Source organism: Somniosus microcephalus, chromosome 5 (assembly GCF_052327205.1).
Source record: "Somniosus microcephalus isolate GS21.2 chromosome 5, FLI_Smic_1.0, whole genome shotgun sequence".
Classification (NCBI taxonomy): domain Eukaryota; kingdom Metazoa; phylum Chordata; class Chondrichthyes; order Squaliformes; family Somniosidae; genus Somniosus; species Somniosus microcephalus.
The window spans coordinates 16,097,587-16,169,675 of NC_140991.1; the positions used below are offsets into that span (position 1 = coordinate 16,097,587).

The window sequence follows — 72,089 nt, forward strand, 5'->3', positions numbered from 1 at the left end:
TCGCCTTACCTGAGGAAGGACGTTCTTGCCATGGAAGGAGTGCAGCGAAGATTCACCAGGCTGATACCTGGGATGGCAGGAATGACGTATGAGGAGAGATTGTGTCGATTGGGCTTATACTCACTGGAGTTTAGAAGATTGAGAGGGGATCTCATCGAAACCTATAAAATTCTGTCAGGTCTGGACAGACTAGATGCAGGAAGGATGTTTCTGATGGCCAGGGAGCCCAGAACCAGGGGTCATAGTCTAAGGATAAGGGGTAAGCCATTTAGGACTGAAATGAGGAGGAATTTCTTCACCCAGAGAGTGGTGAACCTGTGGAATTCTCTGCCACAGAGGGCAGTGGAGGCCAGTTCATTAAATATATTCAAGAAGGAGCTGGATATATTTCTTAAGGCTAAAGGGATCAAGGGATATGGGGAGAAAGCAGGGACAGGGTACTGAATTTGGATGATCAGCCATGATCTCATTGAATGGCGGAGCAGGCTCGAAGGGCCGAATGGCCTACTCCTGCTCCTATCTTCTATGTTTCTATGTTTCTACTTCCATTCTGTGCCAGAGTATGGTGAATGGCACCTACTTCCATTCTGTGCCAGAGTATGGTGAACGACATCTACTTCATTCTGTGCCAGTGTATGGTGAATGACATCTACTTCCATTCTGTGCCAGAGTATGGTGAATGACATCTACTACCATTCTGTGCCAGAGTATGGTGAATGACATCTACTTCCATTCTGAGCCAGAGTACGGTGAATGGCATCTGTCATAAATCGCAACTTCTACAAGAAGTAACTCAGGAAGTACTACTGAATGGCCAGCTGAGGGCGGCGCCCTAGGAGTATAATTACTCGGGCGTGGGCCCAACTTGGCCAGAGACAATCTGGAAACAGGAAGCTAGTGACTACTAACTAGACCTCCATGTTTTGTTACAAGTCGATTAAAGCCTTGCTTTATGTACAACCAAGTTCGTAGTGAGTCTTTATTATGTCAATTTAATCGACTTGATATTGTCTCCACGCCTTGGGTGATTCGGAACAACCAGCTGCAACTCGAACCGCAGAAAGGGACCTGGGCAAGAAACTGATCCATTATGGAAAAACTCCTTAGACCCGCTCGTCTCGACCTGGACCCGAATGCACCTGCGGCAGCGAAGGTATGGAAGCATTGGTTTCGTACCTTTAGCAACTTTCTTGAAGAATGTGGGGCGGGTGCCTCTAAGTTACGAATGCTTATTAACTACGTATCCCCTCATGTGTATGATTATATTGAGGACTGTATAGACTACGACGCTGCTATCGAAATTTTACAGCAGCTATATGTCAAGTCCCCGAATGAAATCTTTGCTCGACACCTACTGGCCACAACTCGGCAGCAGCCTGAGGAATCACTCGATGAATTCCTCCAGAAACTTTGCAGGCTCAGCAAAGACTGTAACCTTAAAGCGGTTACAGCTGAACAGTATCAAGAGGAACTAATCCACGATTCCTTTATCAATGGGATTGCATCCTCTTTTATACGTCAGCGCCTGCTGGAAAATAAAACACTCAATTTACGGGCTACTTATGACCAGGCGTGTTCCCTGGACTTGGCCAAGAAGAATGCAGACACTTATCTCCCACCACGTGCATGGGCGGCGGCTATCACCCTTAATAAGTCTTTCGATAGGTCTTGGGTGGATGCCACCGCTGATGATGACTCTACTCTAATGGACGACGACCCTACCCTAGAGGCCTTTGCTGATGACGGCCCTGCCCTAGCAGCATCCTGGCAATCAGGAAGAAAGTGTATCTTTTGTGGAGGTACGTTCCATTACAGAAAATTTTGCCCGGCTCGTAATGCGACCTGCAATCATTGCAGCAAGAAAGGACACGTTCCCAAGGTATGCCAGTCACGGGCCTCTGCTAACAAGAAAGGCCGCTTCTCTAAAGTATACCGGTCGAGAGCTCCTGTTAGTTTCACAGCTGCTATCTATGGAGCTGCTCCTCCCCCAAGAACCACTACTAAGGCTACAGCTGCCGAAGGAAAAATTACCCCTCCTCCCATCACAGCTGTTTTTCCCCAAAGTTTGTCCCATGCAGCCACGAAGGTTTCAGTAAATGGGCATACTCTAAGCGCGCTAATTGACTCCTGCAGCTCGGACAGCTTCATTAGTAAGCGGGCTGTCAGCAGGTTAAAACTGTGCATTTATCCCTCGGACAGGGAGATTGCAATGGCTCTGACGACTCTGACCACCAATTCTTCTGGCTTCTGTCTTGTCAACCTCATCCTCAATGGTCGCACGTATCCCTCCACCCGGCTCGCAGTACTCGAAAACTTATGTAGCGATGTGCTTCTGGGACAGGACATCCAGAAGCAGCACAAAAGACTCACTTTTGAGTTTGGAGGGTCGAAGCCGGAGCTTACCATTTCTAAGGTGCCGTTTTGTGCACTCTCTGCGGCCTTACTCGGTGAGCCCTCCCTGTTTGCCAATCTCTCCCCCCGCTGTAAACCCATAGCCACCAAATCGCGGCACTTTAGCCAAGACAACCAAGCATTTATCGGGGCAGAAATCTCTCGCCTTTTAGCTGACGGTATTATCGAGCCGTGTTCATCCCCCTGGCGGGCTCAAGTCGTCATTGTGAAAAACCCTTTAAAACATAAGAAACGTCTGTGTATTGATTATTCGCAGACTATTAATCAATATACCAATCTGGATACCTACCCGCTACTATGCATAGATGACATGGTCAACAACCTTGCCAAATACAAGGTATTTTCAACCTTCGATTTAAAGAGCACGTACCATCAGGTACCGCTGAAAGACTCCGACAAAAAATACACGGCCTTTGAGGCCAATGGTCGGCTTTATCAGTTTCGTCGCCTTCCATTTGGGGTCACCAATGGGGTGGCCGTCTTCCAACGGGCAATGGATGGCCTAGTCCGACAAGAGAACTTGACGGATACCTTTCCGTATTTAGACAATATCACTATTGCCGGCCATGATCAAAAGGAGCATGACGCCAATCTTCAGAGATTTTTTGACGTTCTCCATCGTCGCCACTTAACGTTAAACGAATCCAAATCTGTGAAATCGGTGCCATCAGTGAACATTCTCGGCTACTGGGTGGGCAACAGTGTTATTAAACCAGACCCAGAGCGACTTCGTCCACTTCAGGAGCTCCCTCCCCCTACAAATCTCAGCTCTCTTCGTCGGGCACTTGACACGTTTGCTTATTACACAAAGTGGATACCTCACTTCTCCGATAAAATACAGCCCCTGCTTCATGCGAAGTCTTTTCCATTAGAAGCAACGGCTATTTCTGCCTTCAACCTTCTCAAACGACAGCTGGAGAAAGCCACACTTCGCTCCATTGACGAAAACCTTCCTTTTGTGGTCGAATGCGATGCATCGGAGGTGGCGATCTCGGCTACCTTGAATCAAGGTGATTGGCCCGTGGCATTCCTATCCAGAACCTTACAGGGTAGCGAGCTCCATTCCCACCGCCCCCCCCCCCGCCCACCCATCGAGAAGGAGGCTGCAGCCATCATCGAGGCTGTACGCCAATGGAGTCATTTTCTTGCTCGGCGTCATTTCACGCTCATAACTGACCAGCGCTCCGTGGCCTTCATGTTGGATGACCGAAAGCGCACGAAAATCAAAAATAATAAAATTCAACTCTGGAGGATGGAGCTGGCCGCCTTTGGATATACTATCCGTTACCGACCCGGCAAACAGAATGTGGCCCCAGATACCTTCACATGGGCATTTTGCTCTTCAATGTCAACGTCGACTCTGGCGGATCTGCATATGGACTTATGCCATCCTGGCGTTACCCGTATGTTGCACTTTGTGCGCTCCAAAAATCTACCATTCTCAACGGAGGACGTAAAGAAAACATGCTCCTCCTGTAGGATTTGTGCAGAATTGAAACCACAATTCTTCCGCCCATCAGATGACTTACTCATACATGCAATGCAGCCTATGCAGAGGCTCAGCATAGACTTTAAAGGGCCATTGCCTTCGTCGACGCAGAACACCTACCTACTTACGATGGTAGGCGATTATTCACGCTTTCCCTTTGCCTTCCCCTGTCCTAATATGCTTACCTCTACGGTAATTAAATGCCTCGATCAGGTCTTTTCCCTTTGCGGGACGGCCAATTTTATCCACACAGATCGGGGTCCCTCCTTTATGTCGAGTGAACTTAAAAGTTATCTCTCCCAACGGGGAATCGCCTCGAGTAAGACAACACCGTATCACCCAATCGGCAATGGACAGGTTGAATGATACAATGCCATCATCTGGAATGCTGTCCGTCTGGCACTGAGGTCATGCAACCTACCAGACCAGCAGTGGGAAACTATGCTCCCCGACGTGTTACACTCTATCAGGTCTCTTCTCTCTACATCCACTAATGTCACACCTCATGAGCGATTCTTCAAGTTCCGGTGTCGCTCTACACATGGGACATCTCTACCGTCATGGTTGGTGGCTCCAGGCCCTGTGCTACTCCGGAGGTTCGTCCGGTCGGCCAAGAACGACCCTCTCGTTGACGAGGTGGAGTTAACGGAGGTAAACCCCACGTATGCGCACGTGCGGTACCCCGATGGCCGGGAGTTCACCGTCTCGCTCAGAGATCTGGCTCCCTGCCCAACCGGTCACACGGGCCCGAATGATGTAGGATCCCATGACGATGATGTCAACACTCCGCACCCCTGTGAAAATGACGTCCGACCTGGGACATCGAGGGATCTGCCAGCAGTGCTACTGGATCAACTCAGGGAGCCGAACGCTCCCCGTAGGATGGCCACCCGAAATCAGGACGCCGGACAATCTCCGGCTATGACCCAGGATGAGGCCAGCTCTGCGCCTGTGGAGACCCGCACCCAGAGTCATGATATTCCCAGGCCTCCACAGGACGATCAAGACGACGCGGACTCTACCGACTTACCGGTACAGGCCAAGCGACCCAGGGACCAGGACACGGTCCGGGGAGACGTGCCTTCCGGTCACAAGCAGAAAGCTAAACGACTACGGCTATTTTTGGTCCGCCTAGTCCGTTAAAGGAAGACAGGATTTCCAAACCTTTTAGGGAAGAAGGTCATAAATCGCAACTTCTACAAGAAGTAACTCGGGAAGTACTACTGAACGGCCAGCTGAGGGCGCCGCCTGAGGAGTATAAATACTCGGGCGTGGGCCCAACTTGGCCAGAGACAATCTGGAAACAGGAAGCTAGTGACTACAAACTAGACCTCCATGTTTTGTTACAAGTCGATTAAAGCCTTGCTTTATGTTCAACCAAGTGCATAGTGACTCTTTATTATGTCAGCATCTACTTCCATTCTGTGCCAGTGTATGGTGAATGACATCTACTTCCATTCTGTGCCAGAGTATGGTGAATGACATCTACTTCATTCTGTGCCAGAGTACGGTGAATGACATCAACTTCCATTCTGTGCCAGTGTATGGTGAATGACATCTACTTCATTCTGTGCCAGAGTATGGTGAATGGCATCTACATCCATTCTGTGCCAGAGTATGGTGAATGACATCTACTTCATTCTGTGCCAGTGTATGGTGAATGGCACCTACTTCATTCTGTGCCAGTGTATGGTGAATGGCATCTACTTCATTCTGTGCCAGTGTATGGTGAATGACATCTACTTCATTCTGTGCCAGTGTATGGTAAATGACATCTACTTCCATTCTGTGCCAGAGTATGGTGAATGGCACCTACTTCATTCTGTGCCAGTGTATGGTGAATGGCATCTACTTCATTCTGTGCCAGAGTATGGTGAATGACATCTACTTCATTCTGTGCCAGTGTATGGTGAATGGCATCTACTTCATTCTGTGCCAGTGTATGGTGAATGACATCTACTTCATTCTGTGCCAGTGTATGGTGAATGACATCTACTTCATTCTGTGCCAGTGTATGGTGAATGACATCTACTTCATTCTGTGCCAGTGTATGGTGAATGACATCTACTTCATTCTGTGCCAATGTATGGTGAATAACATCTACTTCATTCTGTGCCAGTGTATGGTGAATGACATCTACTTCATTCTGTGCCAATGTATGGTGAATGGCATCTACTTCCATTCTGTGCCAGTGTATGGTGAATGACATCTACTTCATTCTGTGCCAGTGTATGGTGAATGGCATCTACTTCATTCTGTGCCAGAGTATGGTGAATGGCATCTACTTCCATTCTGTGCCAGAGTATGGTGAATGGCATCTACTTCATTCTGTGCCAGAGTATGGTGAATGGCATCTACTTCCATTCTGTGCCAGAGTATGGTGAATGGCATCTACTTCATTCTGTGCCAGAGTATGGTGAATGGCATCTACTTCCATTCTGTGCCAGAGTATGGTGAATGGCATCTGCTTCCATTCTGTGCCAGAGTATGGTGAATGGCATCTACTTCATTCTGTGCCAGTGTATGGTGAATGACATCTACTTCATTCTGTGCCAGTGTATGGTGAATGACATCTACTTCATTCTGTGCCAATGTATGGTGAATGGCATCTACTTCCATTCTGTGCCAGTGTATGGTGAATGGCATCTACTTCATTCTGTGCCAGTGTATGGTGAATGGCATCTACTTCATTCTGTGCCAGAGTATGGTGAATGGCATCTACTTCCATTCTGTGCCAGAGTATGGTGAATGGCATCTACTTCATTCTGTGCCAGAGTATGGTGAATGGCATCTACTTCATTCTGTGCCAATGTATGGTGAATGACATCTACTTCATTCTGTGCCAGTGTATGGTGAATGACATCTACTTCATTCTGTGCCAATGTATGGTGAATGGCATCTACTTCCATTCTGTGCCAGTGTATGGTGAATGACATCTACTTCATTCTGTGCCAATGTATGGTGAATGGCATCTACTTCCATTCTGTGCCAGTGTATGGTGAATGACATCTACTTCATTCTGTGCCAGTGTATGGTGAATGGCATCTACTTCATTCTGTGCCAGAGTATGGTGAATGGCATCTACTTCCATTCTGTGCCAGAGTATGGTGAATGGCATCTACTTCATTCTGTGCCAGAGTATGGTGAATGGCATCTACTTCCATTCTGTGCCAGAGTATGGTGAATGGCATCTACTTCATTCTGTGCCAGAGTATGGTGAATGGCATCTACTTCCATTCTGTGCCAGAGTATGGTGAATGGCATCTGCTTCCATTCTGTGCCAGAGTATGGTGAATGGCATCTACTTCATTCTGTGCCAGAGTATGGTGAATGGCATCTACTTCATTCTGTGCCAGAGTATGGTGAATGGCATCTACTTCATTCTGTGCCAGAGTATGGTGAATGGCATCTACTTCCATTCTGTGCCAGAGTATGGTGAATGGCATCTACTTCATTCTGTGCCAGAGTATGGTGAATGGCATCTACTTCCATTCTGTGCCAGAGTATGGTGAATGGCATCTACTTCCATTCTGTGCCAGTGTGTGGTGAATGACATCTACTTCATTCTGTGCCAGAGTATGGTGAATGGCATCTACTTCATTCTGTGTCAGTGTATGGTGAATGGCATCTAGTTCATTCTGTGCCAGTGTATGGTGAATGGCATCTACTTCCATTCTGTGCCAGAATATGGTGAATGGCATCTACTTCATTCTGTGTCAGTGTATGGTGAATGGCATCTAGTTCATTCTGTGCCAGTGTATGGTGAATGGTATCTACTTCCATTCTGTGCCAGAATATGGTGAATGGCATCTACTTCATTCTGTGCCAGTGTATGGTGAATGGCATCTACTTCATTCTGTGCCAGTGTATGGTGAATGACATCTACTTCATTCTGTGCCAGAGTATGGTGAATGACATCTACTTCATTCTGTGCCAGAGTATGGTGAATGGCATCTACTTCATTCTGTGCCAGAGTATGGTGAATGGCATCTACTTCATTCTGTGCCAGTGTATGGTGAATGGCACCTACTTCATTCTGTGCCAGAGTATGGTGAATGGCATCTACTTCATTCTGTGCCAGAGTATGGTGAATGGCACCTACTTCATTCTGTGCCAGTGTATGGTGAATGGCACCTACTTCCAGCTGGTTCTGCATGAGTGGCACTAGATGTATCCCAGTGCAGATAAGCAGAGATATCGACCACTGACCAAGTCACCCACTAAACAAAAAACCCCAACATTCATGTACAACTACAGAGCACCCAACAGATGTGAGGGGACATCACTGTGGTGCTGGGTTCGTGAGATTAAAAAGAAAAAAAGACTTTCATTTCTATAGTGCTTTTCACAACCACCAGATGTCCCAAAGCGTTTTACAGCCAATGAAGTACTTTTGAAGTGAAGTCACTGTTGTAATGTAGGAAACGCGGCACCCAATTTGCACACAGCAAGCTCCCAGAAACAGCAATGTGATAATCATAGAATCATAGAATGGTTACAGCACGATAGGAGGCCATTCGGCCCGTTGAGCTCATGCCGGCTCTCTGCAAGAGCACTTCAGCCAGTCCCACGCCCCCGCCCTTTCCCCGTAGCCCTGTAAATTCTTTTCCTTCAGGTACATATCCAATTCCCTTTTGAAAGCCGCGATTGAATCTGCCTCCACCACCCTTTCAGGCAGTGCATTCCAGATCATAACCATTCGCTGAGTAAAAAGGTTTTTCCTCGTGTCAACTTTGGTTCTGCTGCCAATCAGCGTCAATCTGTGTCCTCTGGTTCTCGACCCTTCTGCCAATGGGAACAGTTTCTCTCTATCTACTCTGTCCAGACCCATGATTTTGAACACCTCTATCAAATCTCCTCTCAATCTTCTCTGCTCCAAGGAGAAAAACCCCAGCTTCTCCAGTCTATCCACGTAACTGAAGTCCCTCATCCCTGGAACCATTCTTGTAAATATTTTCTGCACCCTCTCTAAGGCCTTCACATCCTTCCTAAAGTGCGGTGCCCAGAATTGGACACAGTACTCCAGTTGAAGCTGAACCAGTGTTTTATAAAGGTTCATCATAACTTCCTTGCTATTGTACTCTATGCCTCTATTCATGAAGCCCAGGATCCTGTATGCTTTTTTAACTTCTTTCTCAACCTGTCCTGCCACCTTCAACGATTTCAGCACATATACCCCCAGGTCTCCTTGTTCATGCACCCCCTTTAGGATTGTACCCTTTAGTTTATATGTCCTGACATGAATCAGTCATTCATGAAAGAAAGACTTAAGAAATAATACTGAGCAGCCTGCGGGTGGCGGTGTCCAGGGAGAGTATAAATACTCGGGCACGAGCCCAGCTTGCGCAGGACATTCTTAACAGGAACTACTGAAGGACACAACTAGACCTCCATGTTGTAAAACAGTTGATTAAAGCTTTGTTTAATGCTTAAACCAAGTGCCTAGTAATTTTCTTACGTCATGTCCTCTCTTCATTCTTTCTACCAAAATGTTTCACTTCGCACTTTTCTGCGTTAAATTTCATATGCCACGTGTCCGCCCATTTCACCAGCCTGTCTATGTCTTCCTGAAGTCTATCACTCTCCTCCTCACTGTTCAGTATACTTCCAAGTTTTGTCATCTGCAAATTCTGAAATTGTGCCCTGTACACGCACGTCCAAGTCATTAATATATATCAAGAAAAGCAGTGGTCCTAGAACCGACCCCTGGAACCCCACTGTGTACCTGCCTCCAGTCTGAAAAACAACCGTTCACCACGACTCTCTGTTTCCTGTCACTGAGCCAATTCCGTATCCACGCTGCCACTGTCCCTTTCATTCCATGAGCTTCAACTTTGCTGGCGAGCCTATTATGTGGCACTTTGTCAAACGCCTTTTGGAAATCCATGTACACCACGTCAACTGCATTACCCTCATCAACCCTCTGTGTTGCCTCATCAAAAAACTCAATCAAGTTGATTAAACATGATTTGTCTTCAACAAATCTGTGCTGGCTTTCCTTAATTAATCCACACTTGTCCAAGTTAATTTTGTCCCTGATTATTGTTTCTAAAAGCTTCCCCACTACCGAGATTAAACTGACTGGCCTGTAGTTGCTGGGTTTATCTTTACACCCTTTTTTGAATAAGGGTGTAACATTTGCAATTCTCCAGCACCACCACCATTTCTAGGGAGGATTGGAAGATTATGGCCAGTACCTCCGTGATTTCTTCCTTTACTTCCCTCAGCGTCCTAGGATACATCCTATCTCGTCCAGGTGACTTATCTGCTTTAAGTACAGCCAGCCTTCCTAGTACCTTCTCTTTATCAATTTTTATCCCACCCAGTATCTCCTCTACCTTCAGCTTCATTATGTCTATGGCAGCATCTTCTTCCTTGGTGAAGACAGATGCAAAGTACCCATTTAGTACCTCAGCTATGCCCTCTGCCTTCATGTGCAGGTCTCCATTTTGGTCCCTAATCAACCCCACCCCTCCTCTTACTACCCGTTTACTATTTATGCCTATAGAAGAAACATAGAAGGCCATTTGGCCCCTCGAGCCTGCTCCGCCATTCAATGCGATCATGGCTGATCATCCATATTCAGTACCCTGTCCCTGTTTTCTCCCCATGTCCCTTGATCCCCTTAGCCTTAAGAAATATATCTAACTCCTTCTTGAATATATTGAATATATTTAATGAATTGGCCTCAACTGTCTTCTGTGGTAGAGAATTCCACAGGTTCACCACTCTCTGGGTGAAGAAATTCCTCCTCATCTCAGTCCTAAATGGCTTAACCCTTATCCTTAGACTGTGACCCCTGGTTCTGGACTCCCCCGCCATCGGGAACAGCCTTCCTGCATCTAGTCTGTCTAGTCCTGTTAGAATTTTATAAGTTTCAATGAGAGCCCCTATCATTCTTCTAAACTCTAACGAATATAAGCCTAATCGACCCGATCTCTCTTCATACGTCATTCCTGCCATCCCAGGTATCAGTCTGGTGAATCTTCGCTGCACTCCCTCCATGGCAAGAACATCCTTCCTCAGATAAGGCGACCAAAACTGCACACAATACTCAAGGTGCGGTCTCACCAATCCCTGTACAACTGCAGCAAGACATCCTTGCTCCTGTACACGAATCCTCTCGCTATGAGGGCCAGCATACCATTTGCCTTCTTAACCACCTGCTACACCTGCATGCTTACCTTCAGCGACTGGTGCACAAGAACACCCAGGTCTCATTGTACTTCCCCTTTTCCCAATCTATTGCCGTTCAGATAATAATCTGCCTTCATGTTTTTGCCACCAAAGTGGATAACCTCACATTTATCCACATTATACTGCATCTGCCATGCATCTGCCCAATCACCCAACCTGTCCAAATCGTACTGGAGTTTCTCTGCATCCTCCTCACAGCACACACACCCACCCAGCTTTGTGTCATCTGCAAACTTGGAGATATTACATCTAGTTCCCTCGTCTAGATCATTAATATATATTGTGAATAACTGGGGTCCTAGCACCGATCCGTGCGGTACCCCACTAGTCACTGCCTTCCACTTGGAAAAAGACCCGTATATTCCATTTCTTTGCTTCCTGTCTGCCAACCAGTTTTCTATCCAAGTCAGTACCTTACCCCCAATCCCATGTGCTTTAACTTTGCATGCTAGTCTCTTATGCAGGACCTTATTGAAAGCCTTCTGAAAGTCCAAATACACCACATCCACTGGTTCTCCCTTATCTATTCTACCAGTTACATCCTCAAAAAATTCCAGTAGATTAGTCAAGCATGATTTACCTTTTGTAAATGCATGTTGACTTTGTCCGATCCTGTCACTGTTTTCCAAGTGCTCTGCTATTACATCTTTTATAACGGACTCTAGCTTTTTCCGATGTCAGGCTTACCGGTCTATAATTCCCTGTTTTTTCTCGACCACCTTTTTTAAATAGTGGGGTTACATTAGCTACCCTCCAATCCATGGGAACTGTTCTCGAGTCTATAGAATTTTGGAAGATGACCAGCAATGCATCTACTATTTCTAGGGCCACTTCCTTAAGTACCCTAGGATGTAGATTATCAGGCCCTGGGGATTTATCAGCCTTCAATCCCATCAATTTCCCTAACACTATTTCCCTACAAATACTGATTTCATTCAGTTCCTCCCTCTCATTAGACCCTATGTTCCCCGACATCTCTGGGAGTTTATTTGTGTCCTCCTTTGTGAAGACAGAACCAAAGTATGTATTTAATTGGTCTTCCATGTCTTTGTTCCCCATTATAAATTCCCCTGATTCTGACTGCAAGGGACCTACGCTTGACTTCACCAATCTTTTCTCTTCACATATCTATAGAAGCTTTTACAGTCAGTTTTTATGTTCCCTGCAAGCTTACTCTCATACTCTATTTTCCCCCTCTTAATTAATCCCTTTGTCCTTTGCTGAATCCTAAACTGCTCCCAATCCTCAGGTTTGCTACTTTTTCTGGCCAATTTATATGTCCTCTCCTTGGATCTTATGCTATCCCTAATTTCCCTTGTAAGCCAATATTGCGTCACCAATTTTGTTTTATTTTTATGCCAAACAGGGATGAACAAATTCTGTAGTTCATCCATGCGATATTTAAATGTTTGCATTGCCTATTCACCGTCAACCCTTTAAGTAACATTCCCCAATCCATCCTAGCCAACTCGCGCCTCATACCATCGTAGTTTCCTTTATTTAAATTCAGTATCCAAGTCTCTGAATCAACTACTTCACTCTCCATCTTAATGAAGAATTCTATCATATTATGATCGCTCCTCCCCAAGGGGCCTCGCACAAGATTGCTAATTAATCCTTTCTCATTACATAATACCCAGTCTAAGATGGCCTGATCTCTAGTTGGTTCCTCGACACATTGGTCCAGGAAACCATCCCGTATACACTCTAGGAATTCCTGTTCCACAGTATTGTTACTATTTGGTTAGACCAATCTATATGTAGATTAAAGTCACCCATGATAACTGCTGTGCCCTTATTGCACGCATCTCTAATTTCTCGTTTAATGGCATCCCCAACCTCAGTATTACTGTTTCGGAGTCTGTATACAACTCCCACTAACATTTTCTGCCCCATGGTATTTCTCAGCTCTACCCATACAGATTCCACATCATCAGAGCCAATATCCTTCCTTACTATTGTGTTAATCTCCTCTTTAACCAGCAATGCTACCCCACCTCCTTTTCCTTTTTGCCTGTCCTTCCTGAATATTGAATACCCCTGGATGTTGACTTCCCAGCCTTGGTCACCCTGGAGCCATGTCTCCGTAATCCCAATTATATCATATCCGTTTACATCAATTTGCACAGCTAATTCATCCACCTTATTACGAATGCACCTTGCATTAAGACACAAAGCCTTCAGGCTTGTTTTTATAACACTCTTAGACCTTTTAGAATTATTGTTTACTGCGGCCGTGTTTGATTTACACCCTTGATTTCTCTGACTTCCACTTTTGCTTTTCTCCTGCCTGTCTTTTGCTTCTTTCCTTGATTCCCTTTCCTCTGTCTCCCTGCACAGGTTCTCAACCCCCTGCCATTTTAGTTTAAACCCTCCCCAACAGCACTAGCAAACACTCCCCCTAGGACATCAGTCCCGGTCCTGTCCAGGTGCAAACCATCCAGTTTGTACTGGTCCCACCTCCCCCAGAACCGGTTCCAATGTCCCAGGAATTTGAATCCCTCCCCCTTGCACCATTCTTCTAGCCACGTATTCATCTGAAATATCCTTCTATTTCTACTCTGACTAGCACGTGGCATTGGTAACAATCCTGAGATTACTACCTTTGAGGTCCTATTTTTTAATTTACCTCCTAACTCCCTATATTCAGCTTTTAGGACATCATCCCGTTTTTTACCTATATCATTGGTACCTATATGCACCACGACAACTGCCTGTTCACCCTCCCCCTCCAGAATGCCCTGCAGCCGCTCCGAGATATCCTTGACCCTTGCACCAGGGAGGCAACATACCATCCTGGAGTCTCATTTGCGGCCACAGAAACGCCTATCTATTTCCCTTACTATAGAATCCCCTATCACTATAGCTCTCGCTCTTTTTCCTCCCATCCCGTGCAGCAGAACCACCCATGGTGCCAGGAAGTTGGTTGCTGCTGCCTTCCCCCGATAAGCCATCGTCCCCAACAATATCCAAAGCGGTATATCTGTTTGAGAGGGGGATGGCCACAGGGGACCCCTGCACTACCTGCCTGCGCCTACTACTCTGCCTGGTGGTCACCCATTCCCTTCCTGCCTGTGCAGCCTTTACCTGCGGTGTGACCAACTGATTAAACATGATATCCACGACATCCTCAGCATCGCGAATGCTCCAGTATGTATCCATTCGCAGCTCCAGCGCCGCAATGCAGTCAGTCAGTAGCTGCAGCTGGATACACTTGCCGCACACATGGTCGTCAGGGACACAGGAAGTGTCCCTGATTTCCCACATAGTGCAGAGGAGCATGCCACAGGGCTGAGCTGTGCTGCCATGACTTACCCTTTAATTAATTTAAATTAAATCAATACCAATTATACTACAATTAAATGATATACTCAAGGGCCCTTGTTTCCTAGCACTCCCTGCTACATAACAGAGACCTTAGAAACTATAACCACAAAACTAAGACCTTCTAAATTTTATGAACTCTGAACCTTAACTGTCAAACTATAGAGTAGTATAAATACTCACCCAATCAGCTGCTTCCTCCTGCCCGCGTCACGTTTTGAATCGTGACGTGGCTCTGGAACGCCGCCGCCGGTCTGCAAGATTGGTAAACCTCTGTTAAAAAAAAAAAAAAGCCCGCGAAAGTGAGTTTCAGTACTCACTAAGTCTCCGCTCTCACCGCTCCCGACAATGGCCTCTGTAAAAAAGCCTGCGAAAGTGAGTTTAAATACTCACCGAGTCTCTGCTCTCACCGCTCCCGACAATGGCCTGTGAAAAAAAGCCCGCGAAAGTGAGTTTAAATACTCACTGAGTCTCCGCTCTCACCGCTCCCGACAATGGCCAGAAGACTTTTGGATTACCTTTTATCTTAGCAAATGACCAGATAATCTGTTTTCGTTATGTTGGTTGAGGGATAAATATTGACCAGGACACCGGGGAGAACTCCCCTGCTCTTCTTCGAAATAGTGCCATGTGATCTTTTACGTTTTTACGTCCACCTGAGAGAGCAGACGGGGCCTCGGTTTAACATCTCATCCGAAAGATGGCACCTCCGACAGTGCAGCACTCCCTCAGCACTGCACTGGAGCGTCAGCCTAGATTTTTGTGCTCAAGTCTCTTGAACCCACAACCTTCTGACTCGAGGGGAGAGTGCTACCCACTGAGCCACGGCTGACACAGGAACAACATTCAAAAAGAGAAAATATTAAACTGCAATGAGGAGGAAAACTGGTGCCATTCATTATTAAGGGCAATCCTCCCAAACCTACAAAAGCAAAAGCCTTGCACTGGTGAGAATTGGAATTAATGCACAAATACAGGTTCTGCTATAGCTACAGCAATATTAAGTACACTTGCACTTACTTAACTGCCACTTTGTTTATAAATTTTTTACAGCAAATATACTTCTTATGCCTCATTGAGTAAACAAATTAGCACTGCATTCAATATTAAAATGATTTTCTTTATTGTACTGATGTAATGAAGCACTATACAGCATTGCCTGAACAGACAGCTACTGTGAGAAAATACTTTCATTACTTTCATCTCCTGTTGGCTAAATGCATAAGTAGTCATCTTCAGTGACTGATGCCAACCAGCGATGGAACAGACAGCACGGCCTGCAAACAAAAAAAGCGACTGGAAATCCACAGTGAGATAGAACTCTCCCTCCAGAGTTTGGGTTTGCATCTGTAAGGCTTCCAACTGAAATTACTGTTGACAGTCTTGGTCTAGTTCAGAGCACGTCCATGTCTGCAACACCAAATGCTATCCAGTCCTGCACTCAATGATCAGCCGAACTCTGAAGAGGTGACGCGGATGATTCGGTGTGGGGGAATCAGAATGTCACACCATGTGGTACTGAGGCACACACCAGAAGGTCTCAAGTTCAATCCCTGGTCTGTGCCTGCATCAGCGTAAACCCGTCCACTTGTAACACCGGAAGCTCACGGCCAAACTGTGAAACAAGAATCAGCAGGTCCTGTCACTTCTGCAGTGTTGAGCAGGGGCCTTGCTGTAAACGAATAAAACATTGAATTCAGCAGCAGTGAGTACACTGCAGTGGGGGTTAGGAAGCACTTTCACATTTCCAATTGCTCTCACGTGTTGTGTGCTCACTCACTCTGGGTGAAATGCTGGGATGGCCCCCGAGTACAAACAATATGGAGGGGTGCGGGCAATATTTTTATGCAAGTGTTCACTGAATAATCACTTTCCAGCTAATACACGTTACACATTTTGAGGAAGCAGCGCTTGCTTGTCTCTCTTGGCTGGCCCATTAGTGGTGCTCAGAGCAGTTAGAAATACAAACAGTGCCCTCTGGTGACAACACATCACAGTCAGCCAGGAAAAAGTGGAGGCGAGGGGTCGGCAGCGAGTCTACTCACACCAGGTCGTAGAAACACACAATTTGCCAACTGGACTGCACGGCAGCTTTACCTGTTACAGATTCTTTCAGGTAAAAGTGCCTTTCTTGGGGCGGTGGGGGGGGGGGGGGGGGGTTGAAAAAAAATTACAATATATTATATTTCCAAGATTATATATATGGCCCCAATGGGATAGTCGTGACCCCACTAAAAGGGCGACATAAAGGGCGATTCACTTCTAAGTGGGTTCTGCATTCTGGATGAAGGAGGAGAGTTCGTTGGACAATCGGTGGCGCTGACCGTTCCAGCGGAAGTGCGACGGCGGTCTGCTCTCGGGGCCGCTGCCAGTGTATTCGAAGTGGGCACTGAGCTCGAAGGCCAGGGAAGACTTGACCAGCCCGACGCTGCCCGACCTCTCCGGGGCCGGGTGATACACTCTCCCGTTCTCCGGCATGAACAACCTTTCAGGCTCGAACCTCACGGCCAGCTTGTCGCCGCCCCCGCCGTAGGACAGGCGCTCCCCTTCCCACCCCCCATCTTTAATCAGGTGCGTGAACACGACTGGCAGGTCGTCACAGCGCACAAAGTTCCGCTCCCTCCCGCAGCGCGAGACGTAGGGGAATTCCAGGTAGCGGCCCGTCGAGTTCTTCCGGAGTTGCTTGAAGAAGAAAACGAGGAACTGCTTATCTGTTCAATATCAACAGAAAGAGAAGTTTAATTAAACGGAGTGGATCGAGTAACAGGCAGCATTTCCACCGCGCGCTCAGTCACCACAGTAAAACAGCTCCTCACCAATATATCCAATTGGGAATTCAGGAGAATCTTCTTTACTCAGGGAGTGATGAGAATGTGGAACTCGCTACCGGATAGAGTAGTTGGGGTGAATACCATAGATGCATTTCAGGAGAAGCTAGATAAGTACGAGCGGGAGAAAGGAATAGAAGGATATAGGCCTGAGATGAGGAGAAATTTCTTCACTCAGAGGGTGGTGAATCTTTGAAATTCTCTACCCCAGAGGGCTGTGGAGGCTCAGTCATTGAGTATATTCAAGACAGTTCGATAGATTTTTGGATATTAAGGGAATCAAGGGATATGGGGATTGTGCAGGAAAGTGGAGATGAGGTAGGAGATCAGCCATCATCATATTGAATGGCGGAGCAGGCTGGAAGGGCCGAATAGCCTACTCCTGCTCCTATTTCTTATGATATGCTGATAGGGTGTGATGAAGTAAGGTGGGAGGAGGCTCGTGTGGAGCATAAAAACCGGCATAGGCCTGCTGGGCCGAAGGGCCTGTTTCTGTGCTGTACATTCTATGTAGTTCTCTTGGATGGTGTGGTGCAGGGCTAATCAAACTGCAGCCTGAAGGCCACCTGCCACCTCCAAGCCCTGGCAATCCCGTCCTCATAGTTCAGAAAACTTGGTCCTATTTGCGCTTATATTTCTTATTTGCCGATTTGTCCTGTTTGAAATTGGTGGGCCCAGAGGTTTGGGTAGGGTATGGCTGCATTTAGCACTGTTTCCTCCTTGGTGGATCAATCCTAAATCACAACACCGAGATCCGTTAGCATCAGCAACTTGCGATGTATCCCAACTGATGGGAAAGTGGTTTCAAACTTCACGGGGCGCACAAAGTTCCACGGAACGTAAATATGCGACCCACAAAATAAAAGGACTGAACCCCCCCCCTTGTTTAGTTGGTAAACGCACTGCATGATGTGGAACTGACCAAGGTTTAATTCCCAATCTATAATGATCTGATGTCAGCCGTGGCTCAGTGGGTGGTGCTCTCGCCTCTGAGTCCTCAGAAGGTTGTGGATTCAAGAGACTTGAGCACAAAATCTAGGCTGACACTCCCAGTGCAGTGCTGAGGGAGTGCTGCACTGTCGGAGGTGCCAGAACTCAATGACAAACGGTCATCGACCTGAAATGTTAACTCTGTTTCTCGCTCCACAGCTGCTGCCTGACCTGCTGAGTATTTCCATCATTTTCTGTTTCTATCTGAGTTCTCCCCAGTGTCCTGGCCAATATTTATTCCCCAAACAACACTACTAAAACAGATTATCTGGTCATTATAAGAACATAAGAAATAGGAGCTGGAGTAGACCATTCGGCCCCTCGAGCCTGCTCCGCCATTCAATAAGATCATGGCTGATCTTCTACCTCATCTCCATCTTCCCACACTATCCCCATATCCCTTAATTCACCTCGTTCCCAAAAATTTATCGACCTCTGTCTTGAAAATACTCAACAATTCTCCACAGCTCTCTGGGGTAGAGAATTCCAAAGATTCACAACCCTTTGAGTGAAGAAATTTCTCCTCATCTCAGTCCTAAATGGTCTATGCATTATTCTGTGACTGTGACCCCTGGTTCTAGATTCCCCAGCCAGGGGAAACATTTTCCCAGCATTAACCCTGTCAAGCCCCTTAAAATTTTTATATGTTTCAATTAGATCACCTCTCATTCTTCTAAACTCTAAGGAATATAGGCCTAGTCTACTCAATCTCTCCTCATAGGGCAATCCCCTCATCCCAGGAACCAATCTAGTGAACCCTCACTGCACTCCCTCTAAGGCAAGTATGTCTTTCCTTCGGTAAGGAGACCAGGACTGTACACAGTACTCCAGGTGTGGCCTCACCAATGCCCTGTATAATTGGAGTCAGACTTCTTTACTCTTATACTCTAATCCCTTTGTAACAAAAGTTAACACACCATTTGCTTTCCTAATTGCTTGCTGTACCTGCATGTTAACTTTGTGATTCATGTACAAGGACACCCAGGTCCCTCTGAGTGCAAACATTTCCCAGTCTCTCACCATTCAAAAAATATTCTGCTTTCTGTTTTTCCAACCAAAGTGGATAACTTCACACTTCCCCACATTGTATTCCATTTGCCATGTTCTTGCCCACTCAGTCAACCTGTCTATATCTCTCTGCAGCCTCCTCACAGCTTACTTTCCCACCTAACTTTGCATCATCAGCAAACTTGGATACGTTACACTCAGTCCCTTCATCTAAGTCATTAATCTAGATTGTAAATGGCTGAGGCCCAAGCACTGATCCTTGCGGTACCCCACTAGTTACAGCCTACAAACCTGAAAAAGTCCCGTTTATTCCTACTCTCTATTTTCTGTCCATTAACCAATCGTCAATCCATGCTACCATATTACCCCCAGTACCATGGGTCCTAATTTTGTGTAATAACCTCTTGTGTGGCACCTTATCGAATGCTTTTTGAAAATCCAAATACACTACATCCACTGGTTCCCCCTTATCCATCCTACTAGTTACATCTTCAAAAAACTCTAACAGATTTGTCAAACACGATTTCCCTTTCATAAAACCATGTTGACTCTGCCTAATCGTATTATGATTTTTCTAAGTGCCCTGTTACCATGTCCCTAATAATAGATACTAGCATTTTCCCTACTACTGATGTCAGACTAACTGGCCTATAGTTTCCCGTTTTTTCTCTTCCTCCTTTCTTAAATAGTGGGGTTATGTTTGCTACCTTCCAATCCTTGGGGACTGTCCTGGAATCTAGGGAATTATCTCATTGCTGTTGTTAGAGCTTGCTGTATGCAATTTGGCTGTCGTGTTTCCTACATTACAACATTGACTATTTAAAAAGTATTTATTTGGCTGTAAAGCTCTTTAGGACTCCCGAGGTTGTGAAAGGCGCTATATAAATGCAAGTCTTTCTTTCTTGACTCCAGCCAGGAGAGCAGTAGAGTCCTAGAAATGGCTTTAGTATTCTGGGGCAAAGCAGATCTGAGAGCTTTGACGCTCAGTACCTAGACTCGCCTGAAGAATGGGTCACCGGGAGGAGGTACAGGGAGGGGGCTGGTGCCTAAGGAACCAAACCCCAGCATGAGGGGTGAGAAAAATATTAACATACTAAAACATCACTTGGACCCAATTTTCTTTCTTGAATCACTTAATTTTCTTCTCACTTCCCCATCTCTGGACCTCCCCGAAGCATGCACGAGTAGTTCGCCACTTGGAACGTGCAAGACTGGTCTCGGAACAATTCGTTCTCCGTTTCTCCCTTCCTGCTCTGGCTTCTGCCGGTGCCATCCTACAACGGCGTGGCTAGTTTCTGAGACTGGCCATGTGGGGAACTATGGAAGAGCATGAAAGTTCCCCCAGTGTGTATTGGTGCCACCCAGATCCAACCATTAAACTGGAGTTATTCTCCCACGGGCTGAACTGCCCTTTAGTGAAGAACATTTTATCAAGGTCACACATAAACCAACGTCCAAATTATTGAGGAACACTCAATGAATCACAGATCGGATCAGGCAGAGGAGCTGCTTTTTAAGGTTGAGTTTACAGTGAAAGACAAAAATAAATCCAAGGTATAAAGAAAAGGAGTCCTGAATGGTACAGTCCATTAGAACATTCACCTCTCACCTCTGGAACTGGGCTTCCATTTGGTCCGAACTGACAGGGTGAAAGACTCCTCTCATCAATGACTGAATTAATTTTACTTAGGACTCTTACAGATCGATCTCAAACCCAGCTCCTAACTGTAATCCAATCTTACATTGTCAGTCGTGAAAGGTATAGTAGTGGGGCAAATGGAGATAGCACAGAAGGAGTTGCTTTTCTAAGGCTGGAGCTAGTGTTGAGGCAGGTTTAATAGAGCGTTTCTCCATAATCTAACTGGCAATACCCAACACGAGAGAGATGGATAAAGAGCCTAGGTGCTAAAAGCAGAAATGTGCTGACTCCCAAGAATTGACAGCATTCACCACAAGGGACACAAAGATTCATTGGAAAAGATTTTTTTTTTTAATTGCTTCGAAACGTGAGACTGAGGATAATTCGGTACTGGGGAAGCGTTTAGAAACAGTAATCAGGGACAAAATTAACAGTCACTTGGACAAGTGTAGATTAATTAAAGAAAGCCAGCACGGATTTGTTAAAGGCAAATCGTGTTTAACTAACTTGATTGAGTTTTTTGCTGAGGTAACAGACAGGGTTGATGAGGGTAATGCAGTTGCTGTGGTGTACATAGATTTCAAAAAAGCGGTCGATAAAGTGCCACATAATAGGCTTGCCAACAAAGTTGAAGCCCATGGAATAAAAGGGACAGTGGCAGCATGGATACGAAATTGGCTAAGTGACAGGAAACAGAGAGTAGTGGTGAACGGTTGTTTTTCGGACTGGTGCAAGGTATACAGTGGTGTTCCCCAGGGGTCGGTTCTAGGACCACTGCTTTTCTTGATATATATTAATGACTTGGATGTGGGTGTACAGGGCACAATTTCAAAATTTGCAGATGACACAAAACTTGGAAGTATAGTGAAGTGAGGAAGATAGTGACAGACTTCAGCAAGACATAGACAGGCTGGTGGAATGGGCGGATACGTGCAGAAAAGTGTGAAGTGATACAGTTTGGTAGAATGAGGAGACGACATATAAACTAAATGGTGCAATCCTAAAGGGGGTGCACGAACAGAGAGTTCTGGAGGTATGTGTGCACAAATCGTTGAAGGTGGCAGGGCAGGTTGAGAAAGCAGTTAAAAAGGTTTACGGGATCCTGGGCTTCATAAATAGAGGTACAGTGTACAAAAGTGTGGAATTTATGATGAACCTGCATAAAACACTGGTTCGGCCCCAACTGGAGTATTGTGTCCAATTCTGGGCACCTCACTTTAGGAAGGATGTGAAGGCCTTAGAGAAGGTGCAGAAAAGATTTACAAGAATGATTCCAGGGATGAGGGACTTCAGTTACGTGGATAGACTGGAGAAGCTGGGGTTGTTCTCCTTAGAGCAGAGAAGGTTGAGAGGAGATTTGATAGAGGTGTTCAAAATCATGAGGGGTCTGGACAGAGTAGATAGAGAGAAACTGTTCCCAATGGCAGAAGGGTCGAGAACCAGAGGACACAGATTTAAGGTGATTGGTAAAAGAACCAAAGGCAATGTAAGAAAAAACTTTTTTATGCAGCGAGTGGTTAAGATCTGGAATGCACTGCCTGAAAGGGCGGTGGAGTCAGACTCAATCTTATCTTTCAAAAGGGAGTTGGATAAGTATCTGAAGGAAAAAAAATTGCAGGGCTACAGGGAAAGGGAGTAGGATTAGCTGAGGTGCTCTTGCAAAGAGCCGGCATGGGCTCGACAGGCTGAATGGCCTTCTTCCATGCTGTAACCAATCTATGATTCTATGAATTTTCACCCTATATTTCAGTGACTGAATGTTTGTTAGAATAAACTCAGTACTTAAGGACATATACTCACACATGTACTCCCCGCAAAAATTCCTGCTTCTAAGTCACGTTACCAACAGAAGGCTCTGAATGGAAGCCACGCATTTCTCCATGGAGGAAGAGAGATCAGACTATATACTCCACTCACTCACACTACTGGCCAGTTCAGTTTAGTGGTCTGAGAGTAACTCAGTAATAGGATTTGAGGACCTCCAAGAGAGTGGGTGATGGACAAAATACAACTTGCTCACCAATTTGTTTTTCTGAAGTGAAATGTTACTTCGGGAGGGGTTTAAAGTCTCTATGTTCTGTAAAATTTGAGAAAATGGGGACATTTCTGTACTTTATTATATACGGTTTAGAAACATAGACATAGAAACAGAAGATAGGAGCAGGAGTCGGCCATTCGGCCCCTCGAGCCTGCTCCGCCATTCAATGAGCTCATGGCTGATCATCCAAATTCAGTACCCTGTCCCTGCCTTCTCCCCATATCCCTTGATCGCTTTAGCCTTAAGAAATATATCCAACTCCTTCTTGAATATATTTAATGAATTGGCCTCCACTGCCTTCTGTGGTAGAGAATTCCACTTTAGTATTAATGTGTTTAGTATTCATTATGAGTGATAATAGAAGCCACCATTCCTTACCCAAGGTGAAAATGGGAGTCTTGCGATGAATTGTCTACTAGACCAGGCCAGAGTGATTGATCTGGATATGGGTCAGGATACAGGGTCTTTGCTCTAAGCAGGTAGTTAAATTCACAACATTGTCAGGTCCTCAGAAAACAGACGATAGTTTGCACTTTTTGACAGAACTTCTGTGGACTGCTTAATCTGTAAACAAATCGGACCAGTAGTTTTAGTCAGTCTGAGGTGGTATGTCGGAGATTTTTTTTGCCTTTCGGGAGAGTCAGGAGAATGCAGGTGATCTCCACTGTTCATACCGCAATCCTAGGCATGCTAACCCTTACATAGCACGCATAAGGGGGCCTTTCAGATCATAGGAGGCTTGATCTGCTTATGAAAGCCACATTTTTATTGTCAACACAAGACAAAAAGTGTGAACTGTAACAAGTCCGTCCATATTATCTGATCCTAGGGTAAGGTTTTTGTTTCTGTGTGTCAGATGTACTGATTCAAGTCTAAGCTAGGGTCGGCTCACTCCCGGCAGGGTAACACTCACCTTTAAAGCAAGTGATGAAATTTTTCACTTTTGTGTCATCAAGGAAGAGCTGAAAGAAAACACAGAACAGTGTCACGCCCACATCTCACACAAGCCATGTCTACTTCGCTCCAAGTGCCCAGTTCATTTTGCATCCTCGCCCTGGCGTGCCACATTCGAAGAGGATTCCCCCTCACCCTGAGATACTCCACATTCGAAGAGGATCCCCCCTCACCCTGAGATACTCCACATTCGAAGAGGATTCCCCCTCACCCTGAGATACTCCACATTCGAAGAGGATTCCCCCTCCCCCTGAGATACTCCACATTCGAAGAGGATCCCCCCTCACCCTGAGATACTCCACATTCGAAGAGGATTCCCCCTCACCCTGAGATACTCCACATTCGAAGAGGATTCCCCCTTACCCTGAGATACTCCACATTCGAAGAGGATCGTCCCTCCCCCGAGATACTCCACATTCGAAGAGGATTCCCCCTCCCCGAGATACTCCACATTCGAAGAGGATCGTCCCTCCCCCTGAGATACTCCACATTCGAAGAGGATCCCCCCTCACGCTGAGATACGCCACATTCGAAGAGGATTCCCCCTCACCCTGAGATACTCCACATTCGAAGAGGATTCCCCTTCACCCTGAGATACTCCACATTCGAAGAGGATCCCCCCTCACCCTGAGATACTCCACATTCGAAGAGGATTCCCCCTCACCCTGAGATACTCCACATTCGAAGAGGATTCCCCTCACCCTGAGATGCTCCACATTCGAAGAGGATTCCCCCTCACCCTGAGATACTCCACATTCAAAGAGGATTCCCCCTCACCCTGAGATACTGCACATTCAAAGAGGATCGTCCCTCACCCTGAGATACTCCACATTCAAAGAGGATTCCCCCTCACCCTGAGATACTCCACATTCGAAGAGGATTCCCCCTCACCCTGAGATACTCCACATTCAAAGAGGATTCCCCCTCACCCTGAGATACTCCACATTCAAAGAGGATTCCCCCTCACCCTGAGATACTCCACATTCGAAGAGGATCGTTCCTCCCCCTGAGATTATCCACATTCGAAGAGGATTCCCCTCACCCTGAGATACTCCACATTCGAAGAGGATTCCCCCTCACCCTGAGATACTCCACATTCGAAGAGGATTCCCCTCACCCTGAGATACTCCACATTCGAAGAGGATCCCCCTCACCCTGAGATATTCCACATTCGAAGAGCATTCCCCTCACCCTGAGTTACTCCACATTCGAAGAGGATTCCCCCTCACCCTGAGTTACTCCACATTCAAAGAGGATTCCCCCTCACCCTGAGATACTCCACATTCGAAGAGGATCCCCCCTCACCCTGAGATACTCCACATTCGAAGAGGATCGTCCCTCACCCTGAGATACTCCACATTCAAAGAGGATTCCCCCTCACCCTGAGATACTCCACATTCAAAGAGGATTCACCCTCACCCTGAGATACTCCACATTCGAAGAGGATTCCCCCTCACCCTGAGATACTCCACATTCGAAGAGGATTCCCCCTCACCCTGAGATACTCCACATTCGAAGAGGATCGTCCCTCACCCTGAGATACTCCACATTTGAAGAGGATCCCCCTCACCCTGAGATACTCCACATTCGAAGAGGATTCCCCCTCACCCTGAGATACTCCACATTCGAAGAGGATTCCCCCTCACCCTGAGATACTCCACATTCGAAGAGGATTCCCCCTCACCCTGAGATTATCCACATTCGAAGAGGATTCCCCCTCACCCTGAGATACTCCACATTCGAAGAGGATTCCCCCTCACCCTGAGGTACTCCACATTCGAAGAGGATTCCCCCTCACCCTGAGATACTCCACATTCGAAGAGGATTCCCCCTCACCCTGAGATACTCCACATTCGAAGAGGATTCCCCCTCACCCTGAGATACTCCACATTCGAAGAGGATTCCCCCTCACCCTGAGATACTCCACATTCCAAGAGGATTCCCTCCCCCTGAGATACTCCACATTCGAAGAGGATTCCCCTCACCCTGAGATACTGCACATTCGAAGAGGATTCCCCCTCACTCTGAGATACTCCACATTCGAAGAGGATTCCCCTTCACCCTGAGATACTCCACATTCGAAGAGGGTCCCGCTCACCCTGAGATATTCCACATTCGAAGAGCATTCCCCTCACCCTGAGATACTGCACATTCGAAGAGGATTCCCCCTCACTCTGAGATACTCCACATTCGAAGAGGATTCCCCCTCGCCCTGAGATACTCCACATTCGAAGAGGATTCCCCCTCACCCTGAGATATTCCACATTCGAAGAGGATTCCCCCTCACCCTGAGATACACCACATTCGAAGAGGATTTAACCCTCACCCTGAGATACTCCACATTCGAAGAGGATCCCCCTCACCCTGAGATACTCCACATTCGAAGAGGATCCCCCTCACCCGGAGATATTCCACATTCGAAGAGCATTCCCCTCACCCTGAGTTACTCCACATTCGAAGAGGATTCCCCCTCACCCTGAGTTACTCCACATTCAAAGAGGATTCCCCCTCACCCTGAGATACTCCACATTCGAAGAGGATCCCCCCTCACCGAGATACTCCACATTCGAAGAGGATCCCCCTCACCCTGAGATACTCCACATTCGAAGAGGATCCCCCTCACCCTGAGATATACCACATTCGAAGAGCATTCCCCTCACCCTGAGTTACTCCACATTCAAAGAGGATCCCCCCTCACCCTGAGATACTCCACATTCGAAGAGGATTCCCCCTCACCCTGAGATACTCCACATTCGAAGAGGATCCCCCCTCACCGAGTTACTCCACATTCGAAGAGGATCCCCCCTCACCCTGAGATACTCCACATTCGAAGAGGATTCCCCTCACCCTGAGATACTCCACATTCGAAGAGGATCGTCCCTCACCCTGAGATACTCCACATTCGAAGAGGATCGTCCCTCACCCTGAGATACTCCACATTCGAAGAGGATTCCCCTCACCCTGAGATACTCCACATTCAAAGAGGATCCCCCCTCACGCTGAGATACTCCACATTCGAAGAGGATCCCCCCTCACCCTGAGATACTCCACATTCGAAGAGGATTCCCGCTCACCCTGAGATACTCCACATTCGAAGAGGATTCCCCCTTACCCTGAGATACTCCACATTCGAAGAGGATCGTCCCTCCCCCGAGATACTCCACATTCGAAGAGGATTCCCCCTCCCCGAGATACTCCACATTCGAAGAGGATCGTCCCTCCCCCTGAGATACTCCACATTCGAAGAGGATTCCCCCTCACCCTGAGATACTCCACATTCGAAGAGGATCCCCCCTCACGCTGAGATACGCCACATTCGAAGAGGATTCCCCCTCACCCTGAGATACTCCACATTCGAAGAGGATTCCCCTTCACCCTGAGATACTCCACATTCGAAGAGGATCCCCCCTCACCCTGAGATACTCCACATTCGAAGAGGATTCCCCCTCACCCTGAGATACTCCACATTCGAAGAGGATTCCCCTCACCCTGAGATGCTCCACATTCGAAGAGGATTCCCCCTCACCCTGAGATACTCCACATTCAAAGAGGATTCCCCCTCACCCTGAGATACTGCACATTCGAAGAGGATCGTCCCTCACCCTGAGATACTCCACATTCAAAGAGGATTCCCCCTCACCCTGAGATACTCCACATTCGAAGAGGATTCCCCCTCACCCTGAGATACTCCACATTCAAAGAGGATTCCCCCTCACCCTGAGATACTCCACATTCAAAGAGGATTCCCCCTCACCCTGAGATACTCCACATTCGAAGAGGATCGTTCCTCCCCCTGAGATTATCCACATTCGAAGAGGATTCCCCTCAACCTGAGATACTCCACATTCGAAGAGGATACCCCCTCACCCTGAGATACTCCACATTCGAAGAGGATTCCCCTCACCCTGAGATACTCCACATTCGAAGAGGATCCCCCTCACCCTGAGATATTCCACATTCGAAGAGCATTCCCCTCACCCTGAGTTACTCCACATTCGAAGAGGATTCCCCCTCACCCTGAGTTACTCCACATTCAAAGAGGATTCCCCCTCACCCTGAGATACTCCACATTCGAAGAGGATTCCCCCTCACCCTGAGATACTCCACATTCGAAGAGGATTCCCCCTCACCCTGAGATACTCCACATTCCAAGAGGATTCCCCTCCCCCTGAGATACTCCACATTCGAAGAGGATTCCCCTCACCCTGAGATACTGCACATTCGAAGAGGATTCCCCCTCACTCTGAGATACTCCACATTCGAAGAGGATTCCCCTTCACCCTGAGATACTCCACATTCGAAGAGGATCCCGCTCACCCTGAGATATTCCACATTCGAAGAGCATTCCCCTCACCCTGAGATACTGCACATTCGAAGAGGATTCCCCCTCACTCTGAGATACTCCACATTCGAAGAGGATTCCCCCTCGCCCTGAGATACTCCACATTCGAAGAGGATCGTCCCTCACCCTGAGATACTCCACATTCGAAGAGGATCCCCCTCACCCTGAGATACTCCACATTCGAAGAGGATCCCCCTCACCCGGAGATATTCCACATTCGAAGAGCATTCCCCTCACCCTGAGTTACTCCACATTCGAAGAGGATTCCCCCTCACCCTGAGTTACTCCACATTCAAAGAGGATTCCCCCTCACCCTGAGATACTCCACATTCGAAGAGGATCCCCCCTCACCGAGATACTCCACATTCGATGAGGATCCCCCTCACCCTGAGATACTCCACATTCGAAGAGGATCCCCCTCACCCTGAGATATACCACATTCGAAGAGCATTCCCCTCACCCTGAGTTACTCCACATTCAAAGAGGATCCCCCCTCACCCTGAGATACTCCACATTCGAAGAGGATTCCCCCTCACCCTGAGATACTCCACATTCGAAGAGGATCCCCCCTCACCGAGTTACTCCACATTCGAAGAGGATCCCCCCTCACCCTGAGATACTCCACATTCGAAGAGGATTCCCCTCACCCTGAGATACTCCACATTCGAAGAGGATCGTCCCTCACCCTGAGATACTCCACATTCGAAGAGGATCGTCCCTCACCCTGAGATACTCCACATTCGAAGAGGATTCCCCTCACCCTGAGATACTCCACATTCAAAGAGGAACCCCCTCCCCCTGAGATACTCCACATTCGAAGAGGATTCCCCCTCACCCTGAGATACTCCACATTCGAAGAGGATTCACCCTCACCCTGAGATACTCCACATTCGAAGAGGATTCCCCCTCACCCTGAGATACTCCACATTCGAAGAGGATTCCCCCTCACCCTGAGATACTCCACATTCGAAGAGGATTCCCCCTCGCCCTGAGATACTCCACATTCGAAGAGGATTCCCCCTCACCCTGAGATACTCCACATTCGAAGAGGATTCCCCCTCACCCTGAGATACTCCACATTCGAAGAGGATTCCCCCTCACCCTGAGATATTCCACATTCGAAGAGCATTCCCCTCACCCTGAGATACTCCACATTCGAAGAGGATTCCCCCTCACCCTGAGATACTCCACATTCGAAGAGGATCGTCCCTCACCCTGAGATACTCCACATTCGAAGAGGATCCCCCTCACCCTGAGATTATCCACATTCGGGACTTTCAAATGGAAATTGGATATATATACTTAGAAAGGAAAAATTTGCAGGGCTATGGGGACAGAGCGGGGGAGTGGCTAACTTTGTGACTGTGTCAAAGGTAAACTATCCCTCCTGTCCTTCTTGACTTGTCTGCAGCCTTTGACACGGTTGGCCACTCCATCCTTCTGCAACGCCTCTTCACCGTCGTCCAGCTGGGTGGGACTGCACTCGCCTGGTTTCATTCTTATCTGTCTAATCATAGCCAGAAAATCACCTGCAGTGGCTTCTCTTCCCGCTCCCACACCGTTACCTCTGGTGTCCCCCAAGCACCTATCCTTGACCCCTCCTACACCCGATACCCAACTTTACCTCACTACCACTTCTCTCGACCCCTCCACGGTCTCTAAATTGTCAGAATGCTTGTCCGACATACAGTTCTGGATGAGCAGAAATTTTCTCCAATTAAATATTGGGAAGACCGAAGCCATTGTTTTCGGTCCCCGCCACAAACTCCGTTCCCTAGTCACTGACTCCATCCCTCTCCCTAACATCTGTCTGAGGCTGAACCACACTGTTCGCAACCTTGGTGTCATTTGACCCTGAAATGAGCTTCCGACCACATATCCGCCACATAACTAAGACCGCCTATTTCCACCTCCGTAACATCGCCCGTCTCCGCCCTTGCCTCAGCTCATCCGCTGCTGAAACCCTCATCCATGCCTTTGTTACCTCTAGACTTGACTATTCCAACGCACTCCTGGCCGGCCTCCCACATTCTGCCCTATGTAAACTTCAGGTGATCCAAAACTCGGCTGCCCGTGTCCTAACTCGCACCAAGTCCCATTCACCCATCACCCCTGTGCTTGCTGACCTACATTGGCTCCCGGTTAAGCAACGCCTCAATTTCAAAATGTTCATCTTTGTTTTCAAATCCCTCCATGGCCTCGCCCCTCCCTATCTCTGTAATCTCCTCCAGCTCCCCCCCCCCCCCCCGAAGATATCTGTGCTCCTAATTCTGCCCTCTTGAGCATCCCTGATTATAATCGCTCAACCATTGGTGGCCGTGCCCTCTGTTGCCTGGGCCCTAAGCTCTGGAATTCCCTGCCTAAACCTCTCCGCCTCTCTTTCCTCCTTTAAGATGCTCCTTAAAACCTACCTCTTTGACCAAGCTTTTGGTCACCTGCCCTAACTTCTCCTTATGTGGCTCGGTGTCAAATTTTTTATCTTATAATACTCCTGTGAAGCACCTTGGGATGTTTTACTACGTTAAAGGCGCTATATAAATACAAGTTGCTGCTGCTGTTGAGTGAGTGGAGTAAGTTGAGTTAGTCCACCCACGGAAGTGGGCTGGTGCTCGTGTGTTCTTTAGGTATTTTTGTGATAGTATACGAACAGAAGTTACAGTGTCTCTCAATTTGTCTAATGAGAAAGGAAGATCATGAAATTGCATTTCTATCACGCCTCTCACAACCTCAGGACATCCCAAAGCGCTTCACAGCCAATGAAGTGCTTTTGAAGTGCAGTCACGGTTGTAGTGTAGGAAACACAGAAGGCAATTTACACACAGCAAGCTCCCACAAACAGCAATGAGATAATGACCAGGTAATCCATCTTTTAGTGGTGCTTATGAATCGCTTTACCTATTTTTAGCCCGGTCCACCTTTGGGTAGATTGAGGGAGTTTACATGTGTAAGGCACGGAGATCAAGTCTTAAACACAAGAGACTTTTACTGTTACACTCCCAGCCCCCACTAGTAGATATAGAGCAGTGGAAGACAATCTCCACAAGGAGCAGGCAACCAGACCGCTCGCTTAAGGGAGTGCCGTTGTACCCAAGCAGAGTTCTGCGGCTGACCCGAGTTTGTAACTCATCCTTTGAAGGTCGAGTAAATGAGGGAACATCAACAGCAGAAAAAACTGATGTATCCCTCAGAGTTAGTCAAATGGCTTCTCGTCTTCAGTACTTTATCTTCTTAAAGGGGAAGTCATCTATACACCACCTGGCTTTTCCTTCTTCTTTAAGGAGTTCTGCTGTGTGGAATTACATAGAATGTATAGCACAGAACCAGGCCATTCGGCCCAACTGGTCTATGCCGGTGTCTATGGTTCCACACGAGCCTCCTCCCACCCCTCTTTATCTCACCCTATCAGCCGCCCCCCCCCCCCACCCCCCCCACAAACAGGCTGGGACCATTTCTCCAATGTGTGCGCTTTCACCTTGTTCGGAGTTGGTTCACTGAGATACCCGTACAGAACAAGACAGACAAGGGACAGAGAGCTGGATCAATGTTGGTAACAAGGCAGCTGAAGCACATCAGAATTAGCTGGCGAGAAAGGCAAATTAATGGCTGGTGTTGGCAACTTGGAATGCACCCAGAAAAGGAGGGGAGAGGAAAGGGTAGAAAGAAACGATAAAGGGCAGGGCGTTGAGCAATAAGGAAACAGAATAACAAAACCTGACAAGAGCTGTTAAAAGGAGAGAGAGATGCAGTAACATATGCCAGAAAGAGTAGCAGTCAAGGCAGATAATCATTACAGGTGGATGGCGAGCTCACGGCCACAATGATTAGCTGCAGGCCATTCTGTATCTCTCTGTACTAGGTTCCTGGGCGGTTAAGACAATCCCCAGCGCTGGTCCCCTGCCTCTGTCCCTCCCTGTCCTTACTGATGGCCTTGTTTGACATTCCTGTGGTATCTGCCTCATTGCCCCATTACTCATTCCCTCTGCTGCCACAAAAATCATATCCAAGTTCTCCCACAGCTCTGATCCTTTCCCCCTTTTTGCTTATATTCTTTTTCACTTTGTATATTGTAGTTGTTATTCTGTAACTCAAATTTTTTTTAAAAATTGATAGTGTCTGGAAGGTCAGAAGTCACAGCAAGAGATCACAAGCTCAGTCTGTAAATAAGGAAGAATGAAAGGCACATTTATATAACGACTTTCATGACCTCAGGACGTCCTCATTAACTTTTGAAGTGTAGTCACTGATGTACTGTAGAAAATGTGGCAGCCAATATGCACACAGCAAGCTCCCACAATGAGATAACGACCACATAATCTGTTTTAGATGTTGGTTGAGGGATAAATGTTGGTAAGTACAGTACACTCCCCTACTCTTTGTCCAATAGTGCCGTGGGATCTTTTATATCCACTGAGAGGGAAGACGGGGCCTTGTTCAATGAAAGATGGCACCTCCGACAGTGCCGCACTCCCTCAGTACTGCACTGCAGTGTCAGCCTAGATTTTTGTGCTCAGGTATCTGGAGTCGGGCTCGAACCCACAACCTTCTGACTTGGGAGTCAAACGTGTTTCCCATTGAGCCACAGTTGACACCTAACAGTAGAAGTTCTCCCAAGGCACTGCTCACAGTAGGTCTGAGTATATCTTGGTTTATAGAGACAGCAGGATTATATCATGTTGTGTAAAATTTATTATCCTGTAGCAACCTGATGTGTTTCTTTAGCAGTACACGGTGTAATTCATGACTTGCTTAGATCAGTTAGAGGCTAATCGGTTACAGCAGGTACTCAGGTCAATGAGAGGTCAGGCTGACTTTCTATCTTTTTAAATACAACTCCCTGAAGTTGATATAAAAATATTTACTGTGCCTACATCAGGTCAATTAGAGGTCAGATTCACTTTTTTTTAAAATACTTTGTTATATATAAAGCTTGACAGAATTTTGCATGTCACACTCGAAATGTGACAGACACAGGTGTGTGCTGGAAGTGCCTCTATATCCATGCCCTCAGCACGTCCCAAAGCACTTTACGGCCCAGGAAATCATTTTGAAGTGTAGTCCCTGTTGTAATGTAGGGAAGCCAATTTTCGCACAGCAAGATCTCACAAACAGCAATGAGACAAATGACCAGATTATCTGTTTTAGGTGTTGGTTTAATATCTCATAACACGTTGGAATAGCTTAATTTGAGAGTTGGGTGGGGGGGGGGTGTTGGCAGGGATGCCCTCACCTAGGAGGGTGAGAGCAGGTTTTATTGGCACCTGAAGTGATCAGAGGTAATGCCCTTGGCATCTGTCCAGCTAAGAAAGGACAGACTGCAGAAATTTGAAGAGGAAGCCAGAGAGTGAGAACTCCAACAACAACAACAACTTGGATTTATATAGCGCCTTTAATGTAGTAAAATGTCCCAAGGTGCCGCACAGGAGTATTTTAAAACAAAAAATTTGGCACTGATCCACATAAGGATAAATTAGGGCAGGTGACCAAAAGCTTGGTCAAAGAGGTAGGTTTTAAGGAGCGTCTTAAAGGAGGAAAGAGAGGTAGCAAGGCGGAGAGATGTAGGCAGGGAATTCCAGAGCTTAGGGCCCAGGCAACAGAAGGCACCAATGGTGGAGCGATTATAATCAGGGATCCTCAAGGGGGCAGAATTAGAGGAGCGCAGATATCTCGGGGGGTTGTGGGGCTGAAGGAGATTACAGAGATAGGGAGGGGCGAGGCCATGGAGGGATTTGAAAACAAGGATGAGAATTTTGAAATCGAGGCGCTGCTTAACCGGGAGCCAATGTAGGTCAGCGAGCACAGGGGTGATGGGTGAACGGGACTTGGTGTGAGTTAGGACACGGGCAGCCGAGTTTTGAATGACCTCAAGTTTACGTAGGGTGGAATGTGGGAGGCCAGTCAGGAGTGTGTTGGAATAGTCAAGTCTAGAGGTAACAAAGGCATGGATGAGGGTTTCAGCAGCGGATGAGCTGAGGCAGGGGCGGAGACGGGCGATGTTACGTAGGTGGAATTGGCGGTCTTTGTTATGCTGGATATGTGGTCGGAAGCTCATTTCAGGGTCAAATATGACACCAAGGTTGCGAACAGTGTGGTTCAGCCTCAGATGTTAGGGAGAGGGATGGAGTCAGTGACTAGGGAACGGAGTTTGTGGCAGGGACCGAAAGCAATGGCTTCCCTGCTTAAGTTTAGTGCCAATAAGTTTCAGAAAATCTGTTAGTCAGTAAATTTTATTTAACCTGCTAACAGGGTTACAACATAGATTAAAATTCAATGTAAACATTTTTCTGTTCATTCACATATTATATGTAAAAACAAATCAGCTTGACAGTTCATACTTGGCCTCGTCTCCCTAGAGTTCTCAGTCTGCCTTCCAGAAGATGGGAGAAAAGCACTCAAGCCTTGTGCAAGATTACAGTATCCAGTTCCTATAATATGGGTTTCATTGTTACGGCTCACTCGATCACTAGATAGTGAGAAGTCAAGATAAACTCCCGATCATAAGGGACATGGGGGTCCACTCACAGCGAGACCAGCCACTCTGAACCCGAGAGAATATCTACAGCAGACCCAGAATTTGTAACACTGGTACTAGTTTTCCTACAACAGTGACTACACTTCAAATGTACTTTGCAGAACACCTCTGTTCAGTCCGTAAGGGTGACCCCAAACTTCCGGTCTCCTGTCATTTTAATTCACCGCCCCATTCCCACTCGGACCTCACCGTCCTCGGGCTCTTGCATTGTTCCACGGAAACCCAGCGTAAGCTCGAGGAACAGCACCTCATCTTCCGATTAGGCACTTTACAGCCTTCCGGACTCAATATCGAGTTCAACAATTTCAGATCATAACCTCGGCCCCTATTACATTTTTATATACATTTTTTATCCACACCTTTGTTTTGTGCCCTTCCCCCTTTTTTTCTCTCCCACATGGCCGCTGTCTCCCATTCTGCCAGCGCATTTCACACCTCATCTAGAGCCGTCTTTTGTCTCTTTACTAGTCCGATCACCATCTCGTCTGGTTTTGAATACCTCTTAATGTCTCTTCACTTCTCTTTTGTTCTTTCATCCCCATTTCCCAGCCCCCAAACTGGCCTTTTAATCTGTTTCATTTCCTGTGTTTTTTCAGTCCTGACGAAGGGTTTCGACCTGAAACATTGACTCTATTTCTCTCTCCACGTATGTTGCCTGGCCTGCTGAGTTTTTCCAGCATTTTCCGTTGTTATTTCAAATGTACTTCATTGGCTGTAAAGCGCTTTGGGACGTTCTGAGGTTGTGAAAGGTGCTATATAAATGCAAGTTTTTCTTTCTTTAGTAAATGCATCTCCGTATCCAACTTCACTGACAAATAGGAGTTAATTGAACTTAACTTGGTGTTGTACTGCGATCCTGAGGGGATTGGGATGACTGTGACAATTTAGGCCATGTTGGTTAGTAGTACTTTACAGCAATCCACAATATTTAACCCTGGTTATGGTATTGTGTGTTATCATAGATGTTACTGAATAAAGTAGTATTGGTTAAAGCATCCCTGTGACTGACTTCATAGAATGGTTACAGCACAGAAGGCAGCCATTCGGCCCGTCGAGCCTATGCCGGCCCTCTGCAAGAGCACTTCGGCTAGTCCCACTCCCCGCCCTTTCTCTGTAGCCCTGCAAATTCTTTTCCAATTCCCTCTTGAAAGCCACAATTGAATCTGCCTCCACCACCCTCAGGCAGGGCATTCCAGATTACAACCACTCACTGCGTAAGAAAGTTTTTCCTCATGTCGCCTTTGGTTCTTCTGCCAATCACCTTAAATCTGTGTCCTCTGGTTCTCAACCCTTCCACCAATGGAAACAGTTTCTCTCTATCTACTGTCCAGACTGCTCGTGATTTTGAACACCTCTATCAAGTCTCCTCTCAACCTTCTCTGCTCTAAGGAGAACAACCCCAGCTTCTCCAGTCCATCCACGTAACTGAAGTCCCTCATCCCTGGAACCATTCTTGTAAATCTTTTCTGCACCCTTTCTAAGGCCTTCACATCCTTCTTAAAGTGCAGTCTTCTTCTTCTTAGGCAGTCCCTCGGAACCGAGGATGACTTGCTTCCACATTAAAAATGAGTTCGCAGGTGAGTGATGAGTCCAATGCGGGGCCTACAGTCTCTGTCACAGGTGGGGCAGACGGTGGTTGAAGGGGCGGGTGGGTGGGGTGCTTGGGTTGACGTGCGCTCCTTGTGCTGCCTGCGCTTGCTCCCGGCGAAGAGACTCGAGGTGTTTGGCGCCTTCCCGGATGCTTCTCCTCCACTTTCTGCGGTCTTGGGCCAGGGATTCCCAGGTGTCGGTGGGGATGTTACACTTTTTCAAGGAGGCTTTGAGGGTGTCCTTGAAGCGTTTCCTCTGCCCACCTGGGACTCTCTTGCTGTGCCGGAGCTCTGAGTAGAGTGCTTGTTTTGGGAGTCTCATATCGGGCATGCGGACAATGTGACCCGTCCATCGGAGCTGATTGAGCGTGGTCAAAGCTTCGATGCTGGGGATGTTGGCCTGAGAGAGAACACTGACGTTGGTGCGCCTATCCTGCCAATGGATTTGTAGGATCTTGCGGAGGCAGCGTTGGTGGTGCCTCTCCAGTGCTTTGAGGTGCCTGCTGTACATGGTCCATGTCTCTGAGGCATACAGCAGGGCAGGTATCACTGCTGCCCTGTAGACCATGAGCTTAGTGCCGGGTTTGAGGTCCTGGTCTTCAAACACTCTCTTCCTCAGGCGACCGAAGGCTGCACTGTGCCCACAGTACTCCAGTCTTTGATGACTGGCAAATGAGATTTAATTATAATTCAACCAGTGTTGTATTGTGGTCCTGTTGTGATTGATTTGGCTTGGGTAGTGATTGATATAATTTAGACTGGGTTGTGTGTGACAGTCCAATAGGCCATCTAATTTAGGTACCTTATAAACCTTAGACATGAATGATAGATCTTTTAATTAATACAGATTGCATTTTGGTTTCTGCCTTGGATGCCTCCCATCGTTCACTGGGCTGCCAACGCTCACTGTCCATGGTCGCACATGAAGAATTGGCCACTTGGATGAGTTACTGTAGTCCGAGTTAATGCCTTCAGCATAAGGAAGACAGCAGAAAAAGGAAAGTAACATTTCAAACACATTCCCTGCTCCGCGCTTCCACTGCCAGATCCAGAGTTCTAAAACTAGGAGTTTGTCAGACTCCCCACTCCAGGAATTCAAGGATGCATTTAAAGGAGAAGTTTATTCTGTGGAATTGTCACACTATTTCATAACGTTATGCAGGGAGACACCTGTACATTTACTAAGGGCTAGATGTTCCACCCGGTGACCAGGAATGGGAGGATCGTTAGTCCAAATTAGCGCCTTTCAGTTGCCTCCTTGGTTTCTGTGTTTTAACAGAACCATACATATGCAGCACGGAAGGAGGCCATTCGGCCCATTGTGCCTGTGCCAGCTCTCTGGAAGCATGACCCACAGGGAATGCCATTGTCCCGCTCTCTCTCCCCATGTTCCTGTATAGGAGGTGCTGCGGGTTAGGGGCAGATTGGAAGCAGGACATGGTGCACAATGCTTCTCCCTGCTGTGACATTATAAGCAAGGAGTGTTCCCCACCGCGCACCATTTCATTCATGTTATCACCAGAATATAACTTCATGATATATTCACGAGGGCGGCTTAAAGTACATTCCCAGGCTGCCTCGAACCCGCAGTTTTAAAGAAATCTCCCTCAATCGTGTTGTGGGTGGGTGATAATTCAGTGGTGTACTCTGCCCCTTTAAGCACTGAAAGCTGGTGTTCTGCAGTAACAATGTCTGCTCCTGTCGCCTTCTGTAGATGTAGTGCTGCAGCCACCTCTAGTGGCAGAACATCAAAGCCACACTAATCCTTATCGTTATTCTGATGCAATACTTGCAATCATGTAGTAACAACTGCCCCTTCAGCACACGACTGGATCTCATCTAACGTCCAGTGGGGATGATGATCGGGAGCAGGAATGCTGAAAGTGTTTGTCCTTTCTCGTGTTGGATGAGATCAGCACAGACTGGGCTTCCAACGTACTTGTCCCTGGTCTGTCTGGCTCAGTTACTATGCTTTAATATTAGCATATACACATATCACTTTATTATTCATCAGGTCCCCGCTTAGAACCATAGAACCACGGACGTTCACGGCACAGAAGGGGGCTGTTCAGCCCATAATATCCCTGCCAGCTCTTTGCTCGAGCAATCCAACACTGACCCCACTGTCCCGTTCACTGCCTGTATCTTCCTCTGCTTCAAACGTTTGTCCAATTTTCCCCTTAAAAGATGCAATGGTCTCTGCCTCTCAACCACTCCCTGTGGAAAAACATTCCATGCACAAACCATTGTCGATCATTTTATATTGATGATCATTTCCTTACTGATCATTTTAAATTGATGACTGTTCAATTTAAGTATTTATTTATAGTCACATAATGTTTACAGGTTATTTTCACTTGCAAGCCCTGAGGTACTTGTATTCACACTAGTGATAGCCCACTTGGTAGCCTTTCTTTCCCTTTTGTAATAGTTTTGTCACTTGTACCATCTACAAGATGCACTGCAGCAACTCGCCAAGGCCTCTTCGGCAGCACCTCCCAAACCCGCAACCTCTTCCACCTAGAAGGACAAGGGCAGCAGGCGCATGGCAACACCACCAGCTCCAAGTTCCCCTCCAAGTCACACACCATCCTGGCTTGGAAGTATATCGCCGATCCTTCATCGTCGCTGGGTCAGAATCCTGGCACTCCCTCCCTAACAGCACTGTGGGAGTACCTTCACCACACGGACTGCAGCGGTTCAAGAAGGCGGCTCACCACCACCTTCTCGAGGGCCACTAGGGATGGGCAATAAATGCCGGCCTTGCCAGCGACGCCCACATCCCATGAACAAATAAAAACCTTTGACATGTGACAGGCACTGATGGAATGGGTATGTCTGGCACGGGGTTTGCCCATCACACCCGTCTATGAGCACATTTTGTGTCTGCGTCACACTCCAAAGAAAAAGTTTATAAAACTAAACTTGGTATTTGGGGGCACTGGTGGATAGGAACATACGAAAACGGCAGGCAGAAAATGAGTAGCTGGTCCCTTGTACCTGCCCCAGACCACTGGAGCCATCAGCACGATGTGCAGTAGCAGTAAAGGGAGCAGGCAGAATCACCGTCTGCACAGTCAGAGGATCACAGCACGAGCAGGTGACTCTGAGTTTGCACAGAGTGCGGGCCAAGGCATCGTATTATGGGAAAGTCATCCAGATATTGGAGAGGGTGCAGAGAAAGGCAGCTAGGCTGACGGCTGGGTTTAGGCACCCGGGTTAGAGGGGAGGGTGCAGATGCTGAGCATGTTTACATTTGAGAAGAGAAGGCTCAGGGCCGATCTCATCGATGTATTCAAGATGCTAAAGGCTGTAGACGAGGTAAAGATCAATACCTTTAACAAAGTCACAGATTCTACAAGAAGGCACATCCTTGAACCTAAATGAGGGAGACTGAAAAGACAGAGGATGGTGAATGTGTGAACAGGCTGCCTGGGGAGGTAGTTGGGGACCGATTGTATCAGAAAATTCAAGAGGGAGTTGGATAAGTACCTGGAGGATAATATGGTAGAAGGATACGAGACAGAGATTTCCTAGACACTGGGACTGGCCAAATGGAGAACTGCCTCTTCCAGTCCCGTACATTTTTATGGCATATATTCAGTGGGTAGCACTCTCGCCTCTGATCCAGAAGGTGGTGGGTTTAAGTCTGAGCACATAATCCAGGCTGACACTCCAGTGCAGTGCTGAGGGAGTGCTGCACTGTCGGAGGTGCAGTGCTGAGCGAGTGCTGCACTGTCGGAGGTGCCGTCTTTCGGATGAGACATTAAACCGAGGCCCCGTCTGCCCTCTCAGGTGGACGTAAAAGATCCCACGGTACTGTTGGAAGAAGAGTAGGGGAGGTGGGGTGGCTATGTTAATAAAGGAAGGAATCACTGTAATACAGAGAAATGATATTGGGTCAAAAGATCAGGATAATGAAACAGTTTGGGTGGAGGTAAGGAATAATAAGGGGAAAAAAACACCAGTGGGCGTAGTCTATCGGCCTCCGAACAGTGGCAACTCTGTTGGACGGAGTATCAATCAGGAAATAGTTGAGGCTTGTAATAAGGGAACATCTATAATTATGGGGGATTTTAACTATCATATTAATTGGACAAATCAAATTGGGCAGGACTGCCTTGAGGATGAGTTCATTGAGTGTATTAGGGATGGGTTTCTTGAGCAGTATGTAATTGAACCGACCAGGGGGCAAGCAACCTTAGATCTGGTCCTGTGTAACGAGACAGGATTAATTAAAAATGTCCTAGTAAAGGATCCCCTTGGAATGAGTGACCATAACATGGTTGAATTCCATATTCAATTAGAGGGTGAGAAGGTTGGATCTCAAACAAGCGTGCTAAGCTTGAATAAAGGAGACTATGAAGGTATGAGAGCGGAATTGAGCAGAGTGGATTGGGAAAATAGATTAAAGGGTAAGACGATACATGATCAGTGGTGTACATTTAAGGAGTTATTTTACAACTTCCAAAAAATATATATTCCACTGAGAAGAAAAGGGTGTAAAAGAAAAGACAGCCATCCGTGGCTAAGTAAAGAAATTAAGGATAGTATTCGACTAAAAACAAGGACATATAAGGTAGCCAAATTTAGCGGGAGGACAGAGGATTGGGAAAACTTTAAAAGACAGCAAACAATAACAAAAAGATTGATTAAGAAAGGGAAGATAGATTATGAAAGTAAATTAGCAAAAAATATAAAAACAGATAGTAAGAGTTTTTATAGTTATATAAAAAGAAAAAGGGTGGCTAAAGTAAATGTTGGTCCCTTAGAGGATGAGACCGGGAAATTAATGGTGGGAAATATGGAGATGGCAAAAACACTGAATGAATATTTTGTATCAGTCTTTACAGTAGAAGACACTAAGAATATTCCAACACTGGACAAACAGGGGGCTAAAGGGGGGGGGAAGGAGCTAAACACGATTAAAATCACTAAGGAAGTGGTACTCGGTAAAATAATGGGACTCAAGGCGGATAAATCACCTGGACCTGATGGCTTACATCATAGGGTCTTGAGGGAAGTGGCGGTAGGGATTGTGGATGCATTGGTAATAATTTTCCAAAACTCCCTGGACTCGGCAAAGGTCCCGGCAGACTGGAAAACTGCTAATGTAACACCCTTATTTAAAAAGGGCAGTAGACAGAAGGCTGGAAACTATAGACCAGTTAGCCTAACATCTGTGGTAGGTAAAATTTTGGAGTCCATTATTAAGGAGACAGTAACAGGACATTTGGATAATCATAATTTAATAGGACAAAGTCAGCATGGTTTTATGAAGGGGAAGTCATGTTTGACAAATTTGCTGGAGTTCTTTGAGGAAGTAACATATAGGGTGGATAAAGGGGAACCAGTGGACGTAGTGTATTTAGACTTCCAAAAGGCATTTGACAAGGTGCCGCACAAAAGATTATTGCTTAAGATAAAAAATCACGGGATTGGGGGTAATATTCTGGCACGGATAGAGGATTGGCTATCTAACAGAAGGCAGAGAGTTGGGATAAATGGTTCATTCTCAGACTGGCAATCAGTAACTAGTGGTGTTCCGCAGGGGTCAGTGCTGGGTCCCCAACTCTTTACAATCTATATTAACGATTTGGAGGAGGGGACCGAGTGTAACATATCAAAGTTTGCAGATGATACTAAGATGGGAGGGAAAGTAGTGAGTGAGGAGGACATAAAAAAAACCTGCAAGGGGACATCGACAGGCTAAGTAAGTGGGCAGAGATTTGGCAGATGGAATACAATACTGGAAAGTGTGAGGTTATGCACTTTGGCAGGAAAAATCGTAGAGCAAGTTATTATCTTAATGGCAAGAAACTGGAAAGTACTGAAGTACAAAGGGATCTGGGGGTCCTGGTGCACGAAACTCAAAAGGTTAGTATGCAGGTGCAGCAAGTGATTAAGAAGGCCAATGGAATGTTGGCTTTCATTGCTAGGGGGATAGAATATAAAAATAGGGAGGTATTGCTTCAGTTGTACAAGGTATTGGTGAGACCGCACCTGGAATACTGCGTACAGTTTTGGTGTCCATACTTAAGAAAGGACATACTTGCTCTCGAGTCAGTACAAAGAAGGTTCACTCGGTTAATCCCGGGGATGAGGGGATGGACATATGAGGAGAGGTTGAGTAGATTGGGACTCTACTCATTGGAGTTCAGAAGAATGAGAGGCGATCTTATTGAAACATATAGGATTGTGAAGGGGTTGGATCGGGTGGATGCGGGGAGGATGTTCCCGATGATGGGTGAAACTAGAACTAGGGGGCATAGTCTTAGAATAAGGGGCTGCTCTTTCAAAACTGAGATGAGGAGGAACTACTTCACTCAGAGGGTGGTAGGTCCATGGAATATGCTGCCCCAAAAAGCTGTAGAAGCTACATCATTACATAAATTTAAAACAGAAATAGACAGTTTCCTAGAAGTAAAGGGAATTAAGGGTTACGGGGAGCGGGCAGGAATTTGGACATGAGACTAGGTTCGAATCGGTCATGGCCCTGTGGGTAGCGGAGCGGGCCCAGGGGCCGTGTAGCCTGATCCTGCTCCTATTTCGTGTGTCTAATTCTGTTAGATTCAGGAGATGGTTCTGTGATAGTAGATTGGCGGTTAGGATCAGATCAGCCATGATCTTATTGAATGGCGGAGCAGGCTCGAGGGGCCGATTGGCCTACTCCTGCTCCTATTTCTTATGTTCTTATGTTCTCCCCGGTGTACTTAACAATATTTATCCCTCAACCAACATCACTAAAACAGATTATCTGGTCATTATTACATTGCTGTTTGTGGGAGCTTGCTGTGCGCAAATTGGCTGCCGCGTTTCCTACATTACAACAGTGACTACACCTCAAAAGTGCTTCATTGGCTGTAAAGCGTTTTGGGACGTCCTGAGGCCATGAAAGCCGCTGTATCAATGCAAGATCTTTCTTTATGTTAAACAGAAAGCCAACCCTTCACAATCTACAGAAAAACTCCCCTACAACAGAAAATAGCTCAATGACATAGCGGAGTGGTTATGGTGATCAACTAGCAAGCCAGAGGTTGCGCGTTCAAATTCCATCGTGGCAAGTTGTGAAACTGAATTCAATAAATCTGGACTGGCACTGGCAAAAAATGACCATGAAAGTTATCGTTAAAAATCCCAACTGGCTCACTAATGTCCTTCAAGGAAGGGAGCCTACCCAGTCAGCCCAACGTGTGTGGCGAATCCTACACTCTGCGGTTGAAAAGAAAGAGGCTTGCGTTTATACCGCACCTTTCACAACCCCCGGACCTCCCAAAGCGCTTTACAGCCAATGAAATACTTTTTGAAGTGCAGTCACTGTTGTAATGTGGGAAACATTTAACTCTAAGCAGTTGACTCTTAGCTGCCCCCTGAAGTAGCCTAGTGAGCCACTCAGTTGTAAAAACAAAGACTCCTAAATCCCCCTGTTCATCCATCCCACCGAATTCTCCTTCACGTTCCGAGTGAAAGGAAGTACCAAACAGAACGGTCAGGGTCTGCGCTGTTACTAATCTACATTAATTGGATTCAGAAACCCAATGCAAATTGGGTGCATTCCCAGATGGTTCGAATTAGACAGCAGGGCTGTTCAGTCAGTGGAAGAGACCGACAAAAGGAGTTAGATGTGGCAGCCGTGCCTTCAGCTGTCTCGGCCCTGGAATTCCCTCCGCCGCTCTACCTCTTTTCAGACCCTCCTTCAAATCTACCTCTTTGGCCAATCTGTCCTAACCCCTCCTTATGTGTCAAATTTTGTTTGATAATCGCTCCTGTGAAACGCCTTGGGATGTTTTACTATGTTAAAGGAGCTATATGCACGTTGTTGTTGTCGATAAGATCTGTAAACTGAGGGAGCAGTGGTAGTTGAAACAGGCAATGCAGGCTGGGTATAATTATAATACAGACACAAGGGTTAGCATAGAAGGTGCTAAAGATGAAGTTGAATAACAGTAGACTTGGCATTTAACGTCTCAAGTTGCTGTGGAGCAGAAAACGAGCAAAACACTGGAGCACATTGCAAAATCCCTTGCTAGAAGGTGGAGGAAGCCATGCTCAAACTGTACAAGTGCACGGTCAGCCTGACCTTGGGCACTGTGCTCAGTTTTGGTCACATAAATCGTGAGTTCTAGACCCATGAGAAGTAGCTTTTATAAAAAAAACATTCCAGGCCAAGCCATTTTGATCATCATTGGACATTTACAGCTGTGGGGTGCAGTGAAGCCTCTGATGAGCAGGGCAGGAATCATTGGGCGACCGGAGTCAGGGAGAGAGGTCGCCCGGCAGGTAAGGAGCGGGGGCGGAGACCGTTCAGGGCCCAGAACGGGCAGCTGCTGGTGTGGAGACCGGGAGGGAGCCAGCCAGGGTGATTGCGTGGAAGTCCTGGAAGAGGCTTCTTGAGCCCAGTCCTGTCTCTTTGTGTCTTAAAAAAATGGAAAGTCAAGGTCTCTCTTAGGCAGTCCCTCGGAACCGAGGATGACTTGCTCCCACACTAAAAATGAGTTCTCAGGTGACTGAAGAGTCCAATGCGGGACCTACAGTCTGTGTCACAGGTGGGGCAGACGGTGGTTGAAGGGGCGGGTGGGTGGGGTGCTTGGGTTGACGTGTGCTGCCTGCGCTTGGCTTCCGCTTGCTCCCGGCGAAGAGACTCGAGGTGTTTGGCGCCTTCCCGGATGCTTCTCCTCCACACTCCAAAGTTAAGGACAAGCAGGGTGGGGCGGGGTGAGGAGAGAGGTATTTTGAAGGGAGCATCAAATTAAGGCAGCGTCACGAGCCTTACAGAAGTGGACAATTAGCTGGGAAACTCCTTTCACAATGCCAACTACGTCTCAAGGAACAGGGGTTACACCGGAGTTTTGAATGAAGGTCCCATACTGTCGGGAGATGAAATAAAATAAAACCAAAGCTGATGAAGGCAACTACTACTTGTTGGGGTCGCCACGGCAACAGCTGCATCAGCGGGAGGTCCTGTCACTGAATTACCGTCGGTTTAAGAAAGTCTATTAACAATTAGCTGCGCGAGTGTAGCAATGCTAATTCTCAGCTCCAGTCTGTTAAGGTGATTGTGTAACTTCCACATCGAAGCACACTAGAACAAAGAGCCACTATTGCAATGGGGTGTGAAACATGTGGGTCAATTAGCTTTCTCACCCAAGAGGAGAGATAAAAAGTGCTACCAAGTTCCCAGGTGGCTGATCAGCTGCACAAATGTCTGCGCTGGGCGATAAGGTGCGAGGATGAGAGGTACAAGACCTGACGTGTTAGGCTGCCAGAAGAGAAACAGTAATTACAAGTTAAATAATATTTGGTTATTATAATAACATACCGAATCTCAATTATAGATACTGGGAACATAAAGATTATGGTGTCAGAAATTCTAGTTCCTATTAATGTCTAGTCATAGAATTTACAGCACAGAAACAGCAATGTCCCTGTCAGAGCCTCCTCACACCCCTCTTCATCTCACCCTATCAGCTTATCCTTCTATTCCAAACTCCCTCGTGTACTCATGGTCGTGTGCCTTTCTGTCCATGTGTTAAGCTGGATTAATCCCATACTGCCTTACCAATGATTCGCAAAGCATGATGGACTACTTGACATACAGTGAATGGTTTAAATGTAAAAAGCTGATACAGGACTGTGGGAATGTAATACACATAGATAAGAGAGGACGAAACAGAATGTTTATAGAACAGAGTAGAGACAGTCTCAGGGCCGAATTTTGTTGAAAGCTAAAGTGAATTTTAAACAGAACTCTGTAAAAAGAAACAAATGACTTGTGTAGCGTGTGATCGCCTAGTTTCCTGTATTCTCATGATGACTTGCAATTTATGTTTTTTGTATAAATATTGTAGCCCCGTGAGCCTAGGGGCGCACTCTAGAGGAGACTTCCTTGTGTGTAAACACAAGGAGTTTCTCGGAGTGAAGTCCAGTACCGGGTACGGAATAAAACTTTACTTATTTTACAGTTTCTGACTTTGTGTATTACTGAGAAAGTGACAATGGACTGACCGGCGTGTTGAGTCTCCTAAAGTAGCGAACCTAGATCCCCCACGGGAGGGGTAGATCCTCCTCACAGAAGCGAGGGGTTAACATATGCACACAGCAAGCAGATCGAATCTCTTAACTGCTTTTGCTGTAAATAAATATGGTCGTTTTATTGCACCTCCAAATGTACAAGTGATATTTCTTAATCTTCTTCCCGGAGGTTTGTTCCGAGAAATGCAAGTGCCCAATTCCAGTGTTTTTTGGAGAGGGGAGGAAATCGCACAGTAGGACAATTCAACCTGCTCGGACTCATAGAATGGGTTGAAAGCAGGGCAGACAGAGGTCGATTGCACAGCCACTGGTGCGGCCAGAATTAAGGGAGCACCATCAGCTCAAGAAGGTCCCACCACCACCTTCACAGGGCAACTGAAAAAGGGCAATAAATGTGACCTTGCCAGCGTCGCCCATATCCTGAGACTTGGCAAGCGTTTGAGCCCATCCTTCTCATGCAGTGGCCACTGCTTGGGGCAATGTGCCGGGGGGATCATCTAGGGGCATCTGCAAACCTTGGGACCTGCTTTTACAAACACTGTCGTAACTTGAATGTAGGACATAAGTGCTTTGGCATATGCTACTTCATTCTGGCCAAAAGACGGCACCTCTGACGCTGCAACATTCCCTCGGTACTGCACTGGAGTGTCAGCCGAGATTGTGTGCTCAAGTCTCTGGAGTGGGACTTGAACACACGACCTTCTGGCTCAGAGGCGAGAGTGCAACCCAGTGAGACACGGCTCCCCGAGGGTTTCCCCTATTATTGCTGGTTCTATTGCTTTTTTTCCATTGTGAAAATCTTACATTATGACAGGGTTAAATAAATGGTTTTGTCTCATAATCGCAACCAAGAAACATCACTCTCGTTGAAAAGTCTTGCTCAACAATCTTTCAATAGTCAACCATCAAGCCCAAATCAGTTTATCATTTGGAATACATTTCAAATTTCCTGTACCCAGGTTCCAGCTGCTTAAAATGTATTCACAACATAATATATATCTGTGTCAGTCCTTAGAACATCTACTTAATGTGTCCAGATCGCTTCAAGTCTCCAATACACCAGTCACCTGGCTATACAGGCTTGGTAGCAGAAAGTCAGTACCTCCAAGTACAATAGCTTCCTTCACATTCATTCTTAATGATTTCTCGGTGGGAATCATCACGGTTCAAGGGAGACATCAAAATGGGTCACAACCCACTGGTTAGAACTACAGGAAACTCTTTATTATCCAGCACCAATGGGACCGGCGTGGTGCCGGTTTATCAAAAAGTCTGGATTACAGAGAGGTATAGTTAAAAGGTACGAGAGCCCCGTACACAGCAACAAATCCAGGCGTCCCTGTTGCTTAGCAACAGGTGCAGGAACCCCGGCCACAAGATCCAGGCGTCCCTGTTGCTTAGTAACAGGTGCAGGAACCCCGGTTACACAGCCACAGATCCAGGAACAGCCACTAATATGAAGTAAAACTTACCTGAACCTACTCCTGAATTTTGCCGGTTAACAGAGATTTCCGGTTATTTTAGGTGCCGGTGTTTCCTGTATTTGAAGAAAGATTGGGACTCTTCTGACTCGAAAGGAGACGAATGAGAGAGGGACCTTACACAAAATATTTAACTGTACAGGTCAGGTAAATCTAAATGGTTCTATATTGTTTACAATATCCCAGGGTTTATGTTAATATTTAATGGATCCAAGAATTTCTAATCACATTTACCAGCTCCTGGGATTTATATTGACAGTTAGCTGCCTTGGATGTTTATATTAATATTTACCAGGTCTCTGAGATTTTTTAGATTAATGACATTTGCTTGGTTTTTTTTTATATTACTATTTACCGAGTTCCTAAGTGTTTATGTTAATATTTACTGAGTCCCTGACATTTTTATCAATATTTATTTGGTTTCTGATGAATCATATTAATATTTACTCATCTCTATGCATTTGTATCAGGTCCCAGGATTTACGATAACAAGGTGGTCCCTGGGTGCTGGTTTTTATATTTACCTGGGTGTTCACGTAGATATTTATCAAGCCCCTGGTGATTTGTATTACCATTAACATTTGTGCTTACATTATTTACCTGGTCTCTGGGGTTATATTAATAGTTACCCTATTTCTGGGTATTTATATTAATATCTACCCAGTTTGGGGGTTTTAATACTGATACTCACCCAGTCTCTGGGTGTATATCTTGATACTTGCCCCCAGTCTCTAAGTGCTTATATTGATATTAACCCAGTCTCTGAGTGTTTTTTCCCATGTTTACCCAGTCTCTTGGTGATTGTGTTAATATTTGCACTCGATCAGCTCCGATGGACGGGTCACATCGTCCGCATGCCCGATACGAGACTCCCAAAACAAGCGCTCTACTCGGAGCTCCGACACGGCAAGAGGGCCCCAGGTGGGCAGAGGAAATGCTTCAAGGACACCCTCAAAGCCTCCTTGAAAAAATGCAACATCCCCTCCCAACACCTGGGAATCCCTGATCCAAGACCACACAAAGTGGAGGACAAGCATCCGGGAAGGCGCCGAATACCTTGAGTCTCTTCACCGGGAGCAAGCGGAAGCCAAGCGCAAGGAACGCAGGTCAAACCAAGCACCCCACCCGCCCGCCCCTTCAACCACCGTCTGGCCCACCTGTGACAGAGACTGTAGGTCCTGCATTGGACTCATCAGTCACCTGGGAACTCATTTTTAATGTGGAGGCAAGTCATCCTCAGTTCCGAGGGACTGCCTAAGAGAAGAGGAGGAATAGTGACTCGGGGTGTTTTTGTGATACTTACCCATGCCCCGGGTGTTTATAGTGACTCTGGGTGTTTATAGTTATATTTACCCACGCCCGGGTGTTTATAGTGACATTTACCCATACCCATGTGTTTATAACGATATTTACCCATGGCCCGGGTGTTTATAGTGACTCGGGTGTTTATAGTGATATCTACCCATGCCCCAGGTGTTTATAGTGACTCTGGGTGTTTATATAGTGATATTTACCCGTGCCTCGGGTGTTTATGGTGATATTTACCCGTGCCCGGGTGTTTATAGTGATATTTACCCATGCCTTGGGTGTTTGTAGTGACTCTGGGTGTTTATAGTGATATTTACCCGTGCCTCGCGTGTTTGTAGTGACTCAGGGTGTTTATATAGTGATATTTAACCGTGCCCCTGGTGTTTATAGTGACTCTGGGTGTTTATAGTGATATTTACCCATGCCCCGGGTGTTTATAGTTACTCCGGGTGTTTATAGTGATATTTACCCGTGCCTCGGGTGTTTGTAGTGACTCTGGATGTTTATAGTGATATTTACCCGTGCCCCGGGTGCTTATAGTGACTCTGGGTGTTTATAGTGATATTTACCCGTGCCCCGGGTGTTTATGGTGATATTTACCCGCGCCGGGTGTTTATAGTGATATTTACCCGTGCCCCGGGTGTTTATGGTGATATTTACCCGTGCCCGGGTGTTTATATTGATATTTACCCGTGCCCCGGGTGTTTATAGTGACTCTGGGTGTTTATGGTGATATTTACCCGTGCCCCGGGTGTTTATAGTGACGCTGGGTGTTTATAGTGATATTTACCCGTGCCCCGGGTGTTTATAGTGACTCTGGGTGTTTATGGTGATATTTACCCGTGCCCGGGTGTTTATAGTGATATTTACCCGTGCCCGGGTGTTTATAGTGATATTTACCCGTGCCCGGGTGTTTACCTGTCCCTGGTGGTCGATGTAGTAAAAGTACTCGCGGACTCTGGGCTCCGGGCTCTGGCCCTGGGTGTAGCTCACACACCGGGAGAAACTCCGGGAGAAACTGCCGGGACTGACGACCAGGAGGCGGCGGCCTAAACAGAGAGAGATCAGCGACATCCCGCGGGCTCGGAGCAGCGGCCACAAATGGGCCGGGCCCGGGCAACCTTTGACCTTTCACACGCCTGTTGCCAAGGCTCCGCGTTGCTAGGGACAAACGCGCGGAGCGGGTACGTCGGTAAAGGCGCTCCGGCTGGAGGCCAAGAGCCGCTCGAGGGGTTCCGCCAACAATTCACCCCTCCGCCCCACCCCGCTGCAGAGTGGGAATGACATCACACCATCAGGGCAGGATGGGCCACTCGTCCTCTCTGGTGCTCAACAGAGAAGAAAAGCCCATTTAAGTTGCCATTTTTCTTTATGCCACGAGAGTATAGAAATATAGCTTTATAAAATAAATAAAGAAGATCACAACAACTTGTATTCATATAGCACCTTTAGCATAGTAAAAAGTCCCAAGGCGCTTCACAGAAGCGTTATCCGACAAAAATAAATACCAAACTAAATGAGCATATAGTAGGAGGGCTGACTAAAACATTACTCACAGAGGTAGGGGTAGAGGATACAGAGGCGGAGAGGTTTAGGGAGGGAATTCCAGAGCTTAGGGCCTCAGCAGCTGAAGGCACGGCCACCAATGGTGGAGCAATTAAAATCGGGGTTGTTCAAGAGGCCAGAATTGGAGGAGCGCAGAAATCTCGGAGGATTGTAGGGTTGGAGGTTACCGTGATGGGTAGGGGCGAGGCCATGCAGGGATTTGAACAGGAAAAGAAAGACTTGCATTTCTATAACACCTTTCATGACCACCAGACGTCTCAAAGCGCTTTGCAGCCAACAAAGTACTTTTGGAATGCAGTCACTGTTGTAATGTAACGAGGATAAGAATTTTAAATTTGAGGCATTGCTGGACCGGGAGCCAATGTAGGTCAGCGAGCACAGGAGTGATGGGTGAACGGGGCTTAATGCGAGTTAGGATACGGGCAGCAGAGATTTGGAGGACCTGAAGTTTATGGGGACTGGGGGATGGGATGAGCTGGAAATCTAACATTACCTGACAGCTCCACTCAGCCTTCAGTGAGGCCGGGCCCCTGGGATCAGTGTAATTGATCAAAAAACAATGGACAAAAAAGTGCATTGTGGTGAATCGAACATTCCTGAAATTAAAGACGAGTATAGAAATTCCAGTTAGGTGGCAGCCATGGCTCAGTAGTAGCACTATCATCTCTGAGTCAGAACGGTCTAGGTTCAAGTCTCGATCCAGAGATTTGAGCACAAAATGCTCGGCTGACACTCCAGTGCAGTACTGAGAGAGTGCTGCACTGTCGGAGGTGCTGTCATTCGGATCATAGAATCATAGAATGGTTACAGCACAGAAGGAGGCCATTCGGCCCATCAAGCCCGTGCCGGCTCTCTGCAAGAGCACTTCAGCTAATCCCACTCCCCCGCCCTTTCCCCGTAGCTCTGCAAATTCTTTTCCTTCAGGTACTTATCCAATTCCCTTTTGAAAGCCACGATTGAATCTGTCCCCCCCACCCTCTCAGGCAGTGCATTCCAGATCCTAACCACTCGCTGCATAAAAAAGATTTTCCTCATGTCGCCTTTGGTTCTTTTGCCAATCACCTTAAATCTATGTCCTCTGGTTCTCAACCCATCCGCCAATGGGAACAGTTTCTCTCTATCTACTCTGTCTAGACCCCTCATGATTTTGAACACCTCTATCAAATCTCCTCTCAACCTTCTCTGCTCTAAGGAGAACAACCCAAGCTCAACAACGGATGAGGCATTAAACCAAGGCCCCATCTGCCCTCTCAGGTGGATGATAAAGATCCCGTGCCACTATTCAAAAGGGAGCTCTCCCTGGTGTCATGGCCAATATTTATCCTACAACCATCACTTAAATAGATTATCTGGTCTTTTATTTCACTGTTGTTTGTAGGGAGCTTTCTTTGCTGCCGCTTTTCCTACAACAGTGACTACACTTCAAAAGTACTTCATTTGCTGTAAAGTGTTTTGGGACGTCCTGAGGCCTGGGGCTCCAGTGCGGTGGGGTTGGTCCAGGGCGGGGTGGGTCCAGGGCGGGGTGGGTCTGTCGAAGTCTCGACTCCGAGTAAGACTCTGAAACAAACTGTACCGTCAGATAAGCAAAGCTTTATTTTACTTGCATACCAGTGTATACAAGGAGAGAGCTGCCTGGACAAAGGCTAGGCCAACATCTCTAAAGGACATCAGCAAATGCAGCATATTTATACACTCAAACAAGCAAGCGTTCCATAGATCACGTGTAATGGTATTGTATCATCTTAAACGAATTAAGAGTTTAAACAAGGACAATCAAAAGGTCAGCAGGACAGAAATGTCTTCAGACAAAGTTGGTTAATTATATTCTGTCAGGAGGTTTTGTTTGAATCTTGTTACCAAAAAAATGATTTGCTCACTCATGTCTGATTATCATATTTATACAGTGAAGAACACAAGTTCAATATGGTCATGTATAAAAGTTAGCTAGTCAACTCTGTACAAAGCTATTTCAGTATTCATGCAGATAAAGAGAAACGAGATTGACCTTTAACAGAATTGTTTTCATTCTTTGGCCAGATGTCATTAGCAGTGCGGTTACCCAATAGTTCTGCAATGTATTGTTCTGGCAGGTTGTGATTAACTTAATTGCAAAAGGTCAGAAGATTACGTTAGTTGCTGCTGACTCGGTTTTAGTCCACAGGCAATGGTACAAAAATACATTAGATGTCAAGTATCCCATCATGCACTAGTAAGGGCAAAATCATATTTCCACAGGTCCAGGGGGGTCCAGGGTGGGGTGGGTCCAGGGCGGGGTGGGTCCAGGGGGGGTGGGTCCAGGGTGGGCAGTCGGTCCAGGGTGGGAGGTGGGGTGGGTTCAGGGTGGGGGGGGGTGTCCAGGGCAGTGGGGTGGGTCCAGGTTGGGACCAGGGTGGGTGGGGGGGGGGGGTGTCCAGGGTGGGCGTGTCCAGGGTGGGCGGTGGGTCCAGCGTGGGTTGGGGGAGGTGGTCCTGGGTGGCTGGGGGGGCTGTCCAGGGTGGGTGAGGGTGGGGTTCAAGGGCTCCTCTGCAAAATATCTCAATTTCGCTTTAACAATGGAGAATTCCGGGTGATTGCCAGCACTTTACTTTTACTTCACAATTTAGCGCGTCGGGACGTTTTACGACATTAATGGCGATGTTTAAATGCAAGCTGTTGTTGTTCAGAGTTTCTTAATCTCAGAAAGTAAAACACAACGGCATTTGGATTTTCACACACACTGCTTGCTGTATAAAGGCGTCTTTCTTTATTGAGCAAGGCTCCCACTCTCGCTAAAAGCAGGTTTGGTGGAACATGTCAACCACAAGGGGGCACCAGAAGGCCAGCAGTCGGCAGTGCCCAGACTCGGTATCAAGGACTGCAGTCAGTGCTAACTGTGCAGAATATTTGCTCATCTGAATAATACCTAAATGGATAGAATTGCAGCGAGGGCTGTGAGCAAGTCCTCCTTAAATAGTAGAAATGAATAGGGTTGGTTGGTTGACAAAGGGGACTTCTGACCGCAAGCATCTCAGGACCTGAGATCTTCCACTTCTATAAAGGCAGAATACTGCTGGTGCTGGAATCTCTATAATGTTAGATCCGTGATTCTGAGAGTATGATGTTTTCCAATAACTACACGGATGCTGTAACTTAACAATCAACAGGTGTTTACTGGAGTAGGGTAGTCTCAAGACTGGGGGTACAGAGGCATGCTCAAGGCTTATATACAGGTGTGGTCACTGCCGGTACTACAGTATACAGGAGCTGTAAAAGTAGTTCTCTCTTAAAGGTACATACACTACAATTCCTCCCCTTTTAGATTAGCAGTACCCATAATATTCAAATAACAATTAACACTTTAACATGCACATTAAACAACAATAGTCCATTTATAGATTCAGTCTTTGGGGCGGCTTCCTGATCCTTTTGGAATAGCGCCTTTCCTGAGGTTCTTGTTCTTGGTGCGGAGGCGATTCTGGCCCCTTTTTGTCGGTTAGTTCATCGGTTTCCACTGCTACTGGTTCTGAGGTAGATGCTACCGGTATGTCGGGTTCATCCCCAGGTATGCGCCGAAATGGCCTCTATCTGCACTGTGGGGTTTCTGTGATTCTGTGATACGCGAGTCATGGGGTTGACTCGTTCCTGTGACGCTAAGATCTGATTGACGTGGCGTCTCACAATGTTCTCCCCGACATCCACTGTGTACATTAATGGCCCCTGCCTTGTGCATATCGTTCCGGGTTGCCATTTCTCTGTTCGGTAGTCACGGGCCAAGACTGGTTGTCTTACATTGAAGCTCCTTGTTGGCTTCTCATTGATGTGCTGGAATTGTTTATCCTCAACATTTCTTCGCACATTTGGTCTGAGCAAATCCAGACGAGATCTCAACCTTCGGTTAAAGAACATCATGGCCGGGGTCTGGTTGGTAACTGCATGTGTTGCATTTCTGTAGGCTAATAGGAAATTGTCCACCTTATGCTGTAGTGGAATTTCATCGTCGCACATGGCCTTTATCGCCTTCTTAAAGGTTTGTACGAACCTCTCAGCCAATCCATTTGTGCCTGGATGATACGGGGCGGATGTGTAATGCCTTACCCCATTCCTTCTCATAAATTTCCGAAACTCTTCAGACACAAACTGTGGTCCGTTATCAGAGCAAATCTGCTCTGGCAAGCCGTTCCAGGCAAATATGGTCCGTAGGACTGCAATCGTTTTCTCTGTAGTGGTTGAGGACATTTTTATCACCTCAGGCCATTTCGAGTGAGCATCCACTGCTATTAAGAACATTGAGTCCATGAATGGACCAGCAAAATCAATATGCACCCATTGCCATGGAGAGGAGGGCTACTCCCATGGGTGTAGAGGGGCATGTGGTGGTGCATTTTGGACCTTCTGGCATCCTGAGCAGCTCTTGGTTAGGTCCTCGATTTGTTGATCGATCCCCGGCCACCACACATAAGCCCTAGCAAGGCTTTTCATTTTCACCCCTCCCAGATGACCTTCATGAAGCTCATTTAGCACTCTCTCCCTTAACTTGGGTGGAATCACCACTCTGAATCCACACATCACTGTCCCCTGGCATACTGACAGCTGTTCTCTTCTGGATGAGAATGCTGGCAACAGTGAGTCGCCATGTGTTGGCCATCCCCTCACCGTCAAATCATATACCCGAGACAGCGTCAGATCATTGCGGGTCTCCTTCTCTATATCCGCGTTAGTTACTGGCAATCGTTCAATTATTGACAAATAAAATATCTCGATAGGGTCCACTGCTGGTGCTTCCTCCACAGTAGGCAGTGGCAGGCGTGATAGCCCATCAGCGTTTCCATGCTGTTTCGTGCCTTTATATTCTATTTCATATTGGTTCGCCCCTAGAAAAAGGGACCATCTTTGTAACCGTTGTGCAGTCATCACCGGAATGCCCTTCTTTGGATTAAAGATGGAGACAAGTGGTTGGTGGTCAGTCAGCAAGGTGAACTTCTGCGCATGCAGATAGTGGTTGAATTTTTTTTACTCCCCATACCAGGCTGAGGGCCTCCCTGTCAATCTGGGCGTAGTTGCGCTCGGCTGAGGTTAGTGACCGAGACGCAAAGGCTACTGGCCTCTCCGAGCCGTCTGGGAATTTGTGCGACAGCACCGCTCCAATACCATAGGGTGATGCATCACATGCCAAACGAATTGGTAGTGCTGGGTTGAAATGGGCCAACACCTCTTTTGATGTGACCAATTCTTTGCACTTCTGGAAAGCTCGTTTACGTTCGTCATTCCACTTCCATGGTACCCCTGTTTGCAGTAGGGTGTTCAGTGGGTGTAATACTGTAGACAAATTTGGTAAGAACTTATGGTAGTAGTTCACCAGCCCGAGGAACGACCTCAGTTGTGACACATTTTCCGGTGCTGGAGCCTTGACTACTGCCTCAATCTTTTCAGGGGACTTATGTAACCCCTCTTCATCGATAACGTGGCCACAATACGAGATCTGCTTCTGGAAAAACTCGCACTTGTGGCAATTAGCTCGTAGCCCATATTCCTTTAATCTAGTGAGCACCTTCTCCAAGTTGGCGAGGTGATCACTGTCATTTTCGCCCGTGACCAGGATGTCGTCCAAATAACACTGGGTCCCTGGAATCCCTTGCAGGACTTGATCCATCGCCCTTTGCCAAATAGCCGGAGCCGATGCTACCCCGAACACCAGCCGGTTGTATTGGTAGAGACCTTTGTGAGTGTTGATCGTGAGGTATTGTTTCGAGGCTTCTTCTACCTCCATTTGCAAGTACGCCGGGCTAGATCAATTTTGGTGAAGCGTTTACCTCCAGATAGCGAGGCGAAAATATCCTCAATTCGTGGAAGCGGATATTGTACCATGTGAAGGACTGGGTTCACTGTCACCTTAAAATCCCCACAGATGCAGACCTTCTTTGGTTCCCCAGGCGTATTATTCAACGACCTCTTCATTACAGGAACGATGGGTGTAGCCCACTCGCTCCAGTCTACTTTAGACAGTACTCCTGAACGTTCCAACCCTTCCAGCTCTGCTTCGACGGCTGGTCTGATCGCATAAGGCACTGGTCTGGCCTTCAGAAACTTTGGGCTTGCATTTTCCTCTATTCTAATCGTTGCTGTTATGCCTTTTAGTGTTCCGAGTCCCTCCTGGAACACTTCTTTTGCGTCAGTTAGCATTTTTGACAGTCGTCCAGGTGTGACGTCGTCATCCTTTTTGGCCTCAACCTTCAGTGCCTGTATGGAATGCCAATCTAATTGTATCTTCCGGATCCATTCACGTCCTAGTAGTGGTGGTCCTCCATCTGGCAATACATATAGGTCCGTTTTAGGTATTTCCTGGCCTTTGTATATCACTTTCACCCTTATTTTTCCTTTGGGGTAGACTTTTTGCCCTGTGTACGTCTTCAAGACAATCTCTGTAGCTTTCAAGGGTATATGTGAAAATAGCCGCTTGTAGTCCCTTTGGTTTATAACTGTTAGGGCTGATCCTGTGTCCAATTCCATTTTCACTTGGACTCCGTCTATCTTGAGTGTGACCCAGATAGTCTGGTGATCCTCCATTTTGGTTACCTTATGTAGTTTCAGACAACCCAGCTCCTTGCTTCTGGAGTCTGTATCACTTTTCTGTTCGTCTGAACTACTGTCCATCACCTTATGTACCTTCTTGTACTTCTCCTGTGGAGATTTCTTGCTGTTGGTTTTCTTCGCAGACCTGCAGACTCTTGCTATGTGTCCTGCTTTTCCACACTGTCTGCACACTTGGTCCTTGAACCAACAATCCTTCTGGTCATGTGTTGTTCTGCCGCAGCGATAACACTTCCCTGTTCCATATGACATTTCATTGGTGCCATATTCTTGTGGTCTCCGTTGTATCTCTGCAGTGCCCCTTGTGGCTGCTTCATGTGATACTGCCATGCTGAAAGCCTTGTCCAGCGTAAGATCCTTTTCTGATAGAAGCCGTTTCTGGGTTCCTTCACTTTGAAGCCCACACACAAACTTGTCCCTTAACGTATCTGCTAGTCCCACTCCAAACTGGCAGTGTTTCGATAGCTTGCGCAGTTCCGTTAAGTACTCAGCATTACTTTCGTCTTTATGCTGGTTCCTTTTGTGGAACTTAAATCTTTCTGCTATCAGCAGCGGTGTGGGGTTTAAGTGGTTCTGTAGGATTTCTACTATGCTTTCGAAATTCTTATCCACAGGCTTCTCTGGGGTGATTAGATTTCGCAGCAAGCCATAAGTTTTTGCACCCATGGAATTTAACAAAACCAGTACTTTCCTAGCACCTGGCACTTCATTCGCCCTGCAGTACACCTCAATACGTTCCACATATGTCGCCCAATCTTCGACTTCATTGTCGAACGTAGAGATACTGCCACTCTTCGGCATCCCTGGGTGTGATTTAACTGTCAAAAATGGCGTCTCCCGTGCTCTCCCTTCTTCTCCGCTGGCACAAAATGGCGTCTCCCGCGCTTTCCTTTCTTCCCGCGCTCGCCCTTCTTCTCCGCTGCGGCTTCTAAAAATGGCGTCTCCCGCGCTCTCCCTTCTTCTCCCCGCGGACACTGTTCAGCCCTTGAGCCCTGGCTGTGCTCTGCGCGTTTTTTTCTGTGCGCCTTTCCCGTTTCCGCCGCTCGGTCCTGAACCCGGCTGCTGCTTTACCCTCTCGCTCTCCGTTTTGTTTTTCCTCGACGCCGCTCAGTTTTCAACCCCCGGCTGCGCCCTGTGCGCTTCACCCTCTCTCTTACCCCGTCGACGCTGCTCGGCTTATTCTCTGCCATCGGTCGGCTCCAGCCGCCGCTGTCCGGGAAGGGTCTGCGCTGTACCTGTTGTCAGTCTGTTGCTGATCGTCGTGGCTGGGGAACCAAGCCCGGCTCTCAACAGCCTCCCCTGCGATGTTCACTCTCTGCCGGACGACTGGGCGGTTGCTCGTGGTCGACGCCCGTGCTTCGGGCCTCGACTTTCTTCCACCGCCCTCCCGGAGCGAATCCTCAAAGGGAAATGCAGAGTTGCAGGTAGATTCGAATCGACACTCGTCGCCACTGTTAGAGCCGTGATTCTGAGAGTATGATGTTTTCCAATAACTACACGGATGCTGTAACTTAACAATCAACAGGTGTTTACTGGAGTAGGGTAGTCTCAAGACTGGGGGTACAGAGGCATGCTCAAGGCTTATATACAGGTGTGGTCACTGCCGGTACTACAGTATACAGGAGCTGTAAAAGTAGTTCTCTCTTAAAGGTACATACACTACATATAATATATAAACAGAAACTGCTGCAAATACTCCACAGGTCAGGCAGCATCTGTGGAGAGAGAAACAGAGTTAACGTTTCCAGTTCTTCTGCATGTTTTGCATTGGTCCGTCCACCCCTGATTCTTGCTGAGGGGGATTCAATTCTAACCAGCCGATTGGTACCTCTTCAAACTGACTGTTCATTGTGAGTCTCAGGGTGGGGGAGGCTCCAGTGGGCGAGGGGGGGTACCCCATCCAACTCCCCACCCTCACACACACACTGTACCCCATCCAACTCCCCACCCTCACACACACTGTACCCCATCCAACTCCCCACCCTCACACACACTGTACCCCATCCAACTCCCCACCCTCACACACACACTGTACCCCATCCAACTCCCCACCCTCACACACACACTGTACCCCATCCAACTCCCCACCCTCACACACACTGGGGGGGATGTGCTGCCAATTATAGAGAAAAAAACAAGTCAGCTTGGTAGACAGGGCAAATATATAAGGGCAAGGCTGGATGGCATCTATTTTAATGCAAGGAGTCTTGCAAATAAGGTGGATGAACTGAAGGTGTTGATAAACACATGGGAGTATGATATTGTTGCTATCACGGAGACATGGTTGAGGGAAGGGCAAGACTGGCAGCTCAATATTCCGGGGTACAGAATCTTCAGGCGAGACAGAGGGGGAGGTATAAGAGGAGGGGGTGTCGCAATATTAATTAAGGAGTCAATTACTGCAGTAAGGAGGGATGATATATTAGCAGGGTCCTCTAATGAGGCCATATGGGTGGAGCTTAAAAACAAAAAGGGGGCAAGCACTTTGCTGGGAGTGTACTATAGGCCTCCAAACAGTCAGGGGGAGATAGAGGAACAGATATGTAGGCAAATCTCAGAGAAATGTGCAAATAATAGGGTAATAATAATGGGGGATTTCAACTTCCCCAATATTAACTGGGATAGTCAGAGTGTGAAAGGCTCAGAGGGTGTAGAATTCTTAAAATGCATCCAGGAGAGCTTTTTGAGCCAGCATGTAGAAAGTCCTACAAGAGAGGGGGCGGTACTGGACCTAATTCTAGGGAATGTGGCCGGCCAAGTGGAAAAAGTGCTAGTAGGTGAGCACTTTGGTGATAGTGACCATAATATGGTAAGATTTAAGGTGGTCATGGAAAAGGACAGGGATGGGCCGGAAATAAAGGTTCTAAATTGGGGGAAGGCCGATTTTAATAGGATAAGGCAGGATCTGGCCAAAATGGACTGGGATCAGCTACTTGTAGGAAAATCCGCATCGGAGCAATGGGAGGCTTTCAGAAGGGAGATTGAGATCATACAATGGCAACATGTTCCCGTAAAGGTCAAGGGTGGTTCCAAAAACCACAGGGAACCTTGGATGTCAGGGGATATACGAGAATGGATTAGGAAAAAAAGGAGGGCTTTTGGTAGATACAAAAGGCTAAAGATGGAGGAAGCCCTAGAGGAGTACAAAAAGTGCAGGGGGATACTTAAAAAAGAAATTAGGAGATCAAGGAGGGGCCATGAAATAACACTGGCGAGCAAAATAAAGGAAAATCCGAAGATGTTTTATAAGTATATTAAGGGTAAGAGGATAACTAGGGAAAAAATAGGGCCCATTAGGGACAAAAGTGGCAATCTGTGTGTGGAGCCGGAAGATGTAGGAGGGGTTCTAAATGAATTTTTTGCATCTGTTTTCACTATGGAGAAGGACGATGTAGACATAGAAATAGGGCGGGGGGACTGTGATATGCTCGAACATATTAACATCGAGAGGGAGGAGGTATTGGCGGTTTTAGCTGGCCTAAAAATGGATAAATCCCCAGGCCCGGATGAAATGTATCCCAGGCTGCTGTGTGAGGCAAAGGAGGAGATTGCGGGGGCTCTAACACATATATTCAGGACCTCTCTGGCCACAGGGGATGTGCCAGAGGACTGGAGAACTGCTAATGTAGTACCATTATTCAAGAAGGGTAGTAGGGAAAAACCGGGGAACTACAGGCCAGTGAGCCTAACATCAGTGGTAGGAAAATTATTGGAAAAAATCCTGAGGGACAAAATTTGTCTCCACTTGGAGAGGCAAGGATTAATCAGGGATAGTCAACATGGCTTTGTCAAGGGAAGATCATGTCTGACTAATTTGATTGAATTTTTTGAGGGGGTGACCAGGTGTGTGGATGAGGGTAACGCAGTGGATGTGGTATACATGGATTTCAGTAAGGCCTTCGATAAAGTCCCGCACAGGAGACTGGTCAAGAAGGTAAGAGCCCATGGAATCCAGGGTGCCTTGGCACATTGGATACAAAACTGGCTCAGTGGCAGAAGGCAGAGGGTGATGGTCGAAGGTTGTTTTTGTGACTGGAAGCCTGTGGCCAGTGGGGTACCACAGGGATCGGTGCTGGGTCCCTTGCTGTTTGTGGTCTACATTAATGACTTGGATATGAATGTAAAGGGTATGATCAGTAAGTTCGCGGATGATACAAAAATTGATAGGGTGGTAAATAGCGAGGAGGGTAGCCTCAGTCTGCAGGACGATATAGATGGGTTGGTCAGATGGGCGGAACAGTGGCAAATGGAATTTAACCCGGAAAAGTGCGAGGTGATGCACTTTGGGGGGACTAACAAGGCAAAGGAATACACAATGAATGGAAAGACCCTAGGCAAGACGGAGGGTCAGAGGGATCTGGGTGTGCAAGTACACAGATCCCTGAAGGCGGCGGAACAGGTGGATAAGGTGGTAAAAAAGGCATATGGGATACTTGCCTTCATTAGCCGAGGCATTGAATATAAGAGCAAGGAGGTTATGATGGAGCTGTATAAAACACTGGTTAGGCCACAGCTGGAATACTGTGTGCAGTTCTGGTCGCCACACTACAGGAAGGATGTGATCGCGTTAGAGAGGGTGCAGAGGAGGTTCACCAGGATGTTACCAGGGCTGGAGCGCTTCAGCTATGAAGAGAGACTGGGCAGATTGGGTTTGTTTTCCTTGGAGCAGAGGAGGCTGAGGGGGGACATGATTGAGGTGTACAAAATTATGAGGGGCATAGATAGGATGGATGCTGAGGAGCTTTTTCCCTTAGTAGAGGGGTCAATAACTAGGGGGCATGGATTCAAGGTAAAGGGCGGGAGGTTTAGAGGGGATTTGAGAAAGAACTTTTTCACCCAGAGGGTGGTTGGAGTCTGGAACTCACTGCCTGAAAGGGTTGTGGAGGCAGAAACCCTCACAACATTTAAGAAGCATTTGGATGTGCACTTGAAATGCCATAGCATACAAGGCTACGGGCCAAATGCTGGAATATGGGATTAGATTAGACAGGGCTTGATGGCCGGCGCGGACACGATGGGCCGAAGGGCCTCTATCCGTGCTGTATTACTCTATGACTCTATGACTCTATGACTCTATGACACTGTACCCCATCCAACTCCCCACCCTCACACACACTGTACCCCATCCAACTCCCCACCCTCACACACACTGTACCCCATCCAACTCCCCACCCTCACACACACACTGTACCCCATCCAACTCCCCACCCTCACACACACTGTACCCCATCCAACTCCCCACCCTCACACACACTGTACCCCATCCAACTCCCCACCCTCACACACACTGTACCCCGTCCAACTCCCCACCCTCACACACACTGTACCCCATCCAACTCCCCACCCTCACACACACTGTACCCCATCCAACTCCCCACCCTCACACACACTGTACCCCATCCAACTCCCCACCCTCACACACACTGTACCCCATCCAACTCCCCACATTCACACACACTGTACCCCATCCAGCTCCCCACCCTCACACACACTGTACCCCATCCAACTCCCCACCCTCACACACACTGTACCCCATCCATCTCCCCACCCTCACACACACTCTACCCCATCCAACTCCCCACCCTCACACACACTGTACCCCGTCCAACTCCCCACCCTCAGACACACTGTACCCCATCCAACTCCCCACCCTCACACACACTGTACCCCATCCAACTCCCCACCCTCTCACACACTGTACCCCATCCAACTCCCCACCCTCACACACACTACCCCATCCAACTCCCCACCCTCACACACACTGTACCCCATCCAACTCCCCACCCTCACACACACTGTACCCCATCCAACTCCCCACTCTCACACACGCACTGTACCCCATCCAACTCCCCACCCTCACACACACTGTACCCCATCCAACTCCCCACCCTCACACACACTGTACCCCATCCAACTCCCCACCCTCACACACACTGTACCCCATCCAACTCCCCACCCTCACACACACTGTACCCCATCCAACTCCCCACCCTCACATACACTGTACCCCATCCAACTCCCCACCCTCACACACACTGTACCCCATCCAACTCCCCACCCTCACACACACTGTACCCCATCCAACTCCCCACTCTCACACACACACTGTACCCCATCCAACTCCCCACCCTCACACACACTGTACCCCATCCAACTCCCCACCCTCACACACACTGTACCCCATCCAACTCCCCACCCTCACACACACTGTACCCCATCCAACTCCCCACCCTCACACACACTGTACCCCATCCAACTCCCCACCCTCACACACACTGTACCCCATCCAACTCCCCACCCTCACACACACTGTACCCCATCCAACTCCCCACCCTCACACACACTGTACCCCATCCAACTCCCCACCCTCACACACACTGTACCCCATCCAACTCCCCAACCTCACACACACTGTACCCCATCAAACTCCCCACCCTCACACACACTGTACCCCATCCAACTCCCCACCCTCACACACACTGTACCCCATCCAACTCCCCACCCTCACACACACTGTACCCCATCCAACTCCCCACCCTCACACACACACTGTACCCCATCCAACTCCCCACCCATACACACACTGTACCCCATCCAACTCCCCACCCTCTCACACACTGTACCCCATCCAACTCCCCACCCTCACACACACTGTACCCCATCCAACTCCCCACCCTCACACACACTGTACCCCATCCAACTCCCCACCCTCACACACACACTGTACCCCATCCAACTCCCCACCCTCACACACACTGTACCCCATCCAACTCCCCACCCTCACACACACTGTACCCCATCCAACTCCCCACCCTCACACACACTGTACCCCATCCAACTCCCCACCCTCACACACACTGTACCCCATCCAACTCCCCACCCTCACACACACACTCTACCCCATCCAACTCCCCACCCTCACACACACACACTGGTCCCCTGGGGCCATCCCCCTCTCAAACAGATATACCACTTTGAATACTGTTGGGGGTGATGGCTTATCAGAGGAAAGCAGCAGCAGCCAACTTCCTGGCACCATGGGTGGTTCTGCTGCACCGGATGAGAGGAAAAAGAGGGGTACAGCTATAGTAATCGGGGTTTCTATTGTAAGGGGAATAGATAGGCGTTTCTGCGGCCGCAAACAAGACTCCAGGATGGTATGTTGCCTCCCTGGTGCAAGGGTCAAAGATGTCTCCAAGCGGCTGCAGAACATTTTGGAAGGGGAGGGTGAACAGCCAGCTGTCGTGGTGCATATAGGTACCAACGATATAGGTAAAAAATGGGATGAGGTCCTAAAAGCTAAATATAGGGAGTTAGGAGGTAAATTAAAAAATAGGACCTCAAAGGTAGTAATCACAGGATTGCTACCAGTGCCACATGCTGTTCAGAGTGGAAATAGAAGGATATTTCAGATGAATACGTGGCTAGAGGAATGGTGCAAGGGGGAGGGATTCAAATTCCTGGGACATTGGAACCGGTTCTGGGGGAGGTGGGACCAGTACAAACTGGACGGTTTGCACCTGGGCAGGACCGGGACCAATGTCCGAGGGGGAGTGTTTGCTAGTGCTCTGGGGGAGGGTTTAAACTAAAATGGCAGGGGGTTGGGAACCTGAGCAGGGAGACAGGGGAAAGGGAAACAAGGATAGAAGCAAAAGACAGGAAGGAGAAAAGCAAAGGTGGCAGCCAGAGAAATCAAGGGTTTAAATCAAACATGGCCACAGTAAATAATAATTCTAAAAGGTCTAAGAGTGTTAAAAAAACAAGCCTGAAGGCTTTGGCCTAGAAATTCACTGGCCTTAGCGCCGCTTTTGAGGCGCTAGAGGGCCTAGCGCCGAAGTTATGGCCAGTTTACAAATTGACAGGGGCCCTAAATCGGCGTTAGGCCGGTAGCGCTGCGCCGGCACCGATGACGTCATCGGTGTGCGCAGCGTCCCGGTTGCCATGGTAACCCGCCCGAACTCGGAAATTGAGTTGCGGCCGCCTCGCCCGTGGCAGCCGCAAGCAACGTTCTGGCAGAGGTGCCTTACAGAACTTTGCGCCGGCGCATTAAAGGCCCCGCGGCGGCCGGCCGCTTTCCCGCCGGCCGCCTGGCCGCAGCTCCCTCCCCGGACTTCCCCCCCCCCCCCCCCCGGAACAGAAGCAAGCCCGGCACTTGTCCGAGGTGCCGGGCTCATTTTTAAAAAGATTATCGCGGGCCGCGGCCAGGTGCAGGCAGCTCCTCCTTAACGGAAGGAGGAGGCCTGCACTTCCCGAGCCTGCCGCACCGCAGCGGGCGCCGCAGCGCCGGAATAGCGCTGCAATGCGGCGCGTGGCGCCAGTTTTGAGGCGCTGAGACCCCTCAGTAGCGCCGGCAGCCGTTTGGGCGCGGCGCTACTGAATTTTTGGCGCGCGCAGGGGGACTTAGCGCCGGCACTAACTTCCGGCGCTAAAGCCCTCGCTGCGCCAAAACCGAATTTCTAGGCCATTGTGTCTTAATGCAAGGAGCATTTGTAATAAGGTGGATGAATTAGCTGCGCAAATAGAGGTAAATGGATATGATACATGCAGATGCAATGTAACGTGGATAAATGTGAGGTTGTCCACTTTGGTGGCAAAAACAGGAAGGCAGATTATTATCTAAATGGCAATAGATTGGGAGAAGGGGAAGTGCAACGAGACCTGGGTGTCCTTGTGCACCAGTCGCTGAAGGTAAGCATGCAGGTGCAGCAGGCGGTTAAGAAGGCAAATGGTATGTTGGCCTTCGTAGCGAGAGGGTTTGAGTACAAGAACAAGGATGTCTTGCTGCAGTTGTACGGGGCCTTGGTGAGACCACATCTTGAGTATTGTGTGCAGTTTTGGTCGCCTTATCTGAGGAAGGATGTTCCTGCCATGGAAAGAGTTCAGCGAAGATTCACCAGACTGATACCTGGGATGGCAGGAATGACGTATGAGGAGAGATTGGGTCGATTGGGCTTGTACTCGCTGGAGTTTAGAAGAATGAGAGGTGATCTCATTGAAACTTATAAAATTCTGACAGGACTGGACAGACTAAATGCAGGAAGGATGTTCCCGATGGTCGGGGAGTCCAGAACCAGGGGACACAGTCTAAGGATAAAGGGTAGGCCATTTAGGACAGAAATGAGGAGGAATTTCTTCACCCAGAGAGTGGGGTACATTGTGTGTGAGGGTGGGGAGTTGGATGGGGTACAGTGTGTGTGAGCAGGCTCGAGGGGCCGAATGGCCTACTCCTGCTCCTATCTTCTATGTTTCTATGTTTCTATGATATGATTGGGATTGCGGAAACATGGCTCTAGGGTGACCAAGGCTGGGAACTCAACATTCAGGGATAGTCAATATTCAGGAAAGACAGGCAAAAAGGAAAAGGAGGTGGGGTAGCATTGCTGGTTAAAGAGGGGATTAATACAATTGTAAGGAAGGATATTAGCTCTGATGATGTGGAAACTGTATGGGTAGAACTGAGAAATACCAAGGGGCAGAAAACGTTAGTGGGAGTTGTATACAGACCCCCAAACAGTAATGCTAGGTTGGGGATGGCATTAAATGGGAAATTAGAGATGCGTGCAATAAGGGCACAGCAGTTATCATGGGTGACTTTAATCTACATATAGATTGGGCTAACCAAATTAGTAATAATACTGTGGAGGAGGAATTCCTGGAGTGTATACGGGATGGTTTCCTGGACCAATATGTCGAGGAACCAACTCGAGACCAGGTCATCTTAAACTGGGTATTATGTAATGAGAAAGGATTCATTAGCAATCTTGTTGTGCGAGGCCCCTTGGGGCGGAGCGATCATAATATGATAGAATTCTTCATTAAGATGGAGAGTGAAGTAGTTGACTCAGAGACTAGGGTCCTGAATTTAAATAAAGGAAACTACGATGGTATGAGGCACGAGTTGGGTAGGATTGATTGGGGAATGTTACTCAAAGGGTTGACGGTGGATAGGCAATGGCAAACATTCAAAGATCGCATGGATGAACTACAGAATTTGTTCATCCCTGTTTGGCATAAAAATAAAACAAAAAAGGTGACTCAACTGTGGCTAACAAGGGAAATTAGGGATAGCATAATATGCAAGGAGAAGGCATATAAATTGGCTAGAAAAAGCAGTAAACCTGAGGATTGGGAGCAGTTTAGGATTCAGCAAAGGAGGACAAAGGGATTAATTAAGAGGGGGAAAATAGAGTATGAGAGTAAGCTTTCAGGGAACATAAAAACTGACTGTAAAAGCTTTTATAGATATGTGAAGAGAAAAAGATTGGTGAAGTCAAGCGTAGGTCCCTTGCAGTCAGAATCAGGGGAATTTATAATGGGGAACAAAGAAATGGCAGACCAATTAAATACATACTCTGGTTCTGTCTTCACAAAGGAGGACACAAATAACCTCCCAGAGATGTTGGGGAACATAGGGTCTAATGAGAGGGAGGAACTGAAATAAATCAGTATTTGTAGGGAAATGGTGTTAGGGAAATTGACGGGTTTGAAGGCCGATAAATCCCTAGGGCCTGATAATCTACAGCCTAAGGTACTTAAGGAAGTGGCCCTAGAAATAGTAGATGCATTGCTGGTCATCTTCCAAAATTCTATAGACTCTGGAATAGTTCCCATGGATTGGAGGGTAGCTAATGTTACCCCACTATTCAAAAAAGGTGGTAGAAAGAAAACGGGGAATTATAGACCAGTAAGCCTGACATCGGTAGTGGAGAAAATGCTAGTCCATTACAAAAGATGTAATAGCAGAGCACTTGGAAAACAGTGACAGGATCGGACAAAGTCAACATAGATTTACAAAAGGTAAATCATGCTTGACTAATCTACTGGAATTTTTTGAGGATGTAACTGGTAGAATAGATAAAGGAGAACCAGTGGATGTGGTGTATTTGGACTTTCAGAAGGCTTTCGATAAGGTCCCGCATAAGAGATTAGCGTGTAAAGTTAAGGCACATGGGATTGGGGGCAAGGTACTGACTTGTATAGAGAACTGGTTGGCAGACAGGAAGCAAAGAGTTGGAATAAACGGGTCTTTTTCCAAGTGGCAGGCAGTGACTAGTGGGGTACCGCAGGGATCGGTGCTAGGACCCCAGCTAGTCACAATATATATTAGTGATCTAGACGAGGGAACTAGATGTAATATCTCCAAGTTTGCAGATGTGAGGAGGATGCCGAGAAACTCCAGTATGATTTGGACAGGTTGGGTGATTGGGCAGATGCATGGCAAATGCTGTATAATGTGGATAAATGCGAGGTTATCCACTTTGGTGGCAAAAACAGGAAGGCAGATTATTATCTGAACGGCAATAGATTGGGAGAAGGGGAAGTGCAACGAGACCTGGGTGTCCTTGTGCACCAGTCGCTGAAGGTAAGCATGCAGGCGGTTAAGAAGGCAAATGGTATGTTGGCCTTCATAGCGAGAGGGTTTGAGTACAGGAACAAGGATGTCTTGCTGCAGTTGTACAGGGCCTTGGTGAGACCACACCTTGAGTATTGTGTGCAGTTTTGGTCGCCTTATCTGAGGAAGGATGTTCTTGCCATGGAGGGAGTGCAGCGAAGATTCACCAGACTGATACCTGGGATGGCAGGAATGACGTATGAGGAGTGATTGGGTCGATTGGGCTTATACTCGCTGGAGTTTAGAAGAATGAGAGGGGATCTCATTGAAACTTATAAAATTCTAAGAGGACTAGACAGACTAGATGCAGGAAGGATATTCCCGATGGTGGGGGTGTCCAGAACCAGGGGTCACAGTCTAAAGATAAGGGGTAAGCCATTTAGGACTGAGATGAGGCGGAATTTCTTCACCCAGAGAGTGGCGAACCTGTGGAATTCTCTACCACAGAAGGCAGTTGAGGCCAAGTCATTAAATATATTCAAGAAGTAGTTAGATATATTTCTTAAGGCTAAAGGGATCAAGGGATATGGGGAGAAAGCAGGGACAGGGTACTGAATTTGGATGATCAGCCATGATCTCATTAAATGGCGGAGCAGGCTCGAGGGGCCGAATGGCCTACTCCTGCTCCTATCTTCTATGACTATATTTCCATGTTACCCCATCCAACTCCCCATCCTTTCACACACACACTGAACCCCTTGGTGACAATGGAGTCTGATCCCCAGCTCGCTGGACCCACTTCACGACTGGTGGGCACCACAGGGCATTGAGTGCTTCACAGATGCAGAGGTGATGAAAATGATCTTTTGCTGATTTTAACTCAGATGGATTGCCTGTTTCATGTTCTTGGTCGGGCCTTCCTTTCATGGGGGGTTGAGGTAGGGGGAGCGCTGTGTCGTTTCTTGTAGCTTGGCTGAGTTTGGAGCTTGCCCGCTGCCTCTCGTCAGCGACCTGTACCAGAGGATTGCTGAAGTTGCTGCACGGGCCAATTAGACCACGGGGACGTGCCCATGGGTTGTCTGCCCGCTCGTCCGAGGGCTTGAACATTTGGCGGAGCTCCACATTCACCGTCGGGCTTCCAGCCCGGTACCGGTGAGCTGGCACCGACCATGGAGCTAAACCCCCAAAAGGAGGCAACGTTTTCAGCATTTCCAAAAAGGCAATTCGAACACCACAACTGCATCAACCATTAATCAATGGAGCGAGAAACCCATCCGTTGTGTGAAAAACCTCCTTCCTATTCCCGTTAGTTGTGGATGTAGTCAGTGGGTTCTGCGTGGCTGATATAACGAGCTTCGACTGTCATTTAAATTGGTGCATTATTTAATTGCCTTTGACAGTCTGGCAGATATTTTCTTTGCAAAAGCTCACGCACTTAATATTTCAGCGTGAATTCCTATTAAGCCCGTCGTTGAGACGTGAATACAATTTAGATGCAAATGAGTTTCTCGTTCGCTGGGAGCAGGTTGCTCAGGTGCAGCACACTTCTTGTAACTGAGTATGGGGGGGTCTCCAATTAAACTGGCAACTAGGTTAATTGGGAGTGAGACTGACACCATGGCGGAGAGGGGAGGGAACAGTTTTAGTCGATTCTCAAGGGCTCAACGTTTACAAAGGGCTCCTCAGCGGCATGCTGAGCTTATCCAGTGACTGGCTGAGCCTCACCTGCCAGGAACAGGAAGGTCCTACGTTTGATCCCCATTGTGTGCAGGGTCCACTGAGCTTTATCCTGGGGAGCTTGGGGCCGGTACCGCTCGCCTCAGTCCCCGGGTTCAGGAGATTAGCCGGGGTGGGGGGGGTTGGTTCCCACTTCCTGAGTGCTGGCCAGTGACCCAGGCTGGAGAGTGCACGTGTGTGGAGTCGGGCAAGGGTGGATGACTGTCGCCTGTCGGATATCCTGCTGGCATTTCCCATCAAGTCTCATACATGAACAATGGCCACTTGGGTGAGGTACTAGAAGGCAACTGGAGCCCATTGAACTGCATCCCCGTGTGTTTTGGGGCAGGGGGTCAGTGGACCGGGGGCGGGGGGCAGTAGGTCAGTGGGCGGGGGGTGGGGAGATGGGGGTGCGGGGGGGAGATGGGGGGTGCGGGGATTGGGGGTGGGGACCGGGGGCCGGGGGTAGGGGGTCAGTGGGAGGGGGGCAGGGGGTCGGGGGCGGGAGGCCGGGGGGCATGGGCCAGGGGCAGGGGGTCAGTGGGCGGGGGGTGGGGAGATGGGGGTGCGGGGGGGAGATGGGGGTGCAGGGATTGGGGGTGGGGACCAGGGGGCGGGGGTAGGGGGTCAGTGGGTCGGGGGCGGGGGGCAGGGGGTCAGTGGGCCGGGGGCGGGGGCAGGGGGCATGGGGTCAGTGGGCAGGGGGCAGGGGGTTGGAGGTCAGTGGGTGGGGAGATGGGGGTGCGGGGGGGAGATGGGGGTGCGTGGATTGGGGGTGGGGACCAGGGGGCGGGGGGGCAGGGAGTCAGTGGGCCGGGGGTGGGGGCGGGGGGCAGGGGGTCAGTGGGCGGGGGGGGCGGGGAGATGGGGGGTGGGGGTTGGGGGCGGGGACCGGGGGGAGGGGTGTCAGTGGGCGGGGGGCGGGGAGACGGGGGTGCGGGGGGGAGACGGGGATGCGGGGATCGGGGGTGGAGACCGGGGGGGCGGGGGGGTCAGTGGGCAGGGGGCGGGGGGCACGGGGGGGTCGGGGGCAGGGGGCAGGGGGTCAGTGTGCGGGGGGCGGGGAGACGGGGGTGCGGGGGGGGGTGGGGGTCGGGGGTTGGGGGTCAGTGGGCGGGGGGCAGGTGGTCGGGGGCGGGGGTGTCGGGGGGCATGGGCCAGGGGCGGGGGGTCGGTATGCGGGGGGCGGGTGGCCGGCGGGGGGTTGGTTGGCAGGGGGTCAGTGGGTGGGGGGCGGGGGGCCGGGGGGGGGGCACGGGGTGCGGGGGGGGGGCGGGGGCCCGCGGGGTGCGGGGGGGTCGGTGGGCAGGGGGTCAGTGGGTGGGGGGCGGGGGTTGGGGGTCAGTGGGCGGGGGGCAGGTGGTCGGGGGCGGGGGGGCATGGGCCAGGGGCGGGGGGGCAGGGGGTCAGTATGCGGGGAGCGGGGTGGCCGGCGGGGGGGGGTTGCACAGGGTGCAGGGGGGCGGGGGGGCAGGGGGTCAGTGGGCGGGGGGCAGGGGGGCGGGGGGCCGGGGGGGGTGCATGGGGTGCGGGGGGGGCGCGGGGTGCGGGGGGGGCGGGGGGCAGGGGGGCGGGGGGCGCGGGGTGCTGGGGTTCGGTGGGCAGTGGGTGGGGGGTGGGGGGCCGGGGGGGGGGCACGGGGTGCGGGGGGGCAGGGGACAGGGGGCGCGGGGTGCGGGGGGTCGGTGGGCAGGGGGGTCAGTGGGTGGGGGGCGGGGGTTGGGGGTCAGTGGGCGGGGGGCAGGTGG

At 48.2% G+C, this 72,089-nt stretch overlaps 1 protein-coding gene across 2 annotated transcripts; it reads right to left on the reverse strand.

Moving 5' to 3' along the window:
• Nucleotides 1–15,521: 15,521 nt before the first annotated feature.
• On the reverse strand, nucleotides 15,522–50,377 carry c5h8orf82 (chromosome 5 C8orf82 homolog). 2 transcript variants are annotated; one of them, XM_085987361.1, is made up of 3 exons: nucleotides 50,079–50,377; nucleotides 23,839–23,887; nucleotides 15,522–17,133 (listed from the first exon to the last, which is right to left on the reverse strand). In XM_085987361.1, exons 1-3 carry the CDS (start codon nucleotides 50,232–50,234, stop codon nucleotides 16,685–16,687), a joined length of 654 nt encoding a protein of 217 aa, XP_085843487.1. In that variant the 5' UTR covers nucleotides 50,235–50,377; the 3' UTR covers nucleotides 15,522–16,684. The 2 variants fall into 2 exon arrangements, with proteins under 2 accessions (XP_085843487.1, XP_085843488.1); XM_085987362.1 differs by lacking the exon at nucleotides 50,079–50,377 and adding an exon at nucleotides 39,832–40,157.
• Nucleotides 50,378–72,089: the final 21,712 nt, after the last annotated feature.

Excerpts from the sequence above, each read along its gene's own strand:
- c5h8orf82 (XM_085987361.1), bottom strand. The coding sequence starts at position 50,234 with ATGTCGCTGATCTCTCTCTGTTTAGGCCGCCGCCTCCTGGTCGTCAGT. Across the intron at positions 23,888-50,078 it reads ACATCGACCACCAGGGACAG|CTCTTCCTTGATGACACAAA; the intron begins GTAAACACCCGG and ends GTTTTCTTTCAG. Across the intron at positions 17,134-23,838 it reads TTTCATCACTTGCTTTAAAG|ATAAGCAGTTCCTCGTTTTC; the intron begins GTGAGTGTTACC and ends GATATTGAACAG.